This window comes from Acanthochromis polyacanthus, chromosome 10 (assembly GCF_021347895.1).
Source record: "Acanthochromis polyacanthus isolate Apoly-LR-REF ecotype Palm Island chromosome 10, KAUST_Apoly_ChrSc, whole genome shotgun sequence".
In the NCBI taxonomy this organism is placed as follows: Eukaryota; Metazoa; Chordata; class Actinopteri; family Pomacentridae; genus Acanthochromis; species Acanthochromis polyacanthus.
In genome coordinates this window covers 34,266,586-34,338,674 of record NC_067122.1, presented here as the reverse complement: position 1 = coordinate 34,338,674, position 72,089 = coordinate 34,266,586, and the positions used below count along the sequence as shown (strand labels likewise).

General features: G+C 43.5%; 2 protein-coding genes and 2 non-coding genes across 7 annotated transcripts; 3 read left to right on the top strand and 1 right to left on the bottom strand.

The window, feature by feature from the left end:
• Positions 1 to 37,770: 37,770 nt before the first annotated feature.
• Positions 37,771 to 37,852, bottom strand: trnas-gcu (transfer RNA serine (anticodon GCU)). The gene has a single exon. It is a non-coding gene; the product is annotated as a tRNA-Ser (tRNA).
• Positions 37,853 to 38,367: 515 nt separating this feature from the next.
• trnas-gcu (transfer RNA serine (anticodon GCU)) lies at positions 38,368 to 38,449 on the top strand. The gene has a single exon. It is a non-coding gene; the product is annotated as a tRNA-Ser (tRNA).
• A 2,389-nt stretch (positions 38,450 to 40,838) lies between these two features.
• LOC110972554 (uncharacterized) lies at positions 40,839 to 46,849 on the top strand. 4 transcript variants are annotated; one of them, XM_051954055.1, is made up of 10 exons: positions 40,839 to 40,912; positions 41,564 to 41,767; positions 43,444 to 43,657; positions 43,847 to 44,422; positions 44,500 to 44,712; positions 44,927 to 45,046; positions 45,209 to 45,375; positions 45,448 to 45,549; positions 45,696 to 45,953; positions 46,037 to 46,849. In XM_051954055.1, exons 2-6 carry the CDS (start codon positions 41,564 to 41,566, stop codon positions 44,932 to 44,934), a joined length of 1,215 nt encoding a protein of 404 aa, XP_051810015.1. In that variant the 5' UTR covers positions 40,839 to 40,912; the 3' UTR covers positions 44,935 to 45,046; positions 45,209 to 45,375; positions 45,448 to 45,549; positions 45,696 to 45,953; positions 46,037 to 46,849. The 4 variants fall into 4 exon arrangements, with proteins under 4 accessions (XP_051810015.1, XP_051810017.1, XP_051810016.1 ...); XM_051954056.1 differs by having other exon boundaries at positions 40,842 to 40,912; positions 44,835 to 45,046; positions 45,718 to 45,953; XM_022222935.2 differs by having other exon boundaries at positions 40,842 to 40,912; positions 44,835 to 45,046.
• Positions 46,850 to 50,596: 3,747 nt separating this feature from the next.
• LOC110972961 (uncharacterized) lies at positions 50,597 to 55,970 on the top strand. Its single transcript, XM_051954123.1, has 7 exons — positions 50,597 to 52,286; positions 52,399 to 53,301; positions 53,406 to 53,569; positions 53,703 to 54,044; positions 54,146 to 54,408; positions 54,600 to 54,871; positions 54,985 to 55,970. Exons 1-2 carry the CDS (start codon positions 50,840 to 50,842, stop codon positions 53,001 to 53,003), a joined length of 2,052 nt encoding a protein of 683 aa, XP_051810083.1. The 5' UTR covers positions 50,597 to 50,839; the 3' UTR covers positions 53,004 to 53,301; positions 53,406 to 53,569; positions 53,703 to 54,044; positions 54,146 to 54,408; positions 54,600 to 54,871; positions 54,985 to 55,970.
• Positions 55,971 to 72,089: the final 16,119 nt, after the last annotated feature.

Below are 72,089 nucleotides of genomic sequence, written 5' to 3'. Positions count from 1 at the left end.
TGACTCTGAAAGAGTGTTCATTGTTGAGGCCCAGATGGCAGGAACTTCAGTCACAAACACTGCTGAGCAGGCTGATAAATCAACATCTGTGGGGAAACACTAAATGTGTTTGACGGTGGGCATTTAATGCTCATGCAATAGTGTGATATCTACAAAAACAACAGAACAGCAACTCTTCCTCAGAACACTGACAATGTCAGTGTGGCACGCAACCAGACTGTCAGCAAGCACAGTGTATCAGCTATTCAATGGAAAGGAATAGCATCGTAGGTTTACCAAGACATTTGAGTGTTTCATAGTGCAAAAAGCATGGTCACTGGTCTACAGAAGTGAAGACAAAATTGATGCAGGCATTAAGCTTATTTATCATCTATAAGTAGATTAAGACACTTTGCTGATGAATCAATGTATAAAGAATCCCATATTATATGACTGTCTTTCTCCTTCCACTTCATACTGCAGCCGCCCTTACACAGTTCATCCTGTGGCATCCCGTTTGCATACAGTTGGGACTTCAGCATACAATTAGCCACAAGCATTGACTGTCTCATGTATATATTTATTGCTGTCTACAGTGTAAAATCACCTGTCTGTGAACTCTCAGCAGCTCTGCTTGTGAGTCGAGCCAGATACCATGACGTACACTCTGCTGCATGCTGGGTCGTTCGTCAGAATGGCCAGAAACACATTGTAGCTCGCGTACTGCAAAATCCAACCTGGATGTGGTGGCATACCCTGATACTTTCTGCTTGCTACATTTAACATGATATATACTAGCATAGTGGATTTTTTGGCATACAATAGAATGTGTTCTATGAATTGTTCAGTAAAAGCTTAAGATCAGTTGCTACATCTCTGCTAAACAAAGGGACATATTTTAGAGTCCCAGATGGGCCTCCACCAAATATTAGGTAACCTGACAGTGTACCTTCTATTTCTGGATTAAAGTCTCTTGACGAGGGCATCCCAGAAAGAACAAACTGAAGCATATGTTTTCAGGCCGGAAGGGATGGGACCTTATTCTAACTTTCAGTGTAGTATCATTATGAAATTAGCTAGAGGTGTCTGGAAAAAGGAAAATCCTCCTACAAGGGCATCACAGACAAAGCACCTTGAACTATATGTTTTTATTATGCCAACCTCAGGTGCCATTTAATTCCCATGTATATACTTAAGCGCTGGACAGAGTCTAAACATGGCCATGAATAGAGGACTAGCACATAGCTGTGTTAATGTACTGGATGTCTGCATACATGAAGATGCATGCAAATGGTTCATGTTGATCAGGGGTATCAAACATGTGGCCTGCGGGCCAAATCCGAGGGTCCAATCTGCCCCATGGACAACAGAGAACATATTAACTGCAAACTGTGAATTTTTAAAATTATAGATTTAAATTAACTTCTAGACCAGGGGTCAGCAACCTTGAACACTCAAAGAGCCATTACGACCCGTTTCCCACAGAAAGGAAAACACCGGGAGCCACAAAATCCTTTTGGCATTTAAAATGAAGACAACACTGCATTTATCGCTTTTTTACCTCTATGCCCTTGTTAATCAGTCGTGATTAATTAATTACAAAGCCTCTAATTAGATAGATTCATTTTTTTAATTGTGTCCTTCCACTAATATTTATCTTACCTGGTTAATGTCATTTTTGCTCCTGGACCTCATATGTTACGTAATGTTAGCTGGAAATCTATATTTTGCGAATGTCTATTTAACTTGTAAAATCTATTTATCTTAAGCTAATAACTTTTCTCCGGTAAGTCGCTGCCCTATTTTCCAAGACGACACTCCTCTGACTCTCTGACCTGCTGCCTGGATGCTGGACGTGAAATCGAGCCGTGCTCTCGTGGGTAACGTGTATTATGCTATCAAAGAGTAGATACTGAGCAAGACAATTATCCATAGTTTACCTTAGTACTTATGAGTACTTTTGACTCAAAGACAAGACGTGTCTTTCTTGGAGTGGAGCTTTAATATACAGGCTTGCCATTCTTGAGTACAAAACGATGTGAAACTACAGGCGTTTCTTCTCCAGGAGTAAAACAAAAAAATGCATGAAACGTGTGGGAATCGGAAGCTCCGTGTTGTCTCTCTGCATCAATTTTGGCTCTCATGTCACAGGGGAAAACCCCAGCAGCACATCCGGTGGAGTGACACGTCAAAATAAGAGCGGTAATTTCACAATAAAACTCTATATTAAAATGCATTGAAACACGCCAGAAAGGCAGAACAATTTATTTTCCAAAGTTACAGGGAGCCACAACAGAGGGCTGAAAGAGCCGCATGCGGCTCCGGAGCCGCGGGTTGCCGAGCCCTGTTCAAGACCATGACAAGTTGTTTTGATCATAAAGTAAAATACTAGCTTGTTCATTGTTCTTTTGTCATTTTGATCCTCGTCTGTTGTAATATTTTGTCTTGATTTTGTCTTATTATCTTGTTTTTGTCTGACTTTGTCCCTTGTTTTTATTGCTTTGTCTCTCACTTTTGTCGCTTTGTCTCTCCTTTTTGTCTCGCTTGTGTTTTTTCTCATTTTTGTCATTTTGTGTTTCACTTTATTCATTGTATGTTTTGTCTCATTTTTGTTGTTTTGTGTCTTTTTTGTCTCGCTTGTGTCGTTTGTCCATTTTTTCTCGCTTTGTGTCTCGTTTGTGTAATGTTTTGTCTTGTTTTTGTTGTTTTTTGTCTTGTTTTGTCTGACTTTTATCATTTTGATTAAAAGTAAATTACTATATTGCTCAGTTCCAGATACCTGTGACTAAATGTTTTGTGCCTTTGTAGATACAATACTCTGTGATCTGTAAATTGTAATGTGTAAATGATAAACTGAGGCAAAATATTTCTGAAATTAAATTTATTCTTCTTTTAAATTTCAGGTTGTTCATTATGTTTTGTAAAAAGATAATTCCTTAAATGTGAACATTTTCGGAATGTACCTTTATTTGCACTAAAACAAAGGGAAAAAAATGGAGTTGTGGTTATTTATAGGTTATTATGCTGTGATTTTACTTGTCCGGCACACTAAAGATCAAATTGGGCTGAATGTGGAACCTGAACTAAGATGATTTTGACACCCCTGATATAGACCCTCATCAAAGCAGACAGACATTTACATCCTGCAGCAGCCAAACTGAGATACAGTCATCTTGGTTATAATGTAATAGTTCATCCTTCTAAATATTAAAGTATATTTTTGCCATCCAACCTTATTGTTACTTTGACCGTCATATTGGGGCAGCATGGCTCAGTGGGTAGAGTGGCCATCTTGCAACCGCAGGGTTGCAGTTCGATCCCGTCATGCTCATGTCGAGGTGTCCCTGAGCAAGACACCTAACCCCTAATTGCTCCTGGTGGGTCGTGGTTAGTGCCTTGCATGGCAGCTTCTGCCATCAGTGTGAATGGGTGAATGTGACGTATCATGTAAAGCACTTTGGGTACCTTGCAGGTATAGTAAAAGTGCTATAGAAATACAGACCATTTACCATAATGTCAGAGACCATCCAGGTAGTTTTATTCTGCCTAAAACTAAGATAGAAAACTAGAATGCCAAGTTCCAACAATTTTCTCAAACCTGGATTAACAAGCTATGTGTAGCAAAGAACTGGACTTGAGTATGCTATGAGTCATGAATCTGATGAAGTAGGATGAGGTTTCTGAGTGTGCCACAATAATTGAAGAGGCTGCAGAGTTCTATTGTGGCTGAAATGAACTCATTGCTGTGCTTTTTTTCTGGTGCAACACATTTGGTATTGCAGAGTCATTGTTAAACAGAAGTAAAGATGTTACTTTTTTGTTTTAAAATCTCATTATTTCACATCGGTTATCCATCAGTTTTTCATTCTGTATGGCTCTCAATGACTTGCACATCAGCCTTTTGACATTGAATGACTTTAGATGCTCCCCAAACCCAAACAATACAAGTTATATTATTAGAAAGAGTTCTCCACAACTGAATTCTACATTATGCCCCGAGGACTGCCTTGGAAAGAGCGGTGCAGATGAAATTATCATCTGCACAATGAGGTAAACTATGACTGCCCTTTGAATCAACTAACAGGAACCAGCTTGACCTTGAGGAAAAGTGGAGGTCATTTCAGACCAACAACAGATTGCAGACAGAAAGATGCACAATTCTCAACAAATTTCACATCACTGGAATCATGTCATAGGAATATGCAAAGGCCTGGACATACTTAATAAAGCTTAAGTATTTTTAATTATTCTTTGCATAGTGATATTGCAGCAGTAGCTGTGACATCAAAATGCGTTTGAAAAAAATCAGTGTATACAGCTGTCATATTTGTGGATAAATTCTGCCACTATTTCAAATTCTCATCAGATCATCTGCCCTCCAGAGGAAACCTGTACAATTTAGCATTATGTCTGGATTAAGGGTGAATTTTGAGTTGTGGTGCATAAACAGTAAATGCATTATAGATCTACAGACTGACAAATGCAACTGTGACAATAAGATGTTCTGCATAACCTGGCCCTAAATGGCCGGTAAGCACACTCTCACTTCAGATTCTCTTGTGTACCTGTGTTCTATCCATGCTGCCGACCTGCAGAGTCCTAGCAAGCTGTCGCTATTTGAACATCCGCAGCTTTGGAGGAGTCAAAATGAGCCATTAGTGGGCTATTAAAGGTTGTCTGTCATCCTGAACAGTCCAGGGAACAGCTTTATCCTTCAGTTTTTAATGGTGTCAGGACCTACAGAAAGAATCAATGTTTCTCTCTGGGACATAAATCCCTCTTGGCATTTCCAGAAATGTTAGTACAGTTTTTTTATAGGACAGGACCTTGTAATGGGCCATTTACTGACTCACATACTGAGTCATCTGACTTTAGAGGAGAAAAATGGCAAACACGGTTTATATTTTCTTCGAATCACAGGCTTCTTCTATTAAATTTATAGTGAAGGAGAAATTGAAATAGAGAGTGACACAGGAAAAAGGTTATCATGAGCCTTGGAGTGCTTTGTGATCATAGGTCACTGAGTCACCAGAGCAGGAAGAATCTTTACAATAAATGATACATGTTCTTCATTCAACTTTCATTCAAGCTTGATTTTCAATACATTAATGGGAGCTAGAGAAGACAGACAAATACAGAAATTGATATATACGCTTAAGTGAAGTACCAAAATGACACGTTTTAGGCAGTTACTTGCTAAAACTGTCTCTTTGCTAACTGTCTGTGGCATTGTATTCAAATGTGTCAGCATGGTTCAATGGATGCAGTAGTAAATACATTTTCCATGTCACATGTTCATGTAACTCAACCTTTGCTGACAGCGTGCATTATCCTGAATGGATCAGCCACTGGAAGACGTTCACTGTGGCTGCACAGGGATGTACCAGGTCAGACAGACTCAGGCATTCAAACGATGATTTATGGGTACTAAGAGCCACAAAGTGATCCAAGAAAATATCCACCACGATTACACCATCCCCACCACCCGCCTATCTGTGGTTTGTTTTGTGGATTTGGATTTTATGGCTGCACACCTGACAAAGATGGTAACATGAAGAAAACTAAATCTCCCTTAAGACCCGTACATCCACCCTTTCCTTCTCAAATATTAACTTTCAAACTTTTCTCAGAGATTAAACCAAAAGCTGACATTTGCTCTTGCTGTAGAAGATGAATGAAGGCTTAAAGCTGTTTATCTCCATGGTAGATGAACAATAGATTCACAATATTCTCCCACCTGTTGCTACTTTCCTGACAGTGTTAAATAGTTTTAGCGAGAGATTTAATCATATAATTTTGTATTTCTTTCCACTTGACCTGCTCCTCATCTCTTTCTGTCTTAGAGGCTCTAATCTCCGGTCTTTATGAAGTCCCGACCTGATGATTTGAATTGATTCGCTGTGACATTTTTGACATTTTCAGGCTACTGATCCTCTCTGAGCCTCGATCTGTCTCAGCACAGATGGCACCAGGGCGGCATGTTCCCACTCTCAGATTCATTAAAATGGGTTAAATTAAATAAAGATATTTCTTGACATTTGATTTGTTGTGCATCGTTTACTGTTTGTTTCTTGAGTGAGATCATTAAAACAGGAAGTAGGATATCTGTTTTGTGTCTCACATTCCAGGTTCTACTAAAGGTCATGATTTATTAGCTGATACTTTTTTATCAGTGCCCCCGAGATTTGAAGAGACCAAGCTAATTTCCTGTGACTCTGCTGCCTAATTACATTATATAATTATATACTACGTTTATATCTCCATCTAGGGAAATTAAAGCAGTTCTGTACATAAAGTTGCACTTGTTCATCCAGACTCTAATTAGCTACAGCGCCATTAAACTTTACTCCTTGTACTGTCATCATTTCACCCCTTTGATACCTGTGATGTAAGCTGCAGTAGATTGTCAACACATTTACCCAAATTACACCTACGTATTAGTGCATTCATTGGTCAACTCATAGTTTCTTTTGCGTATTCTAAACACTGGGCTGAGTGCTAATGTAATGGTTATAAAAGCGATGTTAAAATGCTGTTAAAAAAAACTTGTAAGCAAAACATTACTTAATTCACGATAGTACACAGTTAAAAACAACACATAATTCATTTACCAAATGTAAAAAAACAAAACTGATTTGTGAAGTTCATAGTGAGATTGAGTGATCTGTTATCCACTACTTTGGTCTCAAACAGAGTGAAAAGAGGAAAAGGATAATCTGTGTTTTCAACATGAGCAACTCCTGATGTTATTTTGTAAAATCACTTTGCTTACTATTTGATATTGTTTTTCTGCAGTGTTTACTTTTATACAAGTTTATTTCTTTGAAAGTTGTTTCTCCAATCAGTGATCGGGTTTCGATTGCTTTTGTCTGAGCCGGACTGTAGAGCAGGACGCGCTGCTTCCGTTTGTCCATTACAACACTGGATGTGACTGAAGTAACAGCGTGTCTGTGTTTTTCCTTTATTATCCCCCTTTACAGGTAAGATAAGTGAATATAATACACCTGGTGAAGCATATATGTTTTCTGTGTGTTTTGAGAAGTGTAGAAAGTAAACTGCTGGGGTCTTCAGGAACTTTGAGAGCAGATAAGTTTAATTGTGTGTGAATGTTACACTCATTCTTGTTTTCTTGTGAACTGAGACACATTTGTGATGTTACCGTGCAATATGCATTTAAAGAGTATAAATTTGGTAGAAAACGTGTTTCAAGTTGCTCTATTTGTACTTTCTGTGTGGAGTAATGATGTTAATTGTTTTCATTTATCGTAGTTTGATTGTAACAGATATTCATGAATGATACGACGTTATTTTCATTTAAACCTGAACTAAAGCAAATGTAAAATGTCAGACGTACTTAACACTGCAACTATATAATTTGTAAACTTTGATTTAAGCCATCACAAAGATATGCTGTGTTGCCAGTACAATATTATTTTCTAAAACTGTTAATTGCGTGATTCTGATTGTTCCTGTAAAAGAAATTGTGTTTCATTTTGAAGATTGCATTACAACACTGGATGTGACTGAAGTAACAGCGTGTCTGTGTTTTTCCTTTATTATCCCCCTTTACAGGGGTGTAACATTTTCTGGAGGCACCGCTGGGATTGAGTGAGACAAGGTTTGACTTCTGCCAGCGACGGACGTCCCCAACTCTCATTCAGTCCCCTTCAACTTACCCAGGCAGGCAGCATCCAGTGACAAGTACTACGGTGGGCCAAGTGTCTAAAACAAAGAGCACAAGCAATCTGAGGTGAACTTCAAGCACCAGGAGCGCTAAAGCCAAGGTTTAGCACCCAGACCACTACTGCTACAGAACACTGAGTTGTTGCTGCAGTGACAATGGAATCAACTGAGATAGAGAGGGTGCAAGTGGAAATACTTGAACTTTTGTGTACACTGCCAGCAGATAATTTAAGAAAATTATGCGACTTCCTCAATATTGCTGGACTGGAATCTGAGTATGTGGCAGGAAAGAGCAAAGCATTACTGATCACAATGATAAGTAGTCACCTACAGAGGGAAGAGTTGCAAAAACTTGAGGATATGGGAATGTCAGAGCTCCTCTTCTTTAAGGACAAAATAGCTGAGACAGCCATGACTGAGCATTCAACTGAGCCTCAAACATCACTGGATGAAGAGATAACAGAACAGAATGAGGCACAGGACAGTATTTCACCAGAAAGCAGGGCTTTCTGGTGAAATACATAAGGCTCAGGTCACCACAGTCATCCACACAACACCAGCTTCAGGTGCATTTCAGGCCCCTCCTCCCTGGCATAAAGAATTTAAAATAGCTGGACAAATTGGAGAACCAGGACAAAAAGATCGCCTCACATTTTCCAGCTTAGCCCGACAGATTGAACACGGCCTTCAGAAAGGTTTTCCTGAACCTGAGATTGTTGATGCTGTCATAAGAGCCATCGTCCCGGGAATGCAGCTGCGTAGTTACCTAGAGGGGAAAAATGACATAACACTGCCAACACTAAGACGGATACTCCGTTGTCATTATCAAGAAAAGAGCGCGACAGAACTATACAAGCAGCTGTCATCGGAAGTTCAGGGCATAAAAGAGACACCTCAAAGCTTCCTCATCTGTGCTCTAGATCTAAGGCAGAAGATTCTATTTGCCTCACAAGAATCAGAGTCAGGCCTGAGATACGATCTCATGCTAGTACAGAACATGTTCCTACACTCAGTTATGACTGGTTTGCAAAACGATAATATCAAGCGGGATCTCCAGCCATATCTTGAGCAGCCTGGTCTTTCTGATGAACTCCTGTTTGAAAAACTGAATGCTGCATGTGCCTATGAAAGTGAGAGGCAAAGCAAGAAAAAAATGACAACACCACAGCGACCTGCAGCCGTCCACTGTGCTCAGTTTGACCACACTCCTGCTGAAAAGATGAAAATGAGCCAGCCGAGTCACAGTAAGAATCAAACTGACATTCTTTCTGAACTGCAGGAGATGAAAGCTAACGTGTCTCTTAAAGGATCTCAAAGCTGAGGTGTCTTCCATCAAAGAGTCCATGCAGCAGCAGCAGCAGCAGCCCTTCCACCTACCCAGGCACCACTCAGATACAGCATCTGCACCAGACTGTACACCACATCAGCTAGCACCAGCCCACCATGGCCCACCACCCAGACACTGGATTACTCCAGCTCCTGCACCCCAGCACGGCCATCCTCAATTCAACCAAAGGTATGGTAACCAGCGCTCCTTTCCCACACCTGCTCCACGTCACAGAAGGAGATGCTATGCGTGCCAGCAGGAAAATAGAGAAGACTGCATTCACTGCTTCAGGTGTGGCAGTAGCGAACACTTTGCTGTTGGTTGCAGAATGGGACGATCAGGCCAATTCAGAGGGAGTGCTTTAAACGAGCCAGGGTTACCCTAGCGGGGCAGGGAGTGACCACTTCATCCACAGCGCCCCAACTTTGTGCACACTGTGCTGCACATGGACGAAACGTCAAACTAAGACAATGTGCAGCATGTAAAGGTGTATTGTACTGTTCTAAGGCATGTCAACATGAACACTGGGCAGTCCACAAAAACCAATGCTCAACAACCTCATGTGATGCAGTCGGGGCCACAACATGACAGAGAAAGCAAGTCAAAGTCGCTCCACTTGTTGGAAAGAAATATCTAATTGACTGCCATATTCAAGACCAGCATGTTAGGGCCTTATGGGACTCCGGCTCACAAGTGACTGTCGTGAGTGAACATTGGAAAGCAGAGTACTTACAACATGTGACACTGAGGGACATTTCTGAAATCATTGATGGTGATGACACGTTAAACCTCATCGCAGCTAATGGAGAAGACCTGCCATACTCAGGATGGATAGAGGTAACATTTAAATTAGCTACAGATGGACTTCCAACAACAGAGGTCGTCGTTCCCACCTTAGTGATTAAAGGTAACAGTCTTGCTTGACCTATTATTGGCTCAAATGTCATTGAACTGATTGTTGAAACTGAGCTACAGCAGAATAACACCACTGACAAAGAACAGCTAATCAAAACTGTCCAAGCAGCTTTTCCTGGCTTTGGAATGGGTCACGCTGAAGTTTTTGTAGAGCAAGTTACTGCTGAACAGCGATCACATGAGTATGTGGCCGAGACGACCAGAGAGCGAGTACATGTCCCCAGACACACAGCTTTAAGAGTAGAGTGCCGTGTGTTGACAGCCCCTTTACGAGATGAAACAACACTGATCTTTGAGCCGAGTGTCAATCCACAGTGGCCAGAGGGCCTTGAGTTCACCGATACTCTCGTAACATTGAAAAAAGGAGCAAAACCATTCATAATGGTGGATGTACAAAACCCAACAGATCATGACATAATGCTCCTGGCCGAACAGTTGTTGGGACAGTGCAGCAAGTCCAAGCAGTTTACCCATCAGAAATCTTCGAGAAGCCCCACCCCTCCCCTCCAGTAACAGTAAGTCATGTGGGAGTCGCGAAGAACAAATCTCTGGTGGTGAATGGATCCCCCAGTCGACTTGAGCCATCTTAGCCCACCTGAAAAAGAAAAAGTTAAACAAATGTTAAGAGAAGAGTCAGGCTCTTCTCCAGATCTGATGATGACATCGGCTGTATTGAAAACTTGAAACTTTCCATTCACTGACAGATACTGAACCTGTGCCAAGACTTACCTCTCGTACCGAAACCACTGTACCAGGGAAATGAAGAGTTATTTGCATGATCTCATCACACAAGGCTGGGTGCGCAAGTCTAACTTCCTATGCATCTCCAGTGGTATGCGTTCGAAAAAAAGATGGAAGCCTACGCCTGTGCATCACTACCGTGAGCTGAACCCAAACCATACCAGACCGCCAGCCAATCCCAGAGTGCAGGACATCATGGATGTCTGGGTGGCAACTCATGGTTTTCGCTCTTGACCAGGGAAAGGCGTACCATCAGGATTCATGGCAGAAAAGAGTCACCCCCTCACTGCTTTTGTAACCCCCTGGGCTTGTATGAATGGATCCGAATTCCTTTGGTCCTCATGACGCACCAGCTGCCTTTCAGCGATGCATGGAAGGATGTCTGGAGGAATCCCGAGATGAGATCTGCATCCCATATCTGGATGACACACTCGTGTTCAGTCAATCATTTGAAAGCCATGTTGAAAATGTCAGACCTGTGCTGAGGCGGCTGAGAGAGTATGGCATAAAGGTGAAGCCGGCCAAATGTGAGATGTTTCGAAGAGAGGTTCGCTATCTGGACGGGTCATTCATCAGAAGGCAGCAAAATTGACCCGTGACCATAGCTGTCAGAGCCCTAAAAGACAAGAAGCCAACCACTGTGGGAGGATTAAGAGCATTATGGGCTCCTGAGTTATTATCGCCAATACATCCAGGATTTCTCTCGATCGCAAGCCCTCTCTACGATCTCATGAAAGCTCCTACTGATGTACAAAAGAGTGAGAAACGTGATACAAAAATGAGACAGTACAAAGAAAACACAAGGAGCACCTCCAACCAGCCATTGTATGGACAGACCAGCATCAGCGATTACTTGAGGAACTTTTGGACCATCTGGTGGAACCGCCAGTTCTTGCTTTTCCCGACTTTTGAAAAACCATTTTGTCCTGCACACAGATGCTTCAACCTGGGCCTGGGGGCAGTATTGTATCAGGAACAGGAAGGAAAACTGTGTGTCATAGCATACGCTTCCCGATCCCTCACTGCATCCGAGAAGAACTACCATCTACATTCTGGAAAGTTGGAGTTCCTAGCCTTTAAATGGGCTGTGTGTGAAAAGTTCAGGACTATTTGATCGGTCATCATGCACTGTGTATACGGATAATAATCCCCTCACCTATGTCCTGTCCACAGCAAAACTAAATGCACTGGAAGCCGATGGGTTTGCTGAAATAGCGGATTTTCACCTCACCATTCCGATACAGGCCAGCAAAGGAGAACATTGATGCCGACTGCCTCTCAAGGATGCCAGTCTGCATAGAAAACTTTGTTGAAAGACTGTACGGAGGAAATGTCATCTCGCTCAGTACAAGCAGTAGTACAGTCAGTTGAGGACCCAAATCCTATTCCAGTGTGGTTCATGGCTCTGTCTGCTCAGTGCAAACACATCCACAAGTCAGAACATCAGCCTTCTCATGCCTGCAGAGATTTGTCGAGCTCAGAAGGAAGATAAAATATCGACCCAGTGATTGAGTGTCGTAAGTTAGATAAGAAACCTGATAATAAACAGTTAAAATCATTCAGTACACAGAGTAAAAGGCTGATAAGTGAATGGGAAAACTTGTCTTCGATGATGATGGCATCCTGCGTCGAAAAACAGCCACACGAACACAGCTTGTTCTGCCAGAGAAGTACAAGTCAACCGTTTTGAAGGAGTTGCATGATGACATGGGGCACCAAGGAGTTGACCGGACCACCTCACTGGTAAGAGACCGTTTCTTCTGGCCCTATATGCAACAGGACATCGACACTATGTGGCTCAAAGCTGTTCATGTTTGAAGCAAAAGAAGCCCAGTCGAGAAGTTAGAGCACCCCTGACCAACATTGTCACAACTCAGCCCTTTGGAATTAGTCTCCATTGACTTTCTGCATGTTGACAAGTGTGCAGGTGGTTATGAGTACATCTTGGTTGTGATTGACCATTTCTCAAAATTTGCCCAAGCCTATGCCACAACCTCTAAGTCGGCCAAAACAGTAGCAGACAAGCTTTTCGATGATTATGCATTGAAATTTGGGTTTCCTCAGCGCATCCATCACGACCAAGGAGGTGAATTCCAAAATCAGCTCATTGCACAACTGAAGAAGACCTCTGGAGTGTTAGGCTCACGAACGACGCCATACACCCTGAAGGAAATGGACAAGTTCAATCATTCAATCGTAAACTCCTACAGATGCTGAGAATGCTGACCGAGAAAGAAAAATCTAACTGGAAGGACTCATTGAACAAGTTGATTTTCGCGTACAATTGTACAAAATGCGAAGTCACTGGCTTTTCTCCCTTTATCTCTTTTCGGAAGAACTCCAAAGCTGCCTGTCGACATACTCTTCCGCTTGACACCAGAAACAGGTACACCTGACCACAGAGAGTACATGCGACAGTGGCGGAGGGGATGCAAGAAGCCTATGAGATAACAAAGAACAATGCGAGAAAGTCAGCTGAAAGAGGAAAAAGAAACCATGATTGCAAAGTGAGAGCTCGGAGCTGGAACCAGGAGATCGTGTTCTGGTGAGGAACTTGACTCCAAGAGGAGGAACTGGCAAGCTACACAGCCATTGGGAGGAAACTATCCACAAGGTTGTTCGCAGAGTAACAAGGATGCCCCAGTCTATGAAGTTGTACCGGAACATGGAAAGGGGTGAGATAGCAGGATATTACATCGCAATCTCTTGCTTCCATGTGATCATCTGCCTTTGGAAGTTCCTCTAAAAATTGCCAGACCACCAAAGAAAAATGTGAAACAGGCAAATAAAGAAATAACCAATACTCAGCAGGAGGATGACAGTGATGAGGACATCGAGGATGACTGGTTCTTTTACCCTACCTCAACAGCCCCTCAGGATACACGTCCACAGGCATGTAATGAAGAGGAACATGTTGACCAGTCAGCAGGCTCTGAACCTACAGGAACACATGATAAGCAAGGAGAGGAACAGGACAAACTGCCACAGCTGAGAGAGGATCAAGGTGGATTGAGCTTCTGGACAGGGATGAGGCACCAGATGGACTGGAAATGCTTGGAGACAACCTTGTGCTGCAACCTCTGTCACCTCAACCATGTGAAAGTCAGAGTGACAAAGACCAAGTACAAGAGCCGGCCAAGGAGAGAACGGCAGCCACCAAGCTATTCACTATAATGAGTTTGGTAATCCAGTGTGCTACAACATGGGACCTTCCAGCCAGATCCACGTATAGGTGTGACCCTATACAACATTACAGAACCCATGCAACCAGGGACCATGTGCAGGTTCTGTCCCAGTTCCCCACATACCAACCTGTGCTTCTGCACAGGTAACCACAGACATTTTCATGGACTTTTTGATATACACACACACATTCACAGTCATACTCACATGGACTCTTGTTGAGCTGAGTGCACATTCATACTTGTACACATTTTGAATCTTCTTCATGAACTGTCACCGCAAGTGAACAATACTATTTACACACACACTCATGGACTGTTGAGAAAGCAGAGTGTTAAACCCACACACGTACTCATGATGGACTGTTGAAGCAGCTTGGATCTCATATACATCACGCTACATACACTCAAGGACACTGGTAGGCTGAGTGCTACATCTGGACTTTTGGGACATCCAGACTGTATGCTATACAACTGTCTTAATTGTTCAATGTCGAGGACGACATTATGTTGTGGGGGAGTGTGTAATGGTTATAAAGGATGTTAAAATGCTGTTAAAAAAACTTGTAAGCAAAACATTACTTAATTCATGATAGTACACAGTTAAAAACAACACATAATTCATTTATCAAATGTAAAAAAACAAAACTGATTTGTGAAGTTCATAGTGAGATTGAGTGATCTGTTATCCACTACTTTGGTCTCAAACAGAGTGAAAAGAGGAAAAGGATAATCTGTGTTTTCAACATGAGCAACTCCTGATGTTATTTTGTAAAATCACTTTGCTTACTATTTGATATTGTTTTTCTGCAGTGTTTACTTTTATACAAGTTTATTTCTTTGAAAGTTGTTTCTCCAATCAGTGATCGGGTTTCGATTGCTTTTGTCTGAGCCGGACTGTAGAGCAGGACGCGCTGCTTCCGTTTGTCCATTACAACACTGGATGTGACTGAAGTAACAGCGTGTCTGTGTTTTTCCTTTATTATCCCCTTTACAGGTAAGATAAGTGAATATAATACACCTGGTGAAGCATATATGTTTTCTGTGCGTTTTGAGAAGTGTAGAAAGTAAACTGCTGGGGTCTTCAGGAACTTTGAGAGCAGATAAGTTTAATTGTGTGTGAATGTTACACTCATTCTTGTTTTCATGTGAACTGAGACACATTTGTGATGTTACCGTGCAATATGCATTTAAAGAGTATAAATTTGGTAGAAAACGTGTTTCAAGTTGCTCTATTTGTACTTTCTGTGTGGAGTAATGATGTTAATTGTTTTCATTTTATCGTAGTTTGATTGTAACAGATATTCATGAATGATACGACGTTATTTTCATTTAAACCTGAACTAAAGCAAATGTAAAATGTCAGATGTACTTAACACTGCAACTATATAATTTGTAAACTTTGATTTAAGCCATCACAAAGATATGCTGTGTTGTCAGTACAATATTATTTTCTAAAACTGTTAATTGTGTGATTCTGAATTGTTCCTGTAAAAGAAATTGTGTTTCATTTTGAAGATTCATTACAACACTGGATGTGACTGAAGTAACAGCGTGTCTGTGTTTTTCCTTATTATCCCCTTTACAGGGGTGTAACACTAACACCACTGGAAATCTGTCAACATGGAGAACTCATCGACTCTCAGCACAGTAGAGATCTCACAGATCCAATATGTCAGATCCAAATGGTGGTTAAGCCTGCCTGGTCCTAGTATACATGTACTGATTTTCAAAAACGCAAAAACCCAACCAGACACAGCACCAAAATCTATTTGATCAATTTCAAGCAGCCTTGCAGGGAAAGCTGAATATTAACAGAAGAAAAGTAAGAATAAATAAATAATTACTCTATATGGTATAATCCAAGCACACGATTTTCTCACAATGATGTATCATAACATCATGCATGATATTTTCTTGTTTTTTTACTGTGAAGCACTTTGGTCACCCTTTGGGCTGTTGTAAAGTGCTATACAAATACATTTTGACTGAGGGGCCGTTTACACGAGGACCATCTTAACAGAAAACGCAAAAGTGGCGTCTTGTCATTTCACATTTAGACGAGCGGTTTTGAAGGAAATCTGCGTATATACGGTGACTCTATAGTGTGTGGAATTCGATTGGATATGCATGCCAGGCAGCTGGGTGGCGCTGTGATAAAACTCCGCCATGTCTACGCGGATGCGTACTATCTCCCTTTTCGGATCTCCGCCGCAGTAAATGTTCTTTAATGGAATCTGTACAGATTCTGTACGTTTGTTGGTACGTCTCCTGTAGTGTACATAGAGCTGCCAGAGTTGCTTGAAGGTACGAAGGATGGAAATAATCACACATCTTTGTTTACGTCCTTGTACCGGCCGGCAAACCAAAGCACGTATGTGACGTAATCGCGTACGCGACGTGATCAGATCTCGGCAAAGTTTTGCGTTTTGCTGTTTAGACAGAAACGTAACGGCAGAGCGTTTTCTACTTTTCCACTCTGGAGGCCGGTTTCAAATTTTTGCATTTTCAAGCCCCCAAAACACCGTCCTCGTGTAAACGGCCCCTCAGTTTGGTGCATCTAGAGCCACTGACCAGCCTTGTTCGAAAGATAACTCTTTGGAACAACTCTCTCTTGTTTTGAAATACGCAGAAATTTGTCAGTCATGACATGGTGGGAAAGGTCCAAAAAAAAAGTCCAAAAAGTCTGCATTTGGAGCTTGGAGGGGTGGTTCATGGCACAAACCAGGGACAGAACTTTCACACAAAGGCCAGGGTTCATGTTACCCCATGGTCTCCATGCATCTCAAAATTACATTTTGTTTTCTGTTTACCTTTGGTTTTCACCACTTTTCTAGTTCAGTTTAGGCCCAAAACTACATGGTTAGGGTTTGGAAAATGTCCTTTTGTTAGACACTTAGAGGTTAGAAGCTTGGTTAAGGTTCACCACCAGGATTAACTGTTTAAGGTTAAACCTTACAGTTGCTCTCCAAATTTAAATGACTTTTTAGTCATGTGGCCCAGACATGTTTGGTGTTGTCGCCTCCACAGCTGAGAAGGGAAGTGTGTAATCAGCTTCTATTCAGCTTGGGAACACAGTAATGGTGTCTCTGTCCTCAGCAGCCTCTGATTAAGGGTCCTTGATGGTAGCACTGAGTTCCTCCTGTGCAGCTGCTCAGCAGCCGGCTGGGTAACTCTAAGCACAGTATGGCCCAAATATGTGGGGAAAAAATGAGTTCCCTTCAGCAGCAAAATTTAAATGAGCGTTTTTTTATGCATGCTGTCTATGAGGACTTGTCAATCACTCTGTTTCTGTCAATGCCAAGTCAGTCCATGCAGGCGCTTTGTGCTTTGAGGTTGAAGATATTTTGCTGAGTTTCTTAAGGCATCCTGTGGAGATTCTGCTCCACCTGGTGGATGAGGATGTAATTAAAGGCTTTAATACAGAATTAGCCAAACTGGTGCAACTGTGATGATTCTCACTGTCATCAGATAAGTTAGTGTGTACTGGAATCTCATTTTTATGACTGTATTTTTAGAGCAGATTAGTCCTAATCACTGCACTAATCCAGAAATAGCATCCTTGTACAGTGAAGGTACCCCCACGTAGTAAATCCCTGGTCATTCTCTTCTGTTTTAAATCAATAAATACGTTCTTTGAATTATGTCTTTATATTCCCTCAAGGCTAGAATGAATAATTTAACTGACACAGCACCAGATTAGTGAATGGACAGCGCTAAGAAGTACTTTGGCTGGACCCTGCAATGCTACAGTTACAAACACAGCCGTCTGACTCCGAGCTCCACAATCCGCTTTCTTTCTAAAGCAGCATCTCAATAACACTACTATGTACGGCATGCTTACCTCTGAGGCGTTCCAGGGAGGGCAGAGTCTTTTCGAGCCACTCCAGAATGAAGCTGACCAATAATGGGATGTACTCAACAAGAATTAAAACAAATAACTTAGAATTGTGCCTCACTTCCATCCTACATAATGATAATGAATCTTGATGAGCCTGGAGTATATAGTGCTATAAAATGTTGGCATGCATGCCTAATTTGCATGATTTCTGAGTGAGCTATTGATGGACACTGTTGTCCTACATTCACTACAAAATTAAAAAGGAAGAGCAGCACATGGTGGGAAAACAATTACATTAATTTAGAATGATGTCAAGAAAGTCACAGGCATCGGAGAAAACGACAATTAGATGCATTTTCTATGCAAACATTTGGTATTTACATTAAATATGACAATTTGCTGGAAACAAATCTCATTAAAAGACCAAAACTTCCCCAGACAATCTGTGGCTCTCAGAGCTGAGCCTCTACTTAAGATTTATTTATATTATTAATTACATACTTGATTTTTTCTCTCAGAATGCTCAGTCATTTCCTAAAATAGCTGAGCTCTCGAGCAGACGTTACTTCAAGTTACAGGAGAAATTGTGTATATTGGGGAACTGTTTTCAGCATGGATTAATCAATATCTGTTGCGCTAACTGTTTGTATTTCCAGCAGCAGGGTATGTTGGGCTAGGTCAGGATAAACTATGGTGGAATGACACAACATAGATAGATAGATAGATAGATAGATAGATAGATAGATAGATAGATAGATAGATAGATAGATAGATAGATAGATAGATAGACATCTAAAAGAAATGTTAAAAAGAAGTAGCAGCCAATAAAAAATACATAAATAAATAAATATATAGTGCTTAGTGTCTCATTATATTTTGTTCAGGGTGGTTATTGCAGTGGGAAAAAAGGATTTTTTGTAGACGTTTTTGTGGGTCAGTGTAACGTCTACCTGATGGCAGTAACTGGAAGGTGTGATGAAAGGGCTGAGAGGGGTCCTCTGTGATCAGGGTGGCTTTCCTGATCACAGCGCGGTTAAACAGTTCAGAGATTTGAGTTTGTGGTGAACCAATGATTTTAATGGCCTGACTGACAATACGGGAGAGTTTTGTTTAGTGTTTAATGGAGAGGGAGCTGTACCAGGATGAAATGAAAGTGACCAGAACAACACTGGGCTCACCGATGTGTTTGTAATTATTTTTAAATTGTACAGAGGAAGGAGAGACAGGTGACGGAAAATCTGAACTTTCTTGTCTTCCATCGTGGTGAATTATATCTTCAAATGAGGAATGGTGGTCAGATAAAATAAACCAGTTATCATTTACTCTGAAACTGAAGTAGACTTTCTGGGGGATATTTTTGGCACTATGATTGTTATTGAAAACCTAAACATCATCTGTAAATTTCAACTTCATGGGCATTTTTCTTTATCTGTCACATTTTTTCCTCACTATGAGCTCTTTTTTTTAACAAAATATAAGTCCTGCACCTCTATAGAAACAATATTGTCTTTTGTGCAGAATGGCACAGTTAAACCATCATTCTTCTGAAGAAAACAAAGGTTTGAAAATTGAATTCTTTTCATGAATGTGTCTTTTTTTCCCACCAAAATGAAATTAACGGGAACGTTTCCTCATGTCCACAGGTGCTACCAATGCCACAGAAATATGTTCACTACGTTGACTGGATCTTACAGAGTCTTGATGACAACTTGCTTCTCTGCAACATTTATTTTACTTATCCACTGTATTTTATTTTCCTCTCACTTTCTTTCTGTACTTGCCTCCTCAAACAGTTTCAGTTCAGTCCAGCACTTTAAGGATTTCTATAGTATGACTCTTGGTTGTTTGGAGTCACCGGTAGGATTGCATGTTTGTCTTTTACAAGATTTGATGTAAACAGCTTATTTTTTGGAAAATCTATGAAATGAATCAAGCAGAAATAAAGTAGTTTTGATGATGTTGTTTGTTAACCCATTAACAGAACAGCTTATCACACATAATCACCTCAACGTCCTTGGGAAAGGACAGCAGCACTTTTGATTTTGACAGTTTCTGGCTCTGATGAAAGGTGCAACTTTGTCCGTTTTTTAGAAGGTATTGGGGTGTTCAACCTGCCAGTAACTTTAGGGGTTACGAGGGTTAAATCTTTGGAATAAAATGCTCTGTCACTGTTGAGTTTAAATCATTTTCTTTCACGAATGGCAGTTTTGAATTGGCATTAGTCATTGTTGTTGTTTTTTGTTTGTTTTGTTTTTTGCTCATTTCTTTGCTTGTCTTCCATCCCACAAGTTTACAAAATGACATTTAGTAGAATTTATTATATTTGTATTTTACATATGAGTATCACTTTGTCTCTTTACTGATTTTTCACATATCATCGTTTTTGTTTAAACTCCACATTCTTCCATCAGTCTCGTCTCAGTTTATTCCCTCTCTCTGAAGGGCTGCCGGAACCTCAGGGCTGTTTGGAGTGACACATGAAAAGCTGGTTCGCTCCTTCTGGTACCGGCTGCTGCATTGAAGGAGGAAATCCAGTGAGATGAAAACACTGGTAACTAACTAACACCACACACACACACACACACACACACCACACACCACACACACACACACCGCGCGCACACACGCACACGTACATGCACTGTGTTTTCCTATCATTGTGGGGGATCTACCATTTGACTCCCATTCATTCTAACCACCTAACCCTAACCCTAACCTTAACCCAGACCAAAACAATGCCTAACCCTAAAGAAACATTTTTGCACTTTCACTTTTTTCAGTAACAACAAATGGCCAAGAAAACACTGTTTAAACTTGTGGGGACCCAAATGAGGTCCCCACGAATTACATTTTTTGGGGGTTTTCCTATACTTGTGGGGACATTTGGTCCCCACAAGTATAGCCAGAACCTGGGCACACACACACACACACCACACACTTCTGTAGTAGAGCATGCAGTTGAATATACTTACACTGAAGTATTGTCTCCAACAGACACTGCAAATAGCTTTACTAATACATTTTACAAATAGATTGAAATGCATGAGACACCAGCACATACACACAAGTTGATTTTGCACAGATGCTGGTACAGTTCACATGGGAACAAAAGCACACACATCCATGCAAACTTGAATAAACATCAGTGTGAACACAATACACTAATGGACATTGAGGCACACATCGACACCCCCCCCCCCCCCCCCCACCCCCCCCCCCCCCCTCTCCCCCCACCTCTGCCCCCCCCCCCACCCCCCCCCCCCCCCCCCCCCCCCCCCCCCCCCCCCCCCCCCCCCCCCCCCCCCCCCCCCTCTCTCTCACACACACACACACACATACACACACACACACACACACACACACACACACACACACACACATTTGGTTTTGTACCTGAGCAAAGCATCTGTTTAGTCACCAGGGTGAGAACACTCATACATAAAAGAATGTTCAGGCGTTTGTATTTCCATCTCCGTCCTGATTGAATTGATTTGAGACATACAGTATTTGAGTTTAGTCTGTGTGAAGGGATGCTGACACCTCACGTAAAGCCATCGGAGCACGTCGTTGAGTTGCTTTGAAGCTGCAGTCCTACAGAAGCACACTGACAACTGATGCTGCTTTATTTCCCCTGGTGCCATGTTGTGTTAGCAACAACATGGACACTGGAGTCAAGCAAATCCATTTGCAGCACTTTGAGACAATGACTGAAGTAAATTCAACTTGGAACACAAACATAAAGTCCATTTTATTATTTTAATTTTCATGAAGACAAGTACAGCGTCTGAGCTACTTCTAGTGTATGATGAGATGTCTTCATTAGTGGTATCAAGGCTACGTCATGAAACATCGTCTTCAGAGGGTGTCGATTCTCTGGTCTTTAGAGAACAAGTTCAATATATGTCTCATGTCTTAGAAGAGGAAGTCTTAAATGAGTCCAGGTCAAGTATCAATGCTGGTCTGGGCGAGTCCAAGGCTGAATCCCAAACCGCCCCCTACACACTCCCCCTCCACTACCGAGTGTCACTCCAAAAGAAGTCACACTCGCAGCTGTGGAGGGCACTTATTATTGAAGAGGGAGGGTATAAATACGATCGTCAGGAATGGGACGCCCTGTCGCCTCACCGGAAAACGGAAGACGTCATCGCCATGGCAACACAAAGACGCCTACTCTGCATGGCTGTAGCGCTGTGGCCAACACGGTCTCACGGGGATTCGTGAAACTGTTACGTAAATTTTTTGTTTCTTTTTCGTGCGCACCAACACGATTTCGTCATGTTTTTCGTGCCGCTCACCACGAAATGTTTTTCGTGTTGCTCACAACGAAACCCGCTGTGGTAATCACAGCTGAAAGTGGTTTATACCAGCGGATTCACGATCTAAGCTGTCCATCGGCGTATATTGTTTGCGGCCGCCGGCCGCCGGACATTCTTTAAATTCCTATGCAAATTGGTAAGTGTACCACCGGGTTATGTTAGGTTAGGGTTATGGTTAGGGTTATGTTTAGGGACGATGTCATGCAAAATATAGCGTTGGATTCGCCACGGTTTTACATTAAAAATATAATACACACATTCGTTTGAAATACGTTCTGGGTGGCACGAAAAGTCCGCCGTTTAAAATACATTGGTGCGCATTTCGTGGTGAGCGGCACGAAAAACATGACGAAATCGTGTTGGTGCGCACGAAACCGAAACAAAAATTTACGTAACAGTTTCACGAATCCTCGTGAGATCGGGCTGCTGTGGCACAGGTTGCAACGAACGAGGATCGCTGCTGCTTCCAGAAGACGAAAGCGTCTTCGTTTGTTAGCACTGCTGCATCAGCAAGAGGTAAATGTTGCATTGCAGTTTCATCTGTGTATTATGTAAAAGTGACAAAATGTGATGCTACAAAACTCCGTGAGGGAATACATTTAACTGTAAAATACGACTCCCGTCAGTTACACAAAGCCTGAAATATCACATGAAATATGCACATAGGCTGCATCACCAAGTTATCATCATGTCAGCTAATTATCATGATGCATAAACTGTCTACCACGATTGCAACTGATCATGACAACCTGTGCTCATAACAAAATGGTTTACTGTAAGTCATTTACGTCATGATGACAAAATGTGACAAGATGGAGTTACTGATCAAACTGATATTTCAATATCCACACAAAACAATAGTCTCTTCTCTCCCCAGGAAGGCACCATGCTGTATGTACAGCTCAATGCAGCTGTGCCTCTCCTGCGGCTGTACAGCAACCCAGAAGCCTGCCTGAAGAGAGATTTCAGACTCACCCGACAGTCTGTTGGCCTTTTAATGACATTAATTCGGAGTCCTAGGGACCACGGCTGGGGTCAGGAGCTGGAGGTCCTGGCATTCCTGTACAGCCTGGCACATGGCCTTTCCCTCTCTGTGGTGGCTCGTGTGTTTGGGATGCCGAAGTCCACTGTGCACCGGGTCATCCACAGGGTTGCCGGTGAGATTAAGGCAAAGGGTGCCATGATCTCCTTGCCCTCAGCAGATGAGCTGGCAAATATTACATGTGGTTTCTGCCGGCTGGGACAAAGTCCAGTGTTTTGCAGGGTCGCTGGCGCTCTGGACGGATGCCACATCCGCATTAAACCACCGGGCAATGAGCACCAAGGAGACTACCTGAATTATAAACTGTTTTACTCCATCCAGCTGCAAGCAGTGTGTGACGCCACGGGGAGATTCCTGGACATATTTGTGGGCTATCCAGGGTCTGTCCATGATGCCAGGGTGCTTAGGAATAGCCCAATCTACACCCAGGCACTGTATCCCCCCTCCGGCTTCTGCCTGCTGGCAGACGGTGGCTATCCCTGTCTGGAAACCCCAATTGCCATCATCACCCCTTACAAGATGCCCCTACATGGACGAGTCCAGGAGCGTTACAACCGCCACCACTCCAGGGCTCGTTCTGTGGTGGAGCGAGCGTTTGGGGTGATGAAGGCAAGATGGAGGGCCACATTTTTTAAAGCTTTGGAGGTCAGCCCTGCCTTTGCTCCAGACATAGTGGCGTGTTGCGCATTTCTGCACAACCTCTGCCTCACCACTAATGACTTAGTAGAGCTGGAGGAGAACGTCATCCCCGATGGTGAGGTCCACGGCCAGCAACACCCACCAGGAGGGCAAGAGACAAGTGGCCATCAATCAGAGAACAGGATGCTGCTGCTCTGTCCACCCCTGTCGTCCTCCACAGCACCTGCAGGAAGCATGATTACCTGAACCCCCCCCCCTTTGCGTTTTCATGTTGAAAATAAAATTTGAGTTCACAGAGTGGCTCGTGCATACAGCTGTTATTAACAAAAAAAAATGCTGGTCAACAACAAAATATGATCACAACCTCTACAAACATTTGGGGCAACTTAACTCATGTCACACAGCAAACATAATCCAGAGGGGTGGGCTACATCTTTTCAACCAGTTTCTCAAAAGCCGTGATGAACCTCTCGTTCTGTGCTGTTATTTCGGGCATGCCTCCGCTGCCTCCTTCTCTGCCTCCTGTGCAGGAACTCCAGACAGAGTTGGATTTCCTCTTGCGGGAGGAGGGAGGCGCCGGCACACATAACGGAGCGGGTGAGGGTGCAGGTGAAGGTGAGGGTGAGGGTGGGGTGAAGTGGCAGATGAAGGAGCAGGTGAGGGGCCGGACAATGACGACATTGGGCTGGGGGAGGCGATTGTGACAGGGGAAGGACAGGGGCTGTTAGATGTCGAGGGTGCCTGGTCGTCTGCATTGCCGGGGTGTGGGGGGAGTATGGTTGGGTCGGCCAAGCATGATGCAATCAGCACAGGTGGGGATATTGAGGGTCGTGACCCCAAGGCCTCGTGCAGATCTAAATAATAGGGCTAGGTACTGGCCGTCTCCTCTCCTTGGTCAGTACCTGACCCTGTCGATGGCTTTCTCAGTTCCTGGTGATAATTAGGACAAATTATGGGATTAGCAGGCCTTATTCACAAACATCAGCCTCAGGTCACAAAAACATTTATTCACCTTATATTTCTTTTTTAAATTCTCCCATTTTTGAGCTTGTTTAGGTGTGACCTTCCCTCCAGGCCCTCCCTTGATTAAAAACCTGACACACAAAGTAATGAGGGGAAAACGTTTGGCTTTCACAATGACACTCAGATTGGCACAATTTAATGACACACAGTTGATGACACACATGAACTACCTACCACCATGCCTCCTTCGCAGCATTTCTCTTCTTTGTGAAGAGGGAATCATGTGCTGTGCGGAGCCGCACCAGCTGTTTTGTTTTCTCCACTGTCCCTGTAAAAGCAGACAATCAGCAGGCAATGATGTAGGGGCTACATTCTGCTTCAAATAATTTGTAGTCATCCGACATGTTTTCCAATCCTATTATCTGGCATTTCAAATCCAACAAATGAATAAATGATTTCTGTCAGTTGTGTTCAAATTTTAAGGTGTCAGGGGGTGCACAATTAAATCAAACGTCAGCAGAGAAGAAGATTTGTTTCTTTTGATTTATCTTTTACACCACTCTTTTTGTGTTCTGTCAGTGTGATAAAGGCGTGGGAGAAATAATGGACGCATGTGGAACTTACATCGATATGTTGTTTCCTCCTCCATTTCGACGTTGCACTTCCTGAAAAAGTTGTCCAGAGTGTGCATCGATGCAGACTCGCTATTTAAGGGCTGAACAGTCCACTCCCCCTCCGCACTACGCGGTTTGGGACGGCCCTTAATACGGCGGACCCTCCGCGAGAATGCGCAATCGGAGGGGTAGTGTGTAGGGATAGTGTGTAGGGGGCGGTTTGGGATTCAGCCCAAGTCTCTAGTGTTTAGAGTCCAGTCTCATGTCTACAGAAGGTTATAATCAGTCAAGTGCTAAGTCTCTAGAGGCTGTCTAAGTCAAGTCTTTGGTCTCTAGTCTTCAGAGAACAAGTCCAAGTCAAGTCTTTAGAGTGCAAGTCCAAATTAAGGGGAGGGGGAGTCCCAAATAGGCCCATTCAAGTCTCAAGTGTTTAGAGAACAAGTCCAAGTCAAGTTCTTACGGAGAAAGTCTCAGATCATTAGAAGGCACACCCAAGTCAAGTCCCAGGTCTTTGAAAGACATGTTCAAATCACATCACAAGTCTCTAGTGTGTAAGTTCAGGTTTAGTTTTATCAGGAAAGTCTTAGTCAAGTCTAAAGTAAGCACAGGTCAAGTATCATGTGTTAAGAAGGTATCTGGGTCAAGGCTCTAATCTGTGAAGACAAGTCCAATATTTGTCTCAAGTCTTAGGAAGCGAAATCCCAAATGGGTCTTTAGAAAGTAAGTCCAGATCAAGTTTCAGTTTTAAAGTGCTAAGAGACCAAGTCCAGGGCTTAGATTCTTGGCTGCACTAATAACTACTCTGAATTCATTCTAAGTCTTAGTATTCCATTACACATTGTTTCTCCAGCAAGCTTTCAGATACATTAGAAATGATGGACCCATAAAACTGTTACCAAAAAACTAATTTTCAATAAATGACTTCTCAATTACAGCCAGCACTTAGGATGTGTTGTTAAATGTTTTGGTAAGTGCATTTTAATTATTTTTGATTATTATCTACCTGCTGCTAACAACATTTACAATCCAATAACTCTCGGCAGTTAATGGAAATCTTCTATCCTTCAGTTACCATCAGTCAAAGCTATATTTACAGAGGTTAGACTGAAATAGCATTGATTGAACTGGGGAAAGCATATGGTTTGAACCTGTAATAAGTGCTACAGTAATTATTTGAAGGACTACTTAAATTCATACTGTTGACAGCTTCAATATGGAAAATACATGTAAAATGATTTGAAGAAAATGCAATACTAGCATTTGTGTTTGTCTGCAAAGAAGGGCAACATATATGAAAGGAATTGAAATAATTTCAAACATGAATGTAGGCCAGAGTAGTTCTGCTGTTGGCCCTGAGGTACTGAGGATCATTGGAGATAACTGCAAAGAGTGCAAATGTGGAGATAATTAGGCTTACTGCTGGTATGTCATAAAGACACATAGCTCATACTTTGCATAGTGGAGGTCTGCAAACACAATTTCCTTGCAAATACAAGAAAAAAATGTTCCTACTTACTGATTGTTAATTCAGAAACATTCTCATACACTGTGTTATTGTGTAGACCATTAGTTTGATGCATGGCTTCTGTTCAAACAGATATTATCCAGTGGAAGTTGTGTTCACATCATCCTGTGGGGGACATTATGCAGTTTTTCCAGTGAGTAGGCAGACTTTCTGTATGCTTGGAGACTGTAACATAAATACAAAAAGCTACATTACCATGGTGATGTGTTACACTCGTAATAACAGATGCATCTGACTTTTGTGTAACAGGATGACTTTATTCTGTAATCACAGTAAATAACAGTTTTGTGTCAGTAGTGGCTTCTCTGCTTGACCAACGGCAGACAGCTTGGCTGAACTGAGCTTCTTCTTTGCTTATTACTAAGCTGACAACACTTTAGTAATTCCACAGTAATTTAAACAGTCTCCGTTACATTTTGCTTTCAAACAGAAATACATGGAAAACACTGAACTTGGCAAATACCAATAAATTCGCAACTTCAGTCTTATTGTAATTATTTGTAGCACTGGACATGTTTCTTACATATAGATGTCATTTGTACCAGATAATAAATCATTTATAAACAGAAAAGTTTATCCATAACGCAGTGGAGATGCTAACGAGTTAGCATTAAGCTAGCGCCAGCTCAATGCTAATGAGTTAGCATAAAGCTAGCGCCAGTTTGGGACAACTTTAAACACTCATAAAGATTACCAAATCTACTTCAGACACATCAAACTTTAACCTGAACATGCAAAAACGTCTTATGATGTTCACTATATAATGTTTGTGCACTCAACTCACCTGTAATCACAGTAAATAACAGTTTTGTGTCAGTAGTGGCTTCTCTGCTTGACCAACGGCAGACAGCTTGTCTGAACTGAGCTTCTTCACGTGACCTCGCGTGGTCAGTCTGTTTATCCACTACTGCCAGCTACTGGCGAAACTCGTTATTACACCAGAAATTACTTTAACACAAACAGGTGAATGTGGGTGAGTGATCAACGATTTAAACAGCATAAACAATGTATTATTAAACATAAAAAAATATCGGGGAGTGTCTTTTTAATAGTCTATAAGTCCTGGGTGCCACAGATGCATTACAATCTCATGAGACCATAGCAATAGAATAGAATAGAATAGAATAGAATAGAATAGAATAGAATCACTTCATTCATCCCCGAAGCAAAATTCAGTTGTCAGGGTTCTTATCTGTTTAATTTTGAATTGAATAGCCTGACTGCTGATGGTATGAAAGATTTTGTAAATCTTTCTGTCCTGCAGCGCAGGGATAGGCGCCATCCACTGGTGTTTCGTTGTTCATTGAGGCAGATGTGAAGTGGATGATCCATGTTTGTCAGAATGGTCTCCATCTTGCTCAGTGCCCGTCTCTCCACCTCATCTTCCAATGTGTTCAATCTGATTCCAACCACAGAGCCAGCTTTTTTAATCAGTTTGTTCAGACGCCTTGCATCCTTGTGTTATGTACTACTTATAACAACAGAACTTAGCCTAAAGTTAGAACTTTAATGGACAAATCTTCACGAGAGAGGCAATGAAAAGTAACCTCAGATGCTCAGGCACCCCATCCACTCAGATGGGGTGCCTGAAGTTCTGGCCGGCAAAACGGGCCTTGGCGCCGAGCTCCTCCTCAATCCTGAGAAGCTGGTTGTACTTGGCCAGACGCTCAGATCGGCAAGGTGCACCTGTCTTGATCTGTCCAGTGCAGAGGCCGACTACAAGGTCAGCAATGAAGGTGCAGGGATGTGATTTTTTTTTCGTTTCCCCCAAGGTACGACTTTTAGATATTCCGAGACCGTATAGACCCCTTGCAGTGTTTACTAACACAAGGTATGTGCACGCAGACCCGGTGCAGGAGCTCCTCCACATTCCACTTTAATTTAATGGGTGAGCCAGTGTCTGACGACTGGGGTGTCTCGGAGTTCCCTGAACAAGAACAGAAAGATAGCGTCTCGGCTTTGGCCGCATCAATGGGCTCGCTTTGAGAAGGCGATGGCTGCTGTTGTTTGGGGCTGCCGCCGCCGACAGCTGCCTCCTGCTGCCTCCTGCTGCCTCCTGCTGCCTCCTGCTGCCTCCTGCTGCCTCCTGCTGCCTGCCGGACACGGCCTCTTGCTGTTTGGATGCAGCAGATGGTGTGCGGTCCTGTTGCTGCTGGCCTGGTTCGGCATGTTGGGTATTAAAGTAATCCTTCAATGCGTTATCAGGCACTACTTTGACATACTGCACTGTCCTGCTAACGGGCTCAGGGCTTCTCTGGTATATCAGCAGGAACTGTGATATCAACGTAACGACTGCTCCGGAGAACGCGGAAATCAGTATTAAGTAAACCAAACGTTTAGCCGCGGTAACAAAGCAAGTTCCACCTCGGTCGCTGTCACAACTGCCATATCATCTGCTTTACTACGATTCTAACAGCCGACAGCACAACAAGAAGGCATAGCTCATCTCAGTGCCAAGAGGAAAGAACTGTCTGTGAAACAGGTTCAGCATGTGAGCAAAGCTGCATCAGTGAGGAAAATCAAAGTTGCTCAAAAGCAAGCAAGGAAAACTCACGAGGGCTTTAAAATTTAAAGAGAAGTGAAACTTCAGTGTACATATGTTTCTGTGTAGAAATAGTAGACTATGATAGGACAATAGAATAGAATTCAACTTGAACTACCACTGTTGTGACTTTGATCCAGGTTAAGTTTATGTGAAATTTATGTTTTTGGACTGGATCTGAAGTTAAACTGGAATCCAGACTGATATTGTGAGAGAAGAGTCCAAACCTCTAGAAGGCCAACAATGTACTCAGGTAAGTTCTTAAATCTTTTTTTTTTTGAGTCATGATGAATGGTATCTTCTTCGTAGATTTTGAATTTCTGCTCCTTGTTAGTTTATCATATTACATATTGACTTGAATACATTTGTATATGATGAATATAATGACTTGTTTCTTTTATGTTACTTGCTATTTAGTCCACTTTTGACACTTAAATAACACTTAAACCCAGGAGCTTCGGAGGGCTCGCCCCCCTTGTCCCCCCACTGGGCACTGCCCTGGACCCGCTGACCCCCAGACCCCCAGACCCCCGGCTGAATTTTTCAGATAATTTCACTTTTCCTCAAATCACATCCCTGTGAAGGTGTCCTCAGTCTCTCCAGAGTGATGGAAATATGGAATGAAAATCTGAACATTATATATATTCGTACTTTCATTCCATATATTCCAACTTTTCATTCAATATATATATCGACTTTCATTATATATAAATCGACTTCATTCAATATATATCAACTTCATTCAATATATTCTGACTTCATTATATATATAATTTCCTAAACGGCATGCCATGTATATATATATATATATATATATATATATATATATATATATATACGGTCTGAATATATGGAATGAAGGTCTGAATATATATAATGCTCAGACTTTCATTATATACATTCAGACTTTCATTATATATATTAAAAATTCATTCCATATATTCCAACTTTCATTATATATATTCATATATGTCTGTTTGTTGTTTCACTCGAAGAAGTCCAAGACAGAGCTGACAAAAAAGTTTGATGTTCAGATATAAACTGTGGTGTCAGAGTGAAAGATCTCCTGCATGTATTACTGCTTCATGCTGATTTTAGCCAGAATTTCCATTAGGTAAACACTGTTACATGCTGACTTTGAGGTTAGGACTTGGATTTGTATTTCAGCTTTTGGCTTGTTGAGAACATTCTAATGAGATGCATTTCTTTCTATGTGTTCATGTTGACATAAGGGAGGTGAAATCGATATCTTGTATGTGTGCACCGGGTCAGGAGCAAATCTTTGTCTATGGTTTGCCAGAGTGTGTGTGAGGTTTGCCTGCAGTACAAGTCTGTAGCAATCACTAATAATATAATATACAGATAATAAGATAATTGGATATCTAAGGAAACCAGATGGATAATAACTAAATGGGGCCACAATGTACAAGTAGCTCTCTCCCTACTAAGTATGATGCAAGTTCAACATCAAAACCCTGAAAGAGGTCTAGTCTGTGAAATATTTACCCAAGAAAGATGACATGTTCTTCTGCTCCTTGATTTAAACTCGTCCTTCAAATAAAACTGAAGTTTTCTTGTTTTTAGCAGTGAACATATTGCCTTTGTGTGATTTTGAAGTGAAGGGAAGAGGCAGGACTATTAATGACCACTCAGGATTTGTGGTCCACTGCAGCTGAGGCATGCATTCTCCGCATTCATCCATTTGGTGTCAGAGCTTCCCTAGGTGGCCATTTTGTGACGTCAGACGGAGTCACCTGAAGTGTGGCTCTCCATCACTCACCACATAGGGTTACTTTGCCCCCTTTTCTCCTCTGGGATTCAACATCTCTGGCTTGCAATCTCAATGTCACCCCCAAAAAGTCAACGTATGGTTTACACTTTCTACAGTTTGCCTGTGAGCACCTGGACTGATCACATTTCATTCCTAACAATTAGTGAGCCATGATCTTCACCACACATTTTTTTTTTTACCATACTGAATGCCACACAGATATATTAAGAATATAAAACCTCTAACTGTATGTAGTCCAAGTAGTAATGGTTAAGAAAAAGCCCTTAAATCTATAGCTCACCATGACTTTTCTGATAGAATTAGTTTTTTTCTAATTCCCTTATTAATCCCACGAGGGGAAATTCAGAATTTTCGCATATCCCCCCATCTGGGGGGGTCAGAGGCAGGGGTCAGCCGCGGTACAGCGCCCCTGGAGCACACACATCACCCATTCACACACACATTCACCCATTCACACACATTCACACACTGGATGGCGGAGCTGCCATGCAAGGCGCTAACCACGCCGCATCAGGAGCAATAGGGGTTAGGTATCTTGCTCAGGGACACCTCGACATGAGCACGACAGGCCGGGGGATCGAACCACAACCCACCAGTGCGAGACAGCCACTCTACCCACTGAGCTATATCAAAGGCAATATATGTTGCAAATGCAAAATCTAGATTTAGTGGAATTAACTCTTAAAATGCTGCTGGAACAGTAGTTGAAGCATGATTTGGTGTACGCTTTTGTGACGGCCCCATGTACCTATATGTCCAAAAACAGTAAAAAACATCTGTTCTCTCCAAGTGCTGGATTGGCCAGGTACAATCACTGGGATGTGGAGCACCTGGCCTGCTGCTCCACCTCCATTACATATGCTGGCTGCCAGTGAACCTGTGGGGGCTCTCTCTCTCTCTCCTGTCGTCTGAGCCACATGCACCATTCCTTTTAGTATTCTTTGTTAGTGCATCTTTCAACACCTTGCACCAATCCATTTTCACACAGCCACATACACACTACTGATGTTACAGACTAGACACACTCCCATGCTTATAGTTATCCTTTGTTTAGCTTACTTTAATTTGTAATAAATTGCTTGGTTGTTTTGAAAAAGCACTCCTCCCGTCCTTTGGTCATGGCCTTAAGAGCCGGGTTATGAAAAAATGGGGGCTCGTTCAAGCCGCTTCTCATCCCGTTTTAGCTGCGCAAGTGAGTGAGTCGTTTGAAGTGTTGCATTTCTGCAACATTGGATAAATTTGTTGTGCAATTTGTTTCTTGTAGGTCGGGATTTCATGATTAGTGCTAAATTAATGGTAATATAATTGTGAGGGTTTTCGCTTCTTGGCAACTGTGATTTGTTTGTCTGTTTGTGGTGCATTCAGACTAGAACGGTGTTAATTGGTGCTTGGTGCCGCGAGAGCGCACGTGCGTAAAATTGTTTGCCGCACTTGGGTTCTTTTGTTTCCGTGTTTAAGTTGGCTTTAAACATTTTGGTTTTTTATGTGCATTGGTGGGGACAGAGAAGAGCCACAGCTTATTTTGGCTGGCATCAGGGTAAGTTGTTGATATATTGTTAATGTATGCTCTAAACCAGGGGTGTCAAACTCAGTTCCTGGAGGGCCACTATTCTGCATGTTTTAGACGTTTCCCTCTTCCAACACACCTGATTCAAATGATCAGCTTATCATCAAGCTCAGCAGAAGCCTGATAAGGAGCCTGATCATTTGAATCAGCTGTGTTGGAAGAGGGAAACATCTAAAACATGCAGGATAGTGGCCCTCCAGGAAACGGATCTTGACACCCCTGCTCTAAACCATATGTTTAGTTGTTTACTTACCATGTGGACTCGGCGTTGATCCCTCGGCTGCACTTTTGTTTACACACGTGGCAGAAGAGTCGGGTAGAAAGGCGTCGTGTGCTTTGGACTTTATGGTGGTGTGGAGTTTTCCCTTGTAGGTTTGTAGCAGTGTTGCGTGGGGCTCTGTAGTGCTGTGAGGCGGTCGGTTTAAAGCTTGCTTGGGAGCATGTCCGTGGTTTTGTTAGAACGGATTCTTTGGTACTGTTAATGAGGAAAAACACTCTGAGACAAGGATGACTCAGAGTCAAAATATTCATTTAAGAACATTTAGTAAAAACGCATTGGATAGTACAGAAATGCATGCATGCAGACTCCCTGTTGTTCTAGCTGACAGCAAGATTGACTAGACTAAGACAATATTCCTCAGCATGCAGCTGTTCGCAACAGAGAGGGATTCTAAACTATTACATGAGTTTTAACTAAGAAGGTGTTGTCTTCTGATTGGCCCACACTGAGGAAGGCCTTCCAGATGTCTTCAGTCTTCGTCCATCCGAGCCGTCTTCGCCCTGCAGAGAGTCCCTCTGTATGTGTGTGTACTGTGGACAGCTCCCTGTGACCTTTGCACAGACTTAAGAGCTCTCCTCTCTCGTGATCGGAAGACTGTTCCAGTTGTGCTGATTAAGCATTTTACTGATTCAGTTTTATTCAATTTATTTTAATAACAATATCAACAATTTAATTACATACATACGGCAGATTAGGATGATTCTATCCCTTAATTTGATTTAATTTAGGATCCTCATTAGATAATATAAGATTCCTCTGATTATCCCCATTTTATTTGTTAATTTAAGACATTGCTAATTTCATTTCCTTTTAAATATCTTTCTCATGAGCATTATATTTTAATCTTAATTCCCCAATATTGTTTATGGCATAATACTTTAACTTTTATTCTTGTTTGAGCAAACTGGCCTTTGTTTGAACCTTTCTGCCCTTTCTCTGTCCTCTGTGCGTACGTGACAAACTCAGGACATCTCTGAAACCACAAACCCCCCTTCTCTCAAGGTGTTCCATTTGGTTTAATGCATGTTCTACCTTTTTCTCTTAAACCTGTCAGCCTGTGACATATTTTTGTCTCAACTTGTCAGTTTGAGGCGAGGAGGTAACTTGCCTCCAGCCTTCTTCTTAAAGGTCAGATGAAACCGCCGGCCTTTTGCTAAATAGAGCGTGAAGAATGTACCTTAAGTCAACATTTTCTTTTAGGTTAGAAGTTAAAGCTTAAACATGCATTCATTAGCACTCTAATATATTTGATTATGGGGTTAATACAAGTTGCAAGCACACTGATATATAATTGATTACATGATATGATTAAATGATGATTTATGATGAAATGGATTATAAATAAAGATAGAATTAAAACATGATTGTTTGATAGATAGATTGAAATGAATATTCCCCACAGTTTAAGGAGGGTCACTGGCATGCTCGTTGCCCAACCAGACCAGCGGTCAACAGTGCATAAGAAACCCACTGCTAGTCGTTACATGAAGACTAGGGAGGAGCTTAGATAATGGGGGTTGTTCGTAGATAATGGGATAACTCCATCCATACCCGCTCAGGGTGATCCTCCAAGTGGACATGGTGGCCTGATAGTGCCTGACTGGTCCTGTTCAAGTGTAAAATTCTTCTATGCTGTAATTGTTTTTGAATAAATCCTCAAAATGTCAGTGGTTGAATCATTTATTGCTGCTCCATCCGAGGAGAACTTAGAAAAGTTCTGATACGGGAGACAGTATCCTCAGCCGTGGGATGGGTTTGACGGTGTTGTCTATTCCGTTACATAAGGTGGTCCTAGATTGTGAACTGGTGAAGGGTGAGGTATCTGTTGGAATTCAACCGGCATTGCCCAGAGAAGGAATTCACTATATACTGGGTAATGGGTTGGTTGGTAGCAGAGTTTGGTCAGAGTTAGCTCCTTCATATTTGACAATTGATCCTGTGGATATTTTGTCCAACAAGGGTTCTCCTGAGTTACAGGAGATAGTTCCAGCTTGTGTGGTTACACGTAGCGTGAGTAAAGCTGAGGATGTGACAAACATTAGTGATGATGACGTCATGACAGCGGAGGTTCCATCGCTGCCTGATTTCCCTCTGGCTGTGTCAGCCAGTGAGCTGAGGCAAGAACAGCACAGTGATCCTTCATTACAGGAACTGTTTGGTCGAGTTTTACCAGCATCTGAAGTAAACAATGTGGCCACTGGTTACTGTGTGCAGAATGGTTTGTTGTTTAGGAAGTGGACGCACCTCGGCTGTGATTATGTTGGAGAGGCTATTTTCCAGTTGATGGTTCCGGCTAAATTCTGTCCCTTGGTGTTGAAAGTGGCCCATGACGATAGTGGACACTTTGGTGTCAGGAAAACATATTTGCATGTTTGAAGACTTTTCTTTTGGCCACGTATGAAGAGAGCTGTCTCTGCATTTATAAAAACCTGTCGTGTGTGTCAGTTAACAGGGAAGCCAAACCAGCCTGTGATACCTGCTCCTCTTCAGTCGATACCAGCCGTAAGTGAACCTTTTGAACATCTCATAGTAGACTGTGTCGGTCCTTTACCGTGTTCAAAGTCTGGCAGTAAATATCTCCTCACGGTAATGTGCCGAAGCACGCGTTATCCTGCTGCATATCCGCTGAGGTCCATGACAGCTAAATCTGTGGTAAAGGTACTCACTCAATTATTTCAATATTCGGCATCCCCAAAATTATGCAAAGCGATAGAGGTTCAAACTTCACATCACACATGTTTGGTCAGTGCTGAAAACATTAAAAATAAGACACAATAAATCTTCAGCTTATCATGCGCAAAAGCCAGGGTGCGCTTGAGAGGTTTCACCAGACCCTGAAATCTCTGCTCCGGGCGTACTGCACTGAGTTGGACAGGGACTAGGAAGAGGGTCGACCCTGGTTAATGTTGGCTGCGAGAGAGGCAGTTCAGGAAAGCACAGGGTTTAGCCCAAATGAGCTGGTTTTTGGACACTGTTGTCTGTTCTTAAAGATGACTGGGTTGAAATGGAACCTCCAGAAAAATTTGATCGACTACGTTAATGGTTACCGTCATCATTTGTTTGTCGCTGGCGCTTTAGCAAGAGAGAGATTGCAGATGGCTCAGACTAAAGTGAAAAAAACTATATGATCGCCGCTCTGTACACCGAGAGTTCAGTCCAGGAGACCAAGTTCTGGCTCTTATACCTTTTGAGGGATCACCATTTGAGGCTAAGTTTACAGGCCCTTACAGTGTTATTAAAAAATGTCCGATTCTAATTATGTAATTTCAACACTGGGTCGTAAACAATCCAAGAAACTATGTCACGTTAATTTGCTTAAACCTTATTACAAGCGTGAGTCTGTTCCTGTGGTGGGTAATGCTTCTGAGTCCGTACTTCCTGAGCTGGCTGTGAGCTCTGTGGTGGAGGGTTCAGAGGGAGATGGTGTTCCTGAGCCTGATGACAGTTTGCTCTATGGTCGTCTAAAAAATTCAGAATCGTTTCAGAACTTTGGTAAAATCTTGTCACACCTGCCTGAGTCCAAGTGTCTGAAGTTGTCACAGCTGATCGAGAAGTATCCTTGTTTGTTTGACCGATTGGATCGGCACATCACCAAACAATTGGATTGATTGGATCGAGCATGACATTGATGTCGATGATGCGCCGCCAATCAAACAGAGGTTTTATCGTATGACACCGGGTAAACTTAAACATCTCGATTCTGAAATTAAGTACATGATTGAAAATGGTATCGCTGAGCCTTCATTCTCAAGTTGGCTGTCTCCATGCATTCTCATGGCCAAAGTTGATAAAACACCCAGGTTTTGTACTGACCTCAGAAAGGTTAATGCAGTCACCATGATTGTTTTCCATTGCCCAGGATGGATGACTCTATTGACCAGATGGGTTCAGTAAAATTTGTCAGTAAGTTTGATTTGCTTAAATGCATTAAAGTGTATAATTGCATAATCACAGATTATTACTGTGGTGATTTATACAGCGGGTTACAAAATGGATGGATGGATGGAGTTCCTCTATTCAAAATGAATACATTACCCAAAAATGCATTGCTTGTGTACTTCCGGAGTGTGCTATGACGAGGGAACAGGCAAATATGCAAATGATCACCGCAATCGCCACAGCATGGGTTCGAAACCCACAAGAGACATTAAAATTAAAGTGATGATAAACTTTGCAATAAGTTTAGAACTATGTTTAAACGATGTTGAAAATATAAGACAGTAGATAAAAAATGATATACTGTGTTTTCCATATTTTTTCTCCTTTTCTTCCCTCTTCTTCCCCCCCTTCCCCCTCTTTTCTCCCCCCTCAAGCAGTCCCTTTTGCCCCTTGTATGGCCGAGTGGTTAAGGCGATGGACTGTGAATCCGTTGTGCTCTGCACGCGTGTGTTTGAATCCCATCCTTGTCGGTGTGTAAACTTCGTAGGAGTTGTGCTGGCTTTAATTTAGCTGCTGTAAAATTTCATCCAGTGACAAGCTCTGGAGCTTGTCAGGTTTTTGGCAGTGGTGATTCGAAGGTCAGCAGAATTCAAGTCTTTCTTACCGAAGGACAAAGTGTCACTCAGCACATCACCCAAAGAGCAACACCTTTAAAACTGCAATGACAACGTAGAAGGCAATGCAGGTCTCCAACATCAAACTGATCATACTTGTTCCAGAACAGTGTATTTCCTGGTTTCCCATGATCATGTAATTCCAGCATAGTCCTTATTTTGGTGGTAGTCTTTGGGTGATCTGCTGATTGACGCTTTGGTAAGAAAGACTTAAATCCTGCTGGTAGGGTCTTAACCCCAGTAGAGCTTTGGCTAAACATCTTGGAATCCGACGAGGATGGGATTCGAACCCACGCGTGCAGAGCACAATGGATTAGCAGTCCATCGCCTTAACCACTCGGCCACCTCGTCTGTTGTACCTGTCACCTTCTTGTGTGTAACTGTTTAACCAAAACAATTTCATGTCACTATATTTAAGACACACCAAAGCTGCATCTTTTGCTTAGCTCCACCAAATACGATTGTGTTGGTTTAAAGAATCACAAACAAACTAGAGGGTTTTCCCTCCAAAACACAATGGTAATGAGTAATGAAATTTACACTGCACCAAAAACTAAGTTGTTTTCTTAATCAAACAGTTTTAAAGGTGTTGCTCTTTGGGTGATGTGCTGAGTGACACTTTGTCCTTCACCTTTAAAACTGTTTGATTAAGAAAACAACTTAGTTTTCGGTGCAGTGTAAATTTTATTACTCATTAACATTGTGTTTTGGAGGGAAAACTCTCTAGCTTGTTTGTGATTCTTTAAACCAACACAATTGTATTTGGTGGAGCTAAGCAAAAGATGCAGCTTTGGTGTGTCCAAAATATAGTGACAGGAAATTGTTTTGGTTAAACATTTACACGCAAGAAGGTGACAGGTATAACAGACGAGGTGGCCGAGTGGTTAAGGCGATGGACTGCTAATCCATTGTGCTCTGCACGCGTGGGTTCGATTCCCATCCTCGTCGGATTCCAAGATGTTTAGCCAAAGCTCTACTGGGGTTATGACCCTACCAGCAGGATTCAAGTCTTTCTTACCAAAGCATCAATCAGCGGATCGCCCAAAGACTACCACCAAAATAAGGACTATGCTGGAATTACATGATCATGGGAAACCAGGGGGGTATTCCACGAAGCTGGCTTAGGTCTAAGCCTGGCTTATTTCGGTCAGCTTCGCTAACTTTAGTGAGAGCTTTGTTCCACCAACAAGGCTTAGGGCTAGCCTGGCTTGGTAACCATGGTAACTCAGCCAGAGCGACAAGCCTGGTCCGGGGCAGGCTAACAGTAAAGCTTACTTTAGCCCCATGTCAGAGGATGTTCTGAAGAGCTTCAGAAAGACGCCTGTGAACCGCATGTTACACATTAAAATCATCTTGATCTGTAATCAATGATGTTCTTGTTCGGTGACATACACTGAGACCTTTTTTAAATAACGCCGGAATAACCGTGAATCAAACTATATCATATTACACTACACATTTTGTCACAGTGCGCAACTGTGGCTCAGTGGTTAGAGCGTAATTAAGTAGATTAAATGTGGTTTTACTTTTCATTGCGCTGTGGGTTCGAATCCACCAGCGGTAAGTACTTGGAAATATCTGATTTTCTTCTTCTTTCACCCTCAAAGTGCAGTCAACACGTAACAGGAATAGGCACAGATTGTCTTAAAATAAGCAGGACACAACAGCCACAGTTTTCCATAAAGAATACCTTCCTTTTACCAGCGGTCCAATCTGATCATGATGATAATCCAAAGGTGATGCCAAATGATGAGAGAACTATTTTGTGTACAAGCTCATTTGTGTCTTCTCCCTTATTTAAATGTAGGGCACAGTAGCACTATCATCTCTAATAAAAATGACATCTCCTCTATAGGCCTACATGTTTTTTTCTGCTTTTTTATTCAAAGTTTGAGTGTTTGATGAAACATATCCACATGAAGTTGCCCCTTTTTTCCAAAGTATTCTTACTTTGGTTTTAGGTGTTACCTATGTTGCTGCTTTATTCATCTATGGTGGATATATATTTGTCAAATCAAGAACATGAATTAGGCCTACCAGAGTAAAAACAGAAAACCACCATCACATTACACAAAACCATATAAAAAAATGTCTTCAATGGGTTTTGAAAAGCTTTATTTCATCAAGATTGATCTCCTCTGGGCCACAGTAGTGTGACAAACTTCAGGGTGAGGAAAAAAAAGTCATCAACCACTGCAGTTGTGGGTTATCCTTAATCAGTGTCAAAAACTTGCCCTCTGAAAATTAAACTTTCAGGCATGTGTGTGTGTGTACGCTCAGACTAAGTGTGTCATTAAAAAGAAAATAAACACTTACGCATTTAAATGGTCGGCAATGCTTTGCCAGGCAGCGTCTCGAGCTTTATTTATCAACCGTGTTGCCTTTTCTTGTGATAATCTCCCTGTAGTCCTCTGACAACTCCGTGAGAAGTTTCTGCTCCGCCGAAGAGACAGTCTCCGCTCTGTTTTTAGACATAATGTCATCATTTCGACGATCGACACGTCGGGGCTTTTGATCTCCCCCGGACGCGCGCTCAGCCGCAGCTTGGATCAGCCTGGCTTGAATAAGCGTCTCTGAAAAACAGCTGAGCCTTGTTCGTGGAACTACTTGCAGCTGAGATTAAAGTTGCCGCTTATTCAAGCCACGCTTACCGGCGTAAGCCCAGCCTGTTTTAGCCAGCTTCGTGGAATACCCCCCAGGAAATACACTGTTCTGGAACAAGTATGATCAGTTTGATGTTGGAGACCTGCATTGCCTTCTACGTTGTCATTGCAGTTTTAAAGGTGTTGCTCTTTGGGTGATGTGCTGAGTGACACTTTGTCCTTCGGTAAGAAAGACATGAATTCTGCTGACCTTCAAATCACTACTGCCAAAAACCTGACAAACTCCGGAGCTTGTCACTGGATGAAGAGCAACACCTTTAAAACTGTTTGATCAAGAAAACAACTTAGTTTTCGGTGCAGTGTAAATTTTATTACTCATTACCATTGTGTTTGGAGGGAAAACTCTCTAGCTTGTTTGTGATTTTTTAAATCATCACAATCGTATTTGGTGGAGCTAAGCAAAAGATGCAGCTTTGGTGTGTCCTAAATATAGTGACAGGAAATTGTTTTGGTTAAACAGTTACACACAAGAAGGTGACAGATACAACAGACGAGGTGGCCGTACCTGCCAGTAAATGGACTGCCTAGTGATCCTAACACATTACAAAAAATCCTAACAAGTCCGAACGGAGGTCCGAACCTGGTCCGAACATATTCCTAACGAGATCAGAGACTTTCTAACAAGGTCCGAACAGATCCAAACCTTGGTCCTAACACGTCATATGACGTGAGGGGGCGTGACTATGAAGTTTGGTTTGGCGGCCATGTTTTTTTCGACCGCAGTCAGTAACACAACATTAGGGAAAAGGTAAGCTCGAAACTTGATTAAAACTCACAATCATAACAATCTAAATACGCCGAACTTTAAACCGTGTGTCAAAACAATAGATGATTTGTTGTGGATTCTGTGAACTTGATATTAAGAGTATATTTCAACTTCCGTGTTACGTGGTCCGCTTTTCTACCGCAGTTTCTGCCTGCGTACATACTCGCACTGTGCGACTATAAATACCACAGAATCAGAAGATTACTGAATAACTATATGTTTTTTTGACATATAAACAAAGCCGATTTCTCTAAAAAAAGCATTTAGACGTGAAATAATTGTGGCAAGTGACGTTTTTCATCAGGGTAATGACATTTTTTTGAGACTCTTCTATCTGCGTTTTCACCAAATCTTCAATAGACCGTTGTATGTGCAAACAGCTGATTTGCTGTGCCCTAGGATGTAAACATCAATATATGATTGTATAATGCATATTATACAATATGTATAAAAGTAATTTAAGTAAAATCAATAAATATTTGTTCTCAATATTATATAAACACGTTAGAGTTTATAATCTATATAGTATAATCTACACTGAATAATAACCTGACAAATTAATAACCTGGCTAATTATTATGGGAATTTTACCAGGTTTAGTGACTTCCTGTGTTTTATATTTAATGTTTGCAGATGACTAAGACTGGAAAGCCAGATAGTTACTGGAGGGACATCTGCTCCAAATATGCTCAGGGCCAATACCACTTTTCAACTGGCAAACGCCCAGGCTCTAAGAAGTGGAAAAAGGCCTTGGAGAACATTGATGCTTGCCCCCTGCAGAGCCATACAAAGGATCTGTTTGGCAGAAGTCTACAGTGCACCTGTGGGTTCCATAAGGTTGGTGAAATAATTTACTAATTGATTGCTTGTGGTGATAGTTGATGTTTTCAAAGCCTCTTGTTGTACCCCCACACCAGCAGGCAGTTCAGCCATCAGGTGCAGGATCCAGTGAGGCAGCAGAGGTTCAGACTGAAGCAGGGCGAGTCCCAGTCAGCACAGAGGTAGAGAAAGGAGGCACGGAGACAGATAGAGGGCATGTGGATACAAGGAGAGAAGACAAAGAAGCAGGGGAAACCCAAGGCAACACAGAGAGACTGAGAGGAGACACAGAGGCAGGTGGAGTTGAGGACAACACAGAGGCAGGGAGAAGAGACACTAAGGCAGCAGGACCATCAGTGACAGGACAGGGAGTGCAGTGCTACAAGTGCAACCAACTTGTGGAAGGAGACAAATTTTCTGAGCACCTGTTAGACCACCATACTGATGAGAAATGCGACACTTGCGGGGCCAAGGTGCAGGGTGCTATTGGTCTTCTGAACCATATCCAACAGGTTCACTATGCAGGATTCATTGTGTCATCTCCACAAAAGCCAGCAGCAGTGCCAGCAAAGCCAAAAGCTGTGCCAAGGATGCCAGCAGCACCACCACAAACATCAGCAGCACTGTCAAGGACGCCAGAAGCACCACCACAAACACCAGCAGCACTGCCACCACCACCGGTGGCAGTGCCATTGGTGCAGACAGCAGTACCACCGGCACCAGCGACGTTAGCCCCATCTCTACTCCCTCCAGGTTTCTCAGCCACGCCACCCCACACTGCAGCTCAATTTATATCAACTACTATAAATTGGAAAAGTTTTCTGCCAGAGCAGTTTCGGAAAGCAATCCGTGAGGCAGATCAGGTGTGGATAGCAAAGTGTCTATATAAGCCTACAGGGCAGTTAAAACAAAAACTTAGAGACGAGTGCTGGTTTTCGCCCTCACCTGAGTCCAAACCATCTCCGCCTGAGCCTGGGTGGTACTACCGACAAAGGCTTTTCATCTGGGCACCAATGAGGATGTGGGGAATTCCTTTAAAATGCCCCCAATGCTCCCGCAAAATGAACAGCTCTGGAATCTACAGAAAGGTCAGGGAGGTGATTGATGTGGATAGCCGCTACTACCTAGTGGGAGGAGACTATCCACGCTGTAGTAAGTGCTCTTTGCCAGTCTGCCCATGGAGCCAGGACCTGCTCTCCCAGCTGGATGTAGGGCACAGGAGCATGTTTCCTGCTGTCCTCACAACACACCTGGCTCTGGACAGGAAATGCATGACTTTCCTGAAGCCGAGAACCAGCGGCAACAGCTCCTCCTACTTTCAGGCTGCGATAGAGGAAGCACATAGCGAGGAGTGGGCGCGTCAGACCGTCCGCTACCTCTCAGACTGTGTGCACTATAAGAAGATGGCCACCTTTGTCCCCTCTGCAGATATCTCCTTTCCCGATCCACCACCCTTCAGGTCCCCTCCTCTTGCTCAGTGGTTTGAGACAGCACATTCTAATGACATCCTCAGCCATCTTGATGAAATGAAGGGAGTCATCACCTCAGTTTATGGTAGAATTCTTAAGATGGATTCAACAAAGAAGGTTAGGGATCATAAAATTAATGTATGAAAATAAAAATGTATAAACTATTCCCTGTATAAATACAACCAAAATGAGACTGATTTACCTGTGCTTGTGTTTGGTTTACAGGTCACCAAGAAGCTAGCAGGGGAAATAGGGGGTAGTGCGACGTGGATGACAAACATTGGGAACGAGTTTGGCCAAGTACTGAATTCAGTTCTGACAACGGGTGAAGGTGCAGGGCTGGAAGAGTTGTGTCAAGGCATTGTCACACGATACAAGAATGCAGGGAAAGCTGAACCTGAGGTCATCTATGTCGACCGGGACTGCTGCAACCAGTCAGGTGGGTGAAAAGGGCATTTTATCATATAAATATGTAAATTGCTTGTATCTATTTCTCTCTCACACTCACACGCACACACACATACACGCACCCACACAGAACAATTTGGATTAAAAGTGTTAACTGCTTAAATATAGGTCAAATAAAAATAAACACGTGAATTAAAAAGCTAACTTTGTTTTTTTACAGGTGTGTCCTCAGTTACCAAACTCTTCCATCCATGGAGGTCTGCTGTGCGCTTGGACAGTTTCCACTTCATGAGGCGCTTCAACTGTGGTCTCACGACAGAGCACCACCCTCTATATGGCACTTTTTGTGCCAAACTGTCAGCCTGTGTTTTTGAATGGGATCAGGGGGATGTGCAGTGCCTGAAAGAGGCAAAGAGAGAGGAGTGGAAAAGCAACCACAGTGGATTTGCTCCCACTGAGGAGCAGATTATTCTCAAGATGGGGGAACTGAGGAGACACTGCCGGAGGAGGACGCGTGGTGTGGAGGCGATGCGCCAAATGATTTCGGGACTGCTGGAATCCATGTGGGAGCTGTCAGACACTACTGGGTTGCCTTTGGTGAGCCAGGACAGCATGCGCCATGTTTGGGAGGTGCAGCAGAAGCACCTGGAGTGCCTCCAAGACCCTCCAGGTGTTCCACTCTACACTAAGGTGGGGACACTCCAAAAGGGTGGCAAAGAGTTGGACATCCTTCGGTGTGCCAGGGGTTCCTCCTCCCTGGAGAGTTTCCACAGACACCAGTGTAGTTTCATTCCAGGTACATTTGCATAACTTAAAGTTTATGTATTCAGTTTACAGTAATCATTGACTTGAAGTGAGTATTATGGTTCTTAGGCTGGCAGTGCAATGCATTACATATGCAGATGTACATGCTGGAGGGACTATCAAGGTGGAACATGAGACGGGCCAAGGAGGCAGTATCTGTGGAGGGGGCCTCAACCCTTAGAAGCTTTGATGTTCGACTGATGTCCCACCTTAACAATTTAAGCCAGCAGGTCCATGGTCGTCCTCTAGTGACAGAGTTCACCCCACCAGGGAAACCTACAAGTAAGAGAGCTCTCAGAGCAACACTGGTAGACCAGAGTATTACCTTCCCTCTTTGGTAACCTCTACACAGAGGAGAGGGATGTACATATGCTTTTCTCACCTCATGTTCATACTGCTTACAGAGGAGCGCATAGCGGTGGAGTATTTATTGGCCCAGACCAACAGAGGGGACTTGCTTACTCCATCACATGATGTCTCTGAAATCCCCTCACAGGAGCTTGAGGAGGAGGACGATGAGGCAGATTGCACCATACATGTGTCTGAGCTGGTGGTTAGTGATGAAAATGACCAGTTGGCGGCGAGTGACTCTGAACCAGAAGTCCAAGTCACAGAGGTCAGTAACATTTTCTGTAACACTTAAGCCTACTCATAGATACTATACTTACCTGAAATATACATTTCAACAAGCTGAATGACTGATAAATCTGCAATGCTCACATAAATAAGAAACTGATCATTAATTTGCTTGTTTTGTTTTCTCACTTATCACTTTCAGAACAGCCAATGTGACTCCAGAGGAGCTGTGGGATGGGAGACAGTTGATGCCCTGGCAGCCTATCTAGTTGGTCTTAACCGTACAATAACCGCTTTGTCAGCCAAGGAGGAGGCAGACATAGTCCAGCTGTACACAGCTCTCCATGACATGGACAAGGCACCATCAAGGTACAACAAAAAGAATTACACATACATTCCATGAAACAAATGAAGTAAATTAAAGTCTGTTTGATTTGATAGGTATTCCCGGAAGGCAAGGAAGAAGGCACGTGTGTCAGCAGGACCATGGAGAGCTCCCAGGAAGCCGAGTACCTCTGCACCTGGACTACAAGCTGCAGAAAGGTGCATTACCACAATTTCTATTATCAATGCAAATATAGTTAGACAGTGCATGTTACTGCGAAAAATGTCAAGTTCATATTACACCAGCTTTGCACCTTGTTCAGAGTATATGGAACATCAACGTCTATCATCAATTTCTCCTACAGACTATACATGACTCATGGCCAGGCTGCCCAGGACCCTGAGGTAAACAGGGTCAGTGAGTGTGTTTGCCTCCGACTTGCCAAAGAGTTTGAGCAAGCACGCAACAGGCCAAAGGACACCAAGGGGAAAACCATGCCCATCCCTCAATCCATCGTCAGCATCTACAGCCACATCAGACAGCTCCTGGAGGACAGCAGGATTGTCCTGGACAAGACAAACTTGGTTCTGGTGCCGATTAACAACACCACTGTCTCTTCATGGTATGTTTTATTTCATTTACCATTTAAAGATGCTTGTTAGATAAAGGTTCACATGTATGAACTAATAAATGTTTGTCTTCAAGGCTACTCAGGAGGGATAAGAGGAGGAACAGGGATATGCTGCTACAAGGCACTATACTTCCCAAGCAGCTCAATCTGGCAAAGGAGCCTCTTCCTGCTGTGAACACACTTCCAGATGCTCCTGTGCAACAAGCACGTGAGACAATGACATTTGAAGAGCCTGAAAACCATGAGGGAGAAGCTTTCCCTCGCCAGAGAACTCTGGCATCAAATAAGCAGCCTGTGTGCTATCCCATTTTCCCCCAACGTCAGCAGTTTCATCAGTGGCAGCATCTGTCTCCTTATCTATATGCTCCCTACATGCAGCCTCCATTTGCCTTTGCTCCTGCCGTGCAGTCAGCTCCTCCAGGTCCTGGTGGTCCTACAGTGCAGCCAGCTCCTCTATGTCCTGATGTTCCTCCATGTCCTGGTGGTCCTACAGTGCAGCCAGCTCCTCTATGTCCTGATGTTCCTCCAGTGCAGAAAGCTCCTTCAGTGCGCCCTCCATCTGAACCAAGGCAACGTGCTTGGAGGCTGAAAAAAGCTGCTCAAGAGGATGAGGAGCTCATGGCCAGGGGAGAACCTCCAAAAAAGAGACTTGTAAAGGACAAATACCACTACACTTGCAAGCAGTGTGGGCAGGACAAAAATAAAACAACTGGACACACCCAGCTGAAGGGACAATGGTTCTGTCCAGCCTCAGGACAGACACTGGAGAACTGGAGAAAGACCTTACAATAGCTCACAGTTTATTGTTCTGCCATTTTATGTCTCTGTTTTTACTGTCTGTTTGACAGTTTGTGAATTGCTTGTTGCAATAAAGTTTTAATAATTTGGTTTAGCCAAAAATTGCCTCCCATGTTTTATTTCATTTCCTGAGGACACTCATTATTAGACTCGTGACAGTGAGTCCCACAAGAGCTATAAAAGTTCAAGTGATTATATATTTTAAGTCCTGAAGCAAATGTAAACAATGTTGAGATGACATCATATGAGAGTAGAAAACTGAATTTAGATGCTGTACATTCTCCTTTTCTTTTTCTCTTCCCCCTCTTTTCCCCCCTCCTTCCTCTCTTTTTTTCCCTTTTCCCCCCGTGGGGCAGACCCTTTTGCCCCATTTTTGGCCGAGTGGTTAAGGTGATGGACTGCTAATCCATTGTGCTCAGCACGCGTGGGTTCGAATCCCATCCTCGTCGTATTCTGAGATGTTTAGCCAAAGTGCTACTGGGGCTAAGACCCTACCAGCAGGGCTTAAGTCTTTCTTACCAAAACGTCAATCAGCGGATCACCCAAAGACTACCACCAAAATAAGGACTATGCTGGAATTACATGATCATGGGAAACCAGGAAATTGACTGGTCTGGAACAAGTATGATCAGTTTGATGTTCGAGACCTGCATTGCCTTCTCTGCTGTCATTGCAGGTTGGGACTCAAAGCCATGTGTCCACTGGATGCGATTTTCCCACACATAAATCCACAGCACCTGAAAATCGCACAGATGGTGGGCGGTCACTAGCAGGACACAGCACTTGAGCTTCAGCGCTCCACTAAATGGACATGTGAACGCGCTGTCAGCTTGATGGTCTTGTAGGCAGGTAGGATTAACAATGCGGCTTGGCTGCAAACTTTCCCTTTTATTTCAAAAACACTTCAACATTTCTGAAAGCATCTGAGGTGAGAAATAAGCTGTGCAGTAGCTGACTCTGGCCTTTTTCTAGGTCAGCAATGGCTACTTTAGATGTTTGAGGACAGTTTCACGATGCGTGGGATCGCCGCACGTCGCATCAAATTTGAATAAGTAGAAGTCGAGCCTACTTTATGCAAATGAGCTCTAGGGAAACACACTGGATCGCAGCTCGAAACGCACCACATGTTGAATGCTGGTCCAGTTGCGGTGCATTTCCAGCTGCGATCCAGTGTCCATCCATCCATCCATTCTCTATACACCGCTTTATCCTCACTAGGGTCGTGGGGGGGTGCTGGAGCCTATCCCAACTGACTCCGGCTAAGGCAGGGGACATCCTGGAAAGGTCGCCAGTCTGTCGCAGGGCTACATATACAGACAAACAATCACACTCACATTCACACCTACGGGCAATTTAGAATAGTCAAATAACCTCAGCATATTTTTGGACTGTGGGAGGAAGCCGGAGTGCCTGGAGAAAACCCACACATGCACAGGGAGAACATGCAAACTCCATGCAGAAAGATTCCAGGCCCAAGCCAGGATTTGAACCGGGGATTTTCTTGCTGCAAGCCAAAAGTGCTAACCACTACCCACTGTGCAGCCACACGATCTGGTGTGTTTACCCTAAATATAGCTACAAGGAATTTTGAAACATTTGCACACAAGAAGATGGCAGTTACAACGGCAGAGTGGTTAAGGTGATGGACTGCGAATCCATTGTGCTCTGCACGCATGTGTTCGAATCCCATCCTTGTCGGTGTGTAAACTTTGTAGGAGTTGTGCTGGCTTTAATTTAGCTGCTGTAAAATTTCATCCAGTGACAAGCTCTGGAGCTTGTCAGGTTTATGGCAGTTGTGATTCGAAAGTCAGCAGAATTCAAGTCTTTCTTACTGAAGGACAAAGTGTCACTCAGCACATCACCCAAAGAGCAACACCTTTAAAACTGTTTGATTAAGAAAACAACTTAGTTTTTGGTGCAGTGTAAATTTTATTACTCATTACCATTGTGTTTTGGAGGGAAAACCCTCTCGCTTGTTTGTGATTCTTTAAACCATCACAATCGTATTTGGTGGAGCTAAGCAAAAGATCCAGCTTTGGTGTGTCTTAAATATAGTGACAGGAAATTGTTTTGGTTAAACAGTTACACACAAGAAGGTGACAGGTACAACAGACGAGGTGGCCGTACCCTCCGCTTAATGGACTGTACTATAAGTCCTAACAAAGTCGTAACAATTCCTAACAACTCCTAACAGTTCCTAACAAAGTTCCTAACAACTCCTATCAAAGTCCTAACAGTTCCTAACGATGGAGGGCAAAAGAGCCAATCTTTTGCTTGGTAACAGGTACCGTTCGAAGGGGCAAAGCAACCAATCACATGCTCAGAAACCGTCGCCGCTTCCAGTAGCAGCCGTAACAAATCAGAATCTGTATTTTGACTCGCGCACTGTGCTCCGATAGGTGAGACGGAGACGTTATTATTCATCAGGTAACTTCATTTACCAACAAACGAATAACTCAACGCTAAACGTAAGTACAACTTTCTAAAATTATGTAAATAACTAAAGTGAAATCGTATAAGTACAGTAACAGCAACAGTAACCTTTTCTAAAGGTTACTGTTGTGACTGACGTAAAGTTTGATAAGACGGTCACAAAACTTTTTTGTCATGCAAACAGTGATGGTGGTCTGATTTAACCATATCTGTTACGCTGGTCATAAACAGTTACTCGATTAGTTTAGCAAATGAAATGTCATACGTAAAGGTCTACTTTAATAAACCACATTTAACACCGCATTATTTTTTTCTAACTAATTGTTAACAGAATATATGGTCAAATGCTACGATTGTTTCCTTTTGTAAACACTTTTCTAGTGTCTTTTTTACATGTCTGTATTGTGTCTTTCAAACCAAAAAAATACGAGATGTTTATTTTTTTATATGAATGAAGACGTGGTGTATACATCGCTGCTAATTTTGATTTAGCCAGTTTAAATTAACATGATGTGGCGTCACTCATTGAGGAATCGCACTGTCAACATTTCTCCTCTATAAACATGTTTTAATGTCTTTTACGTGTCTGTCTTGTGTTCATCAACCCAAAATACAACAGGGATATTTTTTTGTATGTTTCAAGACGCGGTCTTTATGTCATTGCTAATTTTGGTCTCCTCAGCCTTAATTTTGAAATCTGTGAGGTAAATGAACCGTGCTGTTTTTATCAAGACTCTCAATGACTCATCTTACAGAGATGCCCAAGTCAGGCCAGCAAGATTCATACTGGGCCGGTGTCATTTTAGCACATTGGGAATGAAGAATTTGATTTAATATAGTACAATGGAGTATTTTGCAGTATTTATTATGAATGCATACAGCAGCTGTTGCCTAAGAATTGTCTTTTCTCATCCTATTACATAGACATGCCAAAGACTGGAAAGACAGATGCGGAGTGAGCCGGTATCATGGTCTTGTATGCCCATGGAAAACATAAATTTTCAACTGGGACAAGACCCGGGTCCAGACGTTGGAGGGCAGCAATAGAGCGGATTCAGGATTGTCCCATGACCCCCCAGTTCAGCCAAACTGTCCGCAAAAATGACATTTTCGGGAATAACATCCCCTGCAAATGTGGCTACCATGATGTAAGTGATGTCATTGAATCATCAAACGTGCATGTGCTTAATTCTCCCAGTGACTTGTTTTGGTGCAGAATATTGTTTGATACTTTCAATGTCGGTAACACACACAGATCATGAACATGCATTGATACTACAAAATGTTAATGATTGTTGTCATTAACTGTCATTCGGTTTTTGTAATGTCTGATCCCCAAACAGTGTCAACTTTACATTATACAATCAAATGACACTTGATAACAACAGTCATTAACAATTTCTAGTGTCATTGCATGTTAATGATGTGTGTCAGGTCAAGTTTATGATAGGCTCATGTCAGTCACTCTCGTGTCAAAAACCTTGAGTAAAGTGTAACCTAAATCTTTAGTAAATACAAAATGTTGTTTTCCCCAGTCAAGAAAGCAGGCAGAGACAGCTGCAGGTCCACAAGCAGTTCAAGATGACCGTAGACCAGCAGACACACCAAAGGCCAGTGCAGCAGCTGGAAGTCAGGACACTGCAGCAATGACGTGCTCCCTTTGCACTCAGGAAGTGTTGTCTGACCAGTTTACACAGCACCTGCCAGATTACCATGTCCAGGAGCAGTGTGACTGTTGTGGTGCAAAGGCCTGGGGTGCTCTCGGTTTATCACAGCACCTTGAGAGCTGTCATGTTTCATCTCCTACACACATCCCAAACATCTCTCCTCCTACCCCTTCAGCCCTTCCCTCCACTCCCTCAGCCAAGGAGATGACACAGATCCAAAGCCTCCGTCCCCAACACACGCCTGCTCCAACCTGCCTCCCAGCCCGTGAGATGAAGTCAGACCTCTGTCCACCTCCTGCTCCTGCCGCTCCCACAATACCTGAGATAGCACCAGCGACTCAGAGCAGCCCACCACTTCTTCCTGTCTCTGCTTTTGTTCCTCCTCCAGCATCACCAGGGCCCCCGCTCCCACTGCGCTCTACAGAGGTAAGCCGGGCTAGGTTTTTACCCAAGCCATTCTACAGGGTCATCAAGCCAGGTGACCGGGAGTGGATTGCCCACATCCTCTATGAGGCGAGTGGGCAGCTGAAGCAGGATGTCAGGCAGAATTGGCACCACCCCCCAAGCCCAATCAGATCCACGACACCTCCAAACCCACATGATTACTTTCACCAGAGGATGTTCCTGTGGGCTCCAATGCGCATGTGGGGCATCCCTCTGAAATGCATCCAGTGCAACCGGAAGATAAACCACTCTGGAATATACCCGAAGGTTAGAGAGGTCATCGATGTGGACTCCAAATATTATTTGATAGGAGGAGATTACCCAAGATGCAGCCAGTGCAAACTACCTGTCTGTCCTTGGAGTAGTGACATTTTAAAGCAGCTTGACCCCTCAAAGCACAATAAATTCCCTGCTGTATTAACAACACATTTGGCACTGGACAGAAAGTGTGTTACTCTTCTGCATCCCAGAACAGCGGGGAATAGCTCCAGTTACCTGCAGCAGGCCTTTCAAGAGGCACACAGTGAGGAGTGGGTGAGGAGCTTGTGTGAATATTTCACGGATTGTGAAATTCACAAAAAGTCCTGTGTCTGGCAGTCCCAGGCTGTTAATGCACCACCACCACCCTTCTGTCCCCTGCCCCTGGCTCAGTGGTTTGAGACAGTTCATGCCAATGATGTTGCGGGTCACCTCAATGAGCTCAAAAGTGTCATCACTTCAACATTTGGCAGAATTCTGAAGCTCGACTCCACTAAGAAGGTCAATGTGCACATATACGTTTTTTTCATTTTTTTTGAGGACACTGCGACATGGATGACCAACATTGGAAATGAGTATGGTCAAGTCCTCAATTCTGTCCTCACAACCGGTGAGGGGGCTGACCTGGATGACATGTGCCAAGGCATCGTCAAACGGTACAGGGATGCTGGTGAGCCACAGCCAGAAGCCATCTATGTGGATAGAGACTGTTGCAGTGACAGAGGTGGGTGACTTGTAATTTGTGTTGTGATGTGTTTTACAGGAGATTAAAGCTGTTGATGACAGGCTGACTGTAAACTAACAAATTCTATTTATGTTCTTGTGAATTTGTACAGGAGTGAGCCCAGTTCTTGAGTGGTTTCGGCCATGGACGTCCACTGTACGGTTGGATGTGTTCCACTTCATGAGGCGATTCACCAATGGTCTCGCCACGGAACACCATCCACTGTATGGTACGTTCTGCTTAAAATTGTTAAGCTGCATTTTTGAGTGGGATAAGCAGGACGTTTGCCATCTTAAGGAGGCCAAGTGGGCAGAGATGAAAAAGAAGCATCAGGGCCATGAGCCAACAGATGCCCAGGTGTTGGCCAGCATTACCTGTAGCGAGCTAGCTAAGCACTGCCGCAGGAGAACCCGGGGGGTGGAGGAGACCAGTGCCCTCATCAGAAGTCTTCTTGACTCTATGTGGCAGCTTGTGGATGGCTGGGCTGCACCTCTCAATCATGAGAGCATGTCTCGAGTGTGGGAGGTACAGCAGAAGCACCTTGCCTGCATCCAGGATCCACCAAGAGTGCAGCTGTATACAAACACTGGATCAGGGCTGGAGAAAGGGGACAGGACACTGGATGTCTTAAGATGCGGTAGAGGGTCCTCCTCCCTCGAGAGCTTCCACAAACACCAGTGTGCTTTCATTCCAGGCAAGTTGAGACCTCACATATAGTTTATTTTGTTGTTGATGTTGTGTATTATGTTGCCATATTGTCACAATCTGTTGAAATCAGAGATCCTGACTGTTGTTTCATCAGGGTGGAGATGCAATGCATTACACACACAGATGTACATACTTGAGGGTGTGTCACGGTGGAATTTGAACCAGGCAGCACAAGCACTTTGCATGACAGAGACATCCTAGACAAAAATTTATGACATACGCTTGATGTCCAATGTGAATGTGCTGAGCAACCGAGTCTTGGGAAGACCACTTCTCCCTGAGTTCATTCCTCCTGGGAAACCTACTGGTAAGAAAAAAAACAACCCAAAACAAACTGCGGTTGATGATGACTAAAGCTAAGCTGTGGTATGATACTGTAAGTAATCAATTTTTTTTTCACCCTTTCTGCAGAAGAGCTTATTGCTGTGCAATACCTTCTGGCACAGTCCAACAGAGGAGATCTCCTGAGCCAGCAGGTTGATATTGGTGGCATCTTCTCAGAGATTGTGGATGAAGACCAGGAGGATGAATGTGCAGATGTGACCATACCACAAGCTACCGATATTGTACTGCAGGTAATACTATGTCAACAGTTTGATCATTTATCTTTTTTTTTTTTTAGAAAACTAATAAACAGTTCCTTTCTCATGTAGAATAGAAACAACAGACTTTTAATAGATATTTGTATTCTTTTATTAATTACCTCAGGAATCAACATTCGGAAGTGGTGGTCCCAGGGACAGTGACACCTTCGCCAGGCCCCAATCTCCATCTGAGGAGAGTGACACATTTGCCAGGCTCGCCCATACCCCATTTGAGGAGAGTGACATATCTGCCAGGCCCGCCCAGTCCCCATTTGCGGAGAGTGACGTCTCTGCCAGGTCCATCCAATCCTCATTTGAGGAGAGTGACGTCTCTTCCAGACCTGTCCAGCCCCCTTTTGAGGAGAGTGACGTCTCTGCCAGGTCTGTCCAATCCTCATTTGAGGAGAGTGACGTCTCTGCCAGACCTGTCTAATCCCCTTTTGGGGAGAGTGGGAGAGTCACTCCGGTAAAGTAGATAATTTTTACCATTAGAATTGTGGGGTTCTTTATATTTTCTCTTGTATCAGATGTTTAGAGTTAGTGTAATTGGTTAATTTCTTGTGACAGGACACCAGGTGTGATTCCAGAGGGATTCCTGGATGGTAGGCAGTTGATGCCTTGGCAGGGTACCTGGTTGGGCTGAACAGAACAATAACCGCACTCTCTAATGCTGAAGTGGCTGAAATCTTGAGGTTGTATTCCTGTTTGAATGTCTTCAATCAGACCCCCACAAGATACACCCTCAAGAGCAAAAAAACAATTTTGCGGGAACCTTGGAGAGCTTCACAGAAGCACAGTGGCTCTGCTCCAGGCCAGCAAGCAGCTGAAAGGTACCTACATCTCATATAGTTCTTAATTATTTTGCATGTATTAGTATAAATATGAGTGAGTGAGTAGCAGCCAGAGGTACTTAAGTCTCATATAGTTCATAATTCTTTAGGATATTATTAGTATATGTAGTATATTTATGTGAATATGTCAACAGGCATATATGTTGTGCGATCTTGTCATCTTTTTGCAGATTGTTCATGGTTCATGGTTCATGGTTCATGGCCAGGCTGCTCACAGACCAGACCACAACAGAATTTCTGAGTGTGTGGCTCTCAGGCTGTACAAGGAGTTCATGGAAGCCAGAAATAGGCCTACAGACAGCAAGGGGAGAACATTTGCGGTACTCCAGGCCATTGTTATGACCTACTGCCATATCAAGCAGCTTGTTGAGGACTGCAAAGAGTTAATGGATAAGAGTGATCTGGTGCTGGTAAACATTAACAACACCAGTGTGTCTTCCTGGTGAGATCATCTTTAATATTTTCATAAATTGATTAAGTTGGACACTTGAACAAAATTCTAAAGTTACCGCACTAAAATGTGCTCTTTTGTGTTTTCTTTTTTTGTCTCTGCAGGCTGCATGATCGCCAAAAGAGAACCGAACGGGATTCTCTACTTCAGGGCGTACACCTTCCACAGCAGATCGTCATGGCTACTGAATCCCTCCTTGAGGCCCGTGACCTACCATCACAGTCAGTCCAGCATGGGCACAGCCTTTTGGAGTTTCAGGAGCCACACACAGTGCCAGAACCCCAGTACCAGTGTCGTGTACCATTCCACACTCTGGCAGAGGAGACGGATTCAGTGCCCCAGCACACTACCAGAGCTGGTCCTCTTATCTTCAGGGACACCTGTCACCCTCCTCATCCACCCAGGGCTGGGCCACCACACACCTGCCACCCTCCTCATCCACCCAGGGCTGGGCCGCCACACACGGCTGGGCCGCCACACACCTGCCACCCTCCTCATCCACCCAGGGCTGGGCCGCCACACACCTGCCACCCTCCTCATCCACCCAGGGCTTGTTCTCCACCTTCTGTTCTGACCAACCACCCCTAGGTTCAACACCACAGAGTGGGCACCAAGCTCTAGATCCTTTCAATCGCCAGTATGAATGGAGGCGACGCAAGGCAGCCCTTGAGAACGAGGAGCGAGTGAGGAGAGGTGAGCTCCCAAAGAAGCGTCAGGCTAAGGAGAGCTATCACTATGAGCGTAAGGAGTGTGGTCAGCCCAAACTAAACAAACTGGACACTCTCAGGTACGCGGGAAATGGTACTGCCCTGCATCTGGACAGACCCTTGAGGAGTGGAGAAGCTCTTTGTAAATACACTTTGTGAATACAGCCAACATTTTATTGAAATATTTTAATAATATCTTTTTCATTTTTTTATATATTTTATTTTATTAATCTTTTATATGTATTTATATTTATTTACAAGTAAATATGTTCATTCACTGTTGCAATCATTTGCAAAAAAACAAAGGAAAAAAGCAGTAGTATAATTGCTATTGCTGAAAAAAATATAAGTTGCTGTTGCAACTATTTGCAAAAAAACAGGATAGCTGCTAATGCAACTATTTACAAAAAAAAAAAACAACAACAACAAAAACCCCAACTCTTGTGGTGTAATAGCAACACGTCCATCCTTTGGGTGGGAGACTCCAGGTGCAAATCCTGGCAAGAGTGTGTAACGTGTTGTTGAAAGAAATACATCATTTAGAAAGTCAAGATTTTCATTTATTATTATTTTTTTGTCCTGTCCGGCAACAGAGCAGGCAGAATGAGGATCTGGGTGCTGCATTGTGCCATACAAGTTTGCTTTTCCAAGGGGAGTTCGTAAGTATAAGACTCCCCTTGATACTGTACAGTAATTTATTTAGATTGAATACTTGTTGATTAGTTAAATATACATAAATTTGCCGGACCTGACAGGGGAAAGGCAGGAAGAGAGAAATGAGAAAAGGAGAAAAAAACAACAACAAGAGGGATAGTGAAGAGAAAAGGAAAAGTGCAAGAATACAATTATCTTTCAATTGAAACCGACACAACAGACAACAAGCTAGTACACCTTAACAAAGACACACCAGAACGCATCCTACGGGTTTTGTTAGGAAACACAGCTAGTAATTATTCAAATCATCTATGTGAAACACACAAACTGAGGAAACATGTCTTTTGATATTTTGGCACCAGGACAAACTTAACACTCCCCAAGACAACATGGTTGCTATGTTCACATGCAGAGTACGGTGCAATTGTGACTGTGATCATGCAACTATGACCTCTGACTTCCGTGAAGGCCAGAAGCGGGCCCGAGAGCCCACAAGACCCAGGCGAGCCGGCAGCAATCCCAGAGCAGAGATCCGAGCCACCAAACCACGAGGACGACCACGGACCGGCCCGGAAGGGGGCAGAGGGAGAACCCGGCCAGGACCTCCAGCGTCCAGCAGGGCCGGGCCCCAGGCGACCAAGATCGGCGGCCGCCGACCCCGCCAGGGGCCGGAGGCCCAGGGCGGACCCAGCACAGGACCCCGGGCCCCAGGCATCCAAGAGGCAACCCCCGCCCCCCCAGGCAGAGGGTCAACATCACCAGGGAAACCAGCCACCCCAGACGGCCACCCGGCATGGGCCGGCGCCCCCTCCGCAGCCCAAGATCCAGGGCACCCCACCCCCCACCCAACACCCCTGCACCCCAGATCCCCGGGCAGCGGCCAGGCACCGGCCCAGACCCGCAGCAGCACATCCATGCCAACCAGGCCCCCCAGCAAGGCCGACCCCCCACCCCCGAGGGAGGAGGCAACCCCCAGACACCCGGACCCAGGGCCCCGCACCCCACCCACCCCAGAACACCCCGCCCACCCGGCCCAAGGCCGGCAGCCACCGGCCCAGGCCCCCTAGGCAACCATACCCCACCGCCGCCAGAGAGCCCCAACCGCCGCCCTGACCCCGACCCCAGACCGGACCAAGCACGAAGCCGCCCCCCCGGGAGCCCAGACCCCCACTCCAAGACTGCACCAAGCACCCAGTCCCCAGGCCCCCCGCACCGACATCCGACCGCCTAGGTGGCGAGGCCCCAATTCACCCCTTACATTAGGTGATGGAGCTGATCACAGGGGACCAGAGGGAACGAAAATCAGCTAACTGATCCTTTGAACCTGCAGACATTGTCTCGAAGCTGATGTAGTCTAATAAGAGATTCCTAAACTGCTTATTGTTCAGATTGTTTTTGGTTTTCCAATTTATAAGGATAGTTTTCTTTGCGATGCATAAGCTGGTGAGAACCATACATACAGAGTTAGATCCTATGTTGATTTCACCTAGGTCACCTAATAGGCACAGTGTGGGACTTGCAGTAATGTTGCATTTAAACCATAATGACAGGTCTTCACATACCTCAAGCCAGAACCTTTGCACAGGTGCGCAGGACCACATGGCATGGAGGTAACTGTCAGTCATGTTATCACTGCAGTGTGAGCAAATATCCGAATGGGACAGACCCATCCTGAACATCCTTTGTCCTGTATAATGAATTCTGTGCAGAATTTTAAATTGTATAAGTTGCATATTTGAGTTCTTTGACATTTTAAAGGTATTTAAACATATTTGTGACCATGCATTTTGATTAAGATTACTGGATAGGTCAGCTTCCCATTTTGTTGTAGGAAGAAAGATTGTATCTTCTGACTTTGATAATATTCTATATAGTTTTGATAATAGCTTTGGGGGACGAAAATTTAAGAATTCTTCTACTCTAAGAGGAAGCTGCCAGTGTAATTGGTTGAGAGTGTATTTTTTTCCAATAATCGATTTAAGTTGGTGGTATTCTAAAAATTTTGTGCTGCTAATTCCATATTGTGAAGTGAGTGTGTGAAATGACAGAAAGTTACCATCTTCTATGTTCTAACTGTTTTATCCCTTGGTTTCTCCAGTGAGTAAAATGTATCATCTTTTTATTTTGTAGAATGTCAGGGTTAGTCCAGATTGGAGTAAATTTACATGGAATGACTGAAGACTTACTTGATTTTAGAAATTCCCACCAAGCCATTAAAGAGGAGCAGATATTAAGATTTTCAGATATATTATGCTTATGTCATTCACATTTTTAAAAGATACAACGTCTAACATGTTGCCCCATGCCTGCAATAAATAAGATAAAAGTGAGTCACTTTGGATAAAAGTGTCAGTGAAAGACATGAATTAATAAGTAAACAATGATAAAATGATATGACTCTTTTTGGATGGGAAAATCCAGTCAGGAGTGTGAAACTATCTTGTCTAAATACTGAACACACTGAGAAGAGAAAGGTATGTGTTTTCTTTAATACTGGGATATAAAACTATGGTATTTTGAGTTAATTATTTAAATATTGATTTGTTTACATTACAAAATCTCTTTATGTACAAGATAATCTTCTTTAAGAGATATTGGCAGCTTCCGTTATCTAAACGTGCACATGAAATATCTGCGTTTGTAACTCCATCTGGGCTGTTCTCATATAAAGTAATGCCGTTCGGGTTGAAAAACACTCCAGTGACTTTCCAACGGTTAATAAACAGTGTTGTAGCTGCCTTGGAGGGCTGTGCCGTTTATCTAGACGACTTGGCAGTTTACAGTGATACGTGGCACTCGCATCTTCAACGGGTCCATGTGCTGTTTGACAGGCTCACTTTGGCGCGACTTACGGTGAATTTGGCCAAATGTGAATTTGCGATGGCAAAAGTAACGTACTGTGGCTGTGTGGTGGGTCAGGGGTGCGTTGCTCCAGTTGAAGCAAAAGTTTTTGCAGTCTGTCAGTTTCTTCAGCCTACAACCAAAAAAGAACTGCAGTGGTTTTTGGGGCTGAGAGATGAGATGAGATGAGATTAACTTTATTATCCCCGAGGGGAAATTAAGACATTCCAGCAGCACAATGCAATAGTATAAATAGCAATAAAAACATAAAACATAAAAAACATAAAAACTGAGCTAAAACCAACAAGGACACAAAAAGCACAGCGGACATCACACAGAAGACCAGGGCCAAAAAACAAAGACAACATTGCATTCCGGGAGAGAGTTCTTATGAGTTGTACAGTTTTATGGCGGTGGGTAAAAAGGAAAGTCTGTAGCGCTACGTTTTAATGATCGGAAGAGTGAGCCTCTGGGCTAAAAGTGCTCACTCTATCCCGCAGGTCATCATAGAGTGGATGAGAGGGGTTGGCAGGAATAGAATCAATCTTGACCCTCATCCTCCTATTCATGACCGACTGCAGCTCTTCCATTTCTAAACCCAACCACCGAGCTGGCCTTATCGATGGTCTTATTGAGACTGCTGCGCTCCCTGGCTTTAATACCCCCACCCCAGCAAACCACTACATAAAACAGGATGCTGGCTACCACAGACTGATAAAACATCTGTAACAGCCTAGCGCAGACATTAAATGACCTGAGTCTCCGCAGAAGGTACAGTCTACTTTGAGCCCGCTTATTGACTGCCGCCGTGTTGTCTCTCCAGTCCAAGTCCTTGTTTAAGTGGACACCTAGAAATTTGTAGCTGTCCACTATCTCCACTGCTTCCCCACGGATGGCGATGGGTACTGGGGTCCTCTTTCTGCCCTGCCTGGGATCAATCACAAGTTCTTTGGACTTTTTTGGGTTCAGGAGCAGATAGTTCTGCTCAGCCCAGCCAACGAATCTCTCCACTGCACCCCTGTATTCCTCATCCCTGTCCCCGGTGATGCACCCCACAATGGAGGAGTCATCCAAGAACTTCTGGAGATGACAAGATCCGGATCTGAGGCTAAAGTCAGAGGTGTAGATGGTGAATAGGAACGGAGACAGCACGGTTCCCTGGGGTACTCCAGTACTTCCCAACAGTACATCAGAGTTACAGCCCTGCAGCCGCACGTACTGAGGCCTCAGGGTGAGGTAGTTGGTGATCCAGTCAACTGTGTTGTGATCCACATGCATTGCTGAGAGCTTCTCAGCAAGCCGGGAGGGGCGGATGGTATTAAACGAACTGGAGAAGTCAAAGAACATGATTCTCACCGTACTCCCCTTCTTCTCCAAGTGTGAGTAGGCCCTCTCCAACATGTAGATGATGGCATCCTCCACGCCAATTTTGGGTCGGTACGCAAACTGCAGGGGATCCAGGGAATCACTCACCAGGGGCCGCAGGTGCTGAAGGATCAGCCTATCTAGGGTCTTCATGACGTAGGAGGTTAATACCACTGGTCTGTAGTCATTCAGCGACGCGGGCTGCGCTCCTTTGGGCACCGGAACGATACACAATGTTTTCCACCACTCCGGCACCCTCTTTAGTCTCAGTGAGGCATTGAAAAGATGTTTGAGCACATCTGCCAGCTGTTCCGCACACATCTTCAGCAACCTAGGGCTGTGATGCCATCCAGCCCACCAGACCTGCCCTGGTTCAGCCTCCGTAATTCCATCTTCACCTGGCTGGAGGTCACAATCAACCCCTCACTGTGGGATGATGATGATGATGGAGGAGAAGAAGGGGTGGACGCAGCTTGGGCAGAGGGGCAGGGGGGCGGCATAGGATCTGCTGGGGTATAAGCTGGAGGGCTATGGGGAGGGTCAGCCTGGGAGACATTGGTGTCGAACCTGTTAAAAAACAGGTTGAACTCATTGGCTCTGTCCTGGTTCCCCTTGACCGCCCAGCTGGTGGACTGCTTGTGACCGGACATGGTGTTAATACCTCTCCATACCTCCTGCACATTGTTTTTTGCCAAGCTCTCCTCTACCTTCCTCTTGTAGGTGTCTTTTGCCTCGCCGATCCTCCTCTTAAGTTCCCTCTGGAACTGCTTCAACTCAGCCTTGTTCCCCGCTTTAAGGGCCTCTTCTTATGATTAAGAAGACCTTTTAGTTGACCGGTGACCCAGGGCTTATTGTTCGAGAAGCAGCGTATAGTCTTAGTGGGTACCACAGTATCTACACAGAATTGTATGTATTCTGTGATACAGTCTGTAAGTCCATCAATATCATCGCCACAGGAGTCGTAAACATCTCCCAGTCAGTAGTCTCAAAACATCCCTTTAGAGCCTCATTGGCCTCTGGCGTCCACTTTCTCACCTGCTTAGTGGTCACAGGCAGTTGTTTCACAAGGGCCTTATACAGGGATGTGAGGTGGACAAGGTTGTGATCAGACCCCCCCAACTGGGGCAGAGCAGTGCATTTGTATGCATCCTTTACATTAACATACAGTAGGTCAAGTGTCCTGTTCTCTCTAGTACAGCAGCTCATACACTGCTGGAAAGTGGGCAGGGTCTTAGCGAGTGACTGAAGTCCCCAGACACTGCCATGAACACGTTGGGATTCTCCATCTGGAGTCTCGTGATCACAGAGTGGATGACGTCACACGCAACTTCCGTGTTCACTGACGGTGGAATGTAAACAACAAACACTATTGCATGTGAGTATTCACAGGGAATATAATAGGGATGCATACTAATAGCCATTAGTTCTACATCAGGGGACCAGAACCGTTCCTTCACAGTGATGTGTCCGGGATTACACCACTTGTTGTTTATCATCACGGCGAGACCGCCGCCGGACTTCTTAACTTTGTGTTGCGGTCTGATCGAACCGTCAGGAAACCACTGAGAGACACGACAGAGTCTGGGACATGTTCTTGTAACCATGTTTCGGTGTAGATCATCAGGCTGCATTCACGATACTCCCACCAAGATTTCGTGAGCTCCGTCAGCTCCTCCATTCTCTTCGGTGCCTTCAGCGACCACCCATGTTGTATCCTTGCCCATGATAATGGAAGGTAGACATGGTCTGTGCCACTGCCTGTTTATGCGTCGCCTCACGCCAGCTCTGCATGCTCGGAATCTCCGCCTGAGTTCAACCGGTAAGTCAAGCTTCACTCTTTAGTGATGTGGGTGTCGATCCGCTTTCCTCAGGGCAACCAGGTGATCCCTTGTGTACGTAGTCCTTGACTTAGTCATTGTGTGCAAAAAAGGTGTCCTCACGCACAAAAAAACGACATAAACCACACGACTAAGACTGTACTTTTGACATAGAGGCTAAAAACTAAACATAAAAACAGTGAACAGGGTAAAAACTGCTAAGAACAATAAAACACTACAGAGCTCCTGCAACTGGCAGCTACTTCACACAGCGCCATCAAAAGATGATTTGGTTGGCTATTACAGGAGTTTCTGCAAAAACTTTTCATCTGTCGTTTTTCCATTGACTGAGCTGCTGAAGGCAAAGGCAAAATTTGTCTGGTCTTCAGCATGCCAACAAGTATTTGCAAATGTGAAGCGCCTGCTCTGCTCTTCTCCTGTTTTAGCAGCTCTGTGTTTTGATCGGCCGTTCATGCTGCAGGTGGATGCCAGTCAGGTGGGAGCAGGAGCAGTCTTGCTGCAAGGGGATGACCACGGTGTGGTGAGACCAATTAGCTTCTTCTCGAAAAAATTCAACTGTTATCAGAGCAATTATTCTGTGATTGAGAAGAAAAGCACTGGATTTGATCTGGGCGTTACAGCATTTTGATGTGTATGTGAGTGGGGCGCCACTAGTGGTATACACTGACCACAACCCCCTGACATTTTTTAAGTCTCTTAGGTCACCCAATCAGAGACTAGTTAGGTGGTCTCTGTTTCTGTAGGGCTATGATCTCACTATTTTGCATATTAAAGGGACAGAGAACGTCATGGCTGATGCTTTGTCCCGTGCACCTATACCATGACCTCTGACCTTTAGTTTCTTGACAGTGTTTGACTGATACCTTGTATGTTCACACACTTAGTTCAGGCTCTGCAGACGGTAGTTTTATAGATCGGGCAGATGGAGCACCAGCATTCTCCTTCTGAATCCTCAAGAAGGCTGCAGAGGTTTAGGGTTCTTGAAATATGTCCATCCAAACGTCAAAGGCGTTTTATGCTGAGATGTCCAGTATGTCAAAGAATATCACCAGTGGTCAGTGTAGGGTTCTCCTTTTGCAGCTGTAGGCAGTCACCAGCTTGTCCATGTTGTCTACCCCTCCTTTTGTGGCATTATAATCCATGCTGATCTCAGGTTTTTAAGGCTCCTGGCCACAGATTCTCTCATCCCCGTGCAGTGTACTCATGAGTACCACATTCTTGCCTTTCTTTGGCACAGAGGATACCAGGGACATGGCACACACTTGGAAGACTTGACAGAACTGTTCTTTGTAGTAAGAAGTTGGGGTCGGAGGTTAGACATGTTTTTCTGTATCATTCCCACCATGGTCAGCTTCCTCTTAAGGAACTCCTGTCACAACTTCTACAAGGTAAAAGATTTTAAAAAATGCTGTATTTGATGTTGAGTCATGTCCAGGACAACTGTCATTCATTGATTTTTCTCAAGGGCTCCTTTGTCAGGATTCCCTTTGTAGACCTGGAAGTTCCAAGCATATGCCATAGCAAGTGGCATGACAGGCAGCCCAGATCTTTATACCATATTTTGCAGGTTTGGATGATGTACACTCAACAAAAATATAACCGCAGACCACGTGTAACCACACCAGCCCAGGACCTCCACATCCAGCATGTTCACCTCCAAGATGGTCTGAGACCAGCCACTCGAACAGCTGCTGAAACAATGGGTTTGCATAACCAAAGAATTTCTTCACAGACTGTCAGAAACCATCTCAGGGAAGCTCATCTGCATGCTCGTCGTCCTCACCGGGGTCTCCACCTGACTCCAGTTCGTCGTCGTAACCGACTTGAGTGGGCAAATGCTCACATTTGATGGCATCTGACACGTTGGAGAGGTGTTCTCTTTATGGATAAATCCCGGTTTACACTGTTCAGGGCAGATGGCAGACAGCATGCGTGGCGTCGTGTGGGTGAGCGGTTTTCTGATGTCAGTGTTGTGGATGGAGTGGCCCATGGTGGCGGTGGGGTTATGGTATGGGCAGGCGTCTGTTATGGACCAAGAACACAGGTGCAGTTTATAGATACCGTGACGAGATCCTGAGGCCCATTGTTGTGCCATACATCCAAGAACATCAACTCATGTTGCAGCATTTCTGTGGGATTCAGAAACTGGCACAAAACTTTTCTGTGCAATAATGTCTCTGGAAAACTTGTACATAATTTCCAGGATTATCTGATTTGATAACCGAGATGACGAACCAGTTTTACAGCAGAAAGACAAGCTAACTGCCATCAGGACAGTCTGGGACAAGTGGGTGCACCGCCTCCCCCTGTTTAACAACCCAGGGCCTAATGTCACTGTGGATTCCCCTTTGGACCTGAAAACTCCAGCAAGGGAAAAAAACAAAAACAAAGTAAGCTTGTAAATGGGTTTGGTCCATCTCCTTCCACCTCTCTCCAAAAAGACATCTTCCTTCTCAGTTAGTGCAATCCAGAATTTTGTGGATGGAATCTGGGATGAAAAGTTGGAAAGAAAAACTGATGTCCTCCACATGAGTCACGGCCACCCATGTTGTATCCTGATCACACTGGCAGCAATGTGGGGTGTCTCATTTCTTGGGCAAGAAGATCATTCACTTTCACCATTTGACATCCATATTTCTTCACTTGCTAGCTGCTGACAGGTTTGTTCTGGTCCTCAATTGGCCTCTGAAGGGCTGGTACTGTGGCCCTCTTCATTTTAGAAGTAGCTGATGCTCAGTCTCATCCTCTTCCTCAAACTCAGTGTCAGATCTTGAGTTTTCAGAAATGTGATCCTCACATTATCCAACCTCTACCTCCACATCATCACCAAACACTTCTCTGTCTTCCAAAATCAGTTGCAAGGCCCTCTGAGCAGAGAATCTTTTGTCCATCTTGATCAGTTGTGACAAGAACCAAACTGTGTCCTAAATGTCTGTATAGCTGCCGCTTTCCACATTGCAGTTACTTAGTTTAATTGGAAATTTAAAAAAAAAAAGTCTCATCTCCACTGTATATGTTTTATAGTTCATGTTTTCTGATCTTCACTTTTTCATTCACAAATACTGGATAGTTTTCCTTCTACAGTCCTCTTAAAACTATTCAAAGAATGAAAAGTTACTCTGGTTGAAATTGTCATGAGTCGTGGGTCTGGACCCGTGCTGAGGACCACGCTACCAGGGCGGAATTGGGTGTAAAACAGGTTTATTGTAAGGGGTGGAGACGGTCCGGGAAGCTGTGTAGGTGGATAGGGGGTTCCGTGGCGGGGTACAGTAACGGTTCGATGGGGTCCGGGGGGCACCAAGAGACGAGGAGAATCAGAGAAGGGGTCCAGGCAGGGTTCAGAGGGGAGCTCGATCCGGAGCGGGTTCGGCTGGGTGCTGCAACCGGTCCCGGGCAGCTGGTTCTATCAAGGCAGGGAGGAGAAGCAGAATTAGCTACTCGTAAAATCTCAGCAAACGTGAAGGCTAGAGAGAGTACTGACTGCATGAGTCATATACAACAATCTGGCGATGAGTGGAGAGTTCAGCCGGTCTTTTAACTGCAGAGGTGATTAATGGAATGGGATCGAGCTGCCCAGGTACTGGAGAGTTGGTTGATTATCTAATCACAGCCAGCTGTGACTGCTTCACTCTGGACCTGCTGAAAGGAGGGAGAGACAGGGGTAGAGGAGCGGATGGGAGACTGAAGGGAGAGACAGAGAAACCAAGGGACAGAGAGAGAGGGGAGCATAAATGGGAGAGAGGAGCATGAGAGGGAGAGGAAGCATGAGAGGAACCAGATGGGGAAAGGGGTATTTGGGATGGCAGGTGGGAAGGACGGGGGTGAGGAGGGAGCCCTGACAGAAATAATGACATGCAGCTCGTGACTAGGAGCAGAAGTAAGACCTCGTTTTACTCCAAAGCAAATCTAACTAACTCTAAGTTTTTAATGACAATTTATCACATGATGATATAGACATTCTCACTGCTCTCCTTCCAGCAGGTTATTAGTTATACAGAGCTGTTTCCCAATAAACTAGTGTGTCTACACTCTTTGTAATGAAGGAACACGTTACCCAGTGCAACGATGGAGCACACTGATGTGTTTCTAATTTTGACAACACTGGAGATCTGTGGTACAGAAGAAGGAGCTAAATTAGGTTTTGAATACACACTCTGGGGTGCTGTGAGATTTATCATATTACTGTTAACACTGAAATAAACACTGATACATCTCAGGTCTCTACACATCCTGAGATGTCTTACACTGAGCCCACACGAACACAACAGAATACAAAAGTAGTTGTGTACTGGGGATCTATTGGTACACAGGTAAAAGATTCCTGTTCAGCTTGTCCTGGGATCTGCTGTGTCCAGCCAGTCACTGAGGGAAGCCAAGTTTATTTAAGCCGATGAGAAGTTCGCATCTTTAACACAATTAAAACACTGAAAAGCAGGTTTGTGCATGATGACAGGTGTGTCTTAATAAATATGTTGTGGCAGCAGGATTGATCCAGGGAATCTTTAATACACATATTTCCACCAGATGAATCTGGCGTCTGTGCAGAACAGCTCACATGTCAGATGTGTAGAACAACGCGGAGCATTGTTTTCCATCAGATCCTGCTTTAACGAAGTGACCATGGTTGTGTATAAATGCCAACATCATCTCACTTTAAAGAGCATCTATCATTTCTGCTGCTGCAGGATTTTATTAGAGACAAATGAAAGAATCTGACACTCAGGCAGCTGTGGTTCACTACCAGGACTTCAAAAGGTAATTGTATTTCTTTACTACATTTATTGAAACTTGAACAACAGTTTTGTTTCAGGCATTCATCTAACACTAAGTCTTCCTAATAGCAGCTGTATTTTGACAGACATGTCACTACGTTCCGAAATAGATATCCGTGGGCGGTGTAGTGCTACCTGGACTCAGCCTTTCTGGATCACCAGGGTGACCATGTGTGATGCTGAAAGACCAGAAATACCTGATGATCACAGGGAACAGCACTGATGATGTGTTCTGGTGCATCAAGATGATGCAATGTATGTTAAAACAAGTGTAATATGATAGAAGGGAGAAGTAAAACAAGCAAAAGACATGAAAGTTGGTTTGTGATGCTGCACAGCTCACTGTGTGTCACCTCTGCTGACTAAAGACACAAACTAAAGCTTTGAAGTCTCTGAAGTTTCATTCTAGACAAATCTCTGTGCAGAAAAGCTCTACTCGCTGTAAAAAGTCTCTTTACTGTCTGTAATACATCCATAAGCTGTTTGCTTCCTGTAATATGCGTTCACATATTCTTCCCTCCCCCGACGGCCCATGGTAAGTTCCACTCTGCTACTCTGTGTTTGTTTTGAGGACCAGAGACCTTTAAATATTTAGGAAGCAGTGACCCTGAGACCTACAGGACTGATCCCCAAAGCTTAGGTAAAATATTGAATGTTGCTTCATGGATACCGCCAAGTGTAAAGAAGAAAGGGGTGTCACACACTGAAATGTATTCAAACAAATGAAAATAAATTGTAAATGACTGGGGAACTACCGGACAGATCCACTGACAAGGTCCACAGAAGATGGACATTAATCCCCAAAGAACGACAAAATGTCTGGTGATAATTCCAGTCAAGCTTATTCAGACTGGATGGCTCTGCAGCATTGGCAAAAAGGAACAATGACAACTTTAATTTGTGTAATTCTCAAGCTGAAATTGCACTGTTAACTTTATTGGTGAATTTAATTATGAAAACAAAGTCAGAATAGATGGGGGAAAATGATCAATTTTATTCTGTTATACCTGAGACTAACCAGCTCAGTCATTTCCTGGAGTCTGAACAGCAGCATTTAACTGAATGTTTTACTAAAAATAAACAAATAAAATGTATATGTGGGGCCGCACAGTGACTCAGTGGTCAGCACTGTCACCTTACAGCTAGAAGATCTCTGGTTCACATCCCAGTCTTCCTGGGATCTTTCTGCATGGAGTTTGCATGTTCTCTCTGTAAATGTGTGGCTTTTCTCCAGCTTCCTCCCACAGTCCACATGCTGAGGTTAATTGATGATTCTAAGCTGTCTGTAGGTGTGAATGTGAGTGTGATTGTTTGTCTCTGTATGTAGCCCTGTGATAGACTGTTACCTGTCCAGGTGTCTCCTGCCTTCACCCTCAGTCAGCTGGGATACACTCCAGCCCCACATGACCTTAATGAGGATTAAGGGGTGTACAGACAATGCATGTGTTTGTGGGGTTGGGCTGCCTAGCTTGCGTGACATAATTATTACTATTATTATTATTATTATTTGTCTCAGAGGATTCAGATCTCTAAAATTTTAAAAAAAAGTTTGAAAATAACTTCTCTGGCCTGCTCTATTTTCAATTATTTCATTTATTTGGCAGAGTTTGCCTCCCCCTTTTCTCCCAGGCTTTATGGTTGAACTCTTTGGTCCTCATAAATCCAGAGAATCCTGAGCTTGCAGACACATACATCTGCACACCCTCATCTACTGCAATTTGTGTGTTCTTACTGCTAAACTATTGAAGTAATTCCATGTGGCACTTGGCTCCTGTCCCGTGCAATAATATGGGGATTGGCTCCAATACGGGTGAATGTTCTAAAGCTCAATGTCATATCGATGCCCATTGTCTCATCCGTTGCCACGGTGATTAACGAGCCAGCCTCGTTTAGACCCAGAGCCAATAAGAGTCTCGCTCACTTCAGGAAGATGAGCCATTAATCTAAAGCAGCACTTTAGCCCAACTTTGTCTCTGTCTGCTCCACTCTCCCACATTTTGTCTTTTGTTTCATTATTCATCTCTCTCTCTTTCCTTATTCCTTTATTTTTCTAATCCTGCCTTCTCCTCTTCACTCTCCATTCATCCATGTCTCTCTTTTAGCTCTGTTCCTCTATCTCCTCCTGATGTATTGAGGCTATAGGGCTGTGGAAATTTATAGGTCTGGCCAGTGTTGTCTTTAATGTAAGTATCTTTCCTCAACTGTCGTGCTGGGGCCAACAAACACAATTAGTCTAAACCAAATTAGACTCTAGACTGAAAATTTTAGCAACAGTGCAACTGAACTGTGTAACAACAACATGTTGCAAATGCCTTGCAGTCTTAAAAAAATCAACACACTAGGTGCTTTTAAAATCTTGATTTTTTTTGTTTTGTTATTATTTATAAATGTTATTATTATTATTATACACATCCCTAAGAGATTTACATGACCAATGAGAGGGATGATCGTGAAGTTCTGTAAACAGAAAGTGTCATGGTCAGATTTGGGATTTCTCCATGCGCTGCAGACTAGAGAAGAAAACATCTTATTTTATCAGTGAGTAGTCAGAATGATCCACACTTCATGTCAAGGAGGAACTGGTACTGAAATATGGGTGACTACCACCATGAGAAGAAGCAGTTCTCACAGTAGAAGACTCTGCAGTTTACAAAACTAGGCAAAGCGCATCAGGTCAGGAGGACCAGGAGCATGTCAGTCATTTTCTTCAACGTTCTTGTGGTAGTGCTCAGTGACTTTGTGCCCCAAGGTCAGACTGTCAATGCAGATTTCACTGTTGTGTTCTGGGATGTCTAAAGGAGAACTTTCAGAACAAACCACGTGAACAGTGACTCATCAGCATGTAGGTGTGTTCAGTCACAGATGGTGTTTGACATGTTGAGATGTCTGGACTCTGATGGTACATATGTTGCACTGCTACTGGTGCATCACTGCACTACTTTGATGGATCAGATATGTTTTTTATTTTTATTGGTGCAGTCTTGGTACCGTTTGATCACATGTAACTAATGTTTCTTTTAAACTAATGAGGAATGCATTTCAGTGCATCTGTTTCAAAAACTAACACCTAAATCAAACTTAATAGAAAGATGTATCTTTTCTGTATTTTATAGCAACAGCAGAGATCTGTATGATTAATACTCACTTTATATTCAAATTGAAGAGTGTATTTTCTGGCTTTTTCACTCTGTACTCTGTGTTTTTGAAGAATTTAAAGCTTATCAGTTCAACTGAATGCAAGTCAACCTTGTCTAGGAATTCTATTAAAAAAAATCTTTGACTAATTTAGGGACCTCTTTATTAGTTTGACATTGAGCATATGCACTCATCATTCTCCTAAATAGACCTGGAAGGAGAGCCTAGTTTTCCATCCATTGTACTGTACATGCACTATCCATTATTCCCCTTATAATCACATTCTCAGTCTGATTAACTGAATAAAATCTCTCTTGTGTCATCTTGCTGCCTGGCTGCCAGGTGAGAGAAGAGAGGAGCTGATAAATATGTGATTACATTCATTTTGAGTTGCCTTAAGTTGTTACCTCATGGCAGTAAGTTTAACGCAAGCAGCAGCTGCTACTGGCTCTATTTGCCCCCACCACCATCCCCTTGGTCACTGACTAGATTATTACAGGGGTATAAAAAAATCACTATAGTTATGAATAGCATAATGATCATGATCATTCTCATTATGATCTAGCATTCCGTAGACAGATTTACAGTGCAGTCAAAAGTCTGGACACTCCTGATTATTCTTTTGTTTAGTACAGCATCACTCAAGACGAGACACATACAGTCATGGAAAAAATGATCAGACCACCTTTGTTTTCTTCAGTTTCTTGTTCATTTCAATGCCTGACACCACTAAAGGTACATTACCTGAAGAATACAATGAACACAACAAAAAATGCAGTGAATTCTATAATACTTTATGTCCTATTTGATATGCTTAAGCTTAATTGCATTCCCAGGGTATACACACTCAACAAAAATATAAATGCAACATTTTTGTTTTTGCTCCCATTTTTTATGAGATGAACTCAAAGATTTAAAACTTTTTCCACATACACAATATCATCATTTCTCTCAAATATTGTTCACAAATCTGTGATAGTTAGCATTTCTCTCCTAATCCATCCCACCTCACAGGTGTGCCATATCAAGATGCTGATTAGACACCATGATTAGTGCACAGGTGTGCCTTAGACTGCCCACGATAAAAGGCCACTCTGAAAGGTGCAGTTTTATTTTATTGGGGGGGGTCCACTCCTCTTCAGTGGCTGTGCGAAGTTGCTGGTTATTGGCAGGAACTGGTACACGCTGTCGTATACGCTGATCCAGAGCATCCCAAACATGCTCAATGGGTGACATGTCCGGTGAGTATGCTGGCCATGCAAGAACTGGGACGTTTTCAGCTTCCAAGAATTGTGTACAGATCCTTGCAACATGGGGCCGTGCATTATCCTGCTGCAACATGAGGTGATGTTCTTGGATGTATAGCACAACAATGGGCCTCAGGATCTCATCACAGTACCTCTGTGCATTCAAAATGCCATCAATAAAATGCACCTGTGTTCTTCGTCCATAACAGACGCCTGCCCATACCATAACCCCACCGCCATCATGGGCCACTCCATCCACAACATTGACATCAGAAAACCGCTCACCCACACGACGCCACACACGCTGTCTGCCATCTGCCCTGAACAGTGTAAACCAGGATTCATCCGTGAAGAGAGCACCTCTCCAACGTGCCAGATGCCATCCAATGTGAGCATTTGCCCCCTCAAGTCGGTTACGACGACGAACTGGAGTCAGGTGGAGACCCCGATGAGGACGACGAGCAGCAGATGAGCTTCCCTGAGACGGTTTCTGACAATTTGTGCAGAAATTCTTTGGTTATGCAAACCCATTGTTTCAGCAGCTGTCCCAGTGGTCTCAGACCATCTTGGAGGTGAACATGCTGGATGTGGAGGTCCTGGGCTGCTGTGGTTACACGTGGTCTGCGGTTGTGAGGCTGGTTGGATGTACT

Bases quoted from the DNA above. Each gene is read 5' to 3' on its own strand.
- LOC110972961 (XM_051954123.1), top strand. From the start codon at position 50,840: ATGACGTGCTCCCTTTGCACTCAGGAAGTGTTGTCTGACCAGTTTACA. The intron at 52,287-52,398 runs GTGGGTGACTTG...GAATTTGTACAG, and splicing joins AGACTGTTGCAGTGACAGAG to GAGTGAGCCCAGTTCTTGAG.
- LOC110972554 (XM_022222935.2), top strand. From the start codon at position 41,564: ATGACTAAGACTGGAAAGCCAGATAGTTACTGGAGGGACATCTGCTCC. The intron at 44,713-44,834 runs GTAAGAGAGCTC...TACTGCTTACAG, and splicing joins CCCACCAGGGAAACCTACAA to AGGAGCGCATAGCGGTGGAG. The intron at 45,550-45,695 runs GTGCATTACCAC...TTTCTCCTACAG, and splicing joins GGACTACAAGCTGCAGAAAG to ACTATACATGACTCATGGCC.